At 37.2% G+C, this 71,774-nt stretch overlaps 6 protein-coding genes and 2 non-coding genes across 8 annotated transcripts; 7 read left to right on the top strand and 1 right to left on the bottom strand.

Moving 5' to 3' along the window:
- The first annotated feature begins 14,631 nt into the window (after positions 1-14,631).
- On the top strand, positions 14,632-20,318 carry LOC110922581 (actin-7). The gene is made up of 5 exons (XM_022166860.2): positions 14,632-14,774; positions 16,260-16,329; positions 17,280-17,673; positions 18,413-19,026; positions 20,028-20,318. The coding sequence occupies exons 2-5, from the start codon at positions 16,270-16,272 to the stop codon at positions 20,091-20,093; spliced, it is 1,134 nt and encodes a 377-aa protein (XP_022022552.1). The 5' UTR covers positions 14,632-14,774; positions 16,260-16,269; the 3' UTR covers positions 20,094-20,318.
- Positions 20,319-22,954: 2,636 nt separating this feature from the next.
- On the bottom strand, positions 22,955-25,112 carry LOC110906049 (epsin-3). The gene is made up of 4 exons (XM_022151387.2): positions 24,992-25,112; positions 24,790-24,912; positions 24,547-24,708; positions 22,955-23,468 (listed from the first exon to the last, which is right to left on the bottom strand). The coding sequence occupies exons 1-4, from the start codon at positions 25,096-25,098 to the stop codon at positions 23,162-23,164; spliced, it is 699 nt and encodes a 232-aa protein (XP_022007079.1). The 5' UTR covers positions 25,099-25,112; the 3' UTR covers positions 22,955-23,161.
- Positions 25,113-32,788: 7,676 nt separating this feature from the next.
- On the top strand, positions 32,789-32,861 carry TRNAK-CUU. Its single transcript has one exon. It is a non-coding gene; the product is annotated as a tRNA-Lys (tRNA).
- Positions 32,862-32,973: 112 nt separating this feature from the next.
- TRNAK-CUU lies at positions 32,974-33,046 on the top strand. The gene has a single exon. It is a non-coding gene; the product is annotated as a tRNA-Lys (tRNA).
- A 7,319-nt stretch (positions 33,047-40,365) lies between these two features.
- On the top strand, positions 40,366-43,145 carry LOC110896295 (probable serine/threonine-protein kinase PBL9). Its single transcript, XM_035983667.1, is given in 5 exon segments — positions 40,366-40,725; positions 40,827-40,962; positions 42,765-42,821; positions 42,824-42,906; positions 42,980-43,145. Coding segments are annotated over 5 exon segments (717 nt in total). The 5' UTR covers positions 40,366-40,407; the 3' UTR covers positions 43,103-43,145.
- Positions 43,146-44,087: 942 nt separating this feature from the next.
- LOC118487574 (receptor-like cytoplasmic kinase 176) lies at positions 44,088-44,402 on the top strand. Its single transcript, XM_035984530.1, has one exon. The coding sequence runs from the start codon at positions 44,088-44,090 to the stop codon at positions 44,400-44,402; it is 315 nt and encodes a 104-aa protein (XP_035840423.1).
- An 8,444-nt stretch (positions 44,403-52,846) lies between these two features.
- On the top strand, positions 52,847-58,623 carry LOC110922567 (probable dual-specificity RNA methyltransferase RlmN). Its single transcript, XM_022166852.2, has 10 exons — positions 52,847-53,113; positions 53,195-53,270; positions 54,318-54,415; positions 54,507-54,608; positions 54,703-54,789; positions 55,134-55,250; positions 55,766-55,869; positions 56,937-57,076; positions 57,144-57,280; positions 58,040-58,623. The coding sequence occupies exons 1-10, from the start codon at positions 52,916-52,918 to the stop codon at positions 58,235-58,237; spliced, it is 1,257 nt and encodes a 418-aa protein (XP_022022544.1). The 5' UTR covers positions 52,847-52,915; the 3' UTR covers positions 58,238-58,623.
- A 2,450-nt stretch (positions 58,624-61,073) lies between these two features.
- Positions 61,074-67,109, top strand: LOC110922557 (protein INVOLVED IN DE NOVO 2-like). Its single transcript, XM_022166847.2, has 7 exons — positions 61,074-61,315; positions 62,143-63,079; positions 63,156-63,337; positions 63,410-63,499; positions 64,287-64,571; positions 65,245-65,454; positions 66,710-67,109. The coding sequence occupies exons 2-7, from the start codon at positions 62,152-62,154 to the stop codon at positions 66,941-66,943; spliced, it is 1,929 nt and encodes a 642-aa protein (XP_022022539.1). The 5' UTR covers positions 61,074-61,315; positions 62,143-62,151; the 3' UTR covers positions 66,944-67,109.
- The last annotated feature ends 4,665 nt before the right edge of the window (positions 67,110-71,774 follow it).

Here is a 71,774-nt window from a genome sequence, read left to right as displayed (position 1 = left end):
TAAGCCCTTTTTACACTTTTAGCCAAGTTTTAAATTTATAAAACACGATATTTACTAACACTAAACACACATATGGGCAAGTGCACCCATCGTGGACGTAGTATAGTGTTGGTAAGATACCGAGGTCGTCCAAGGACACAAGAGCTTTTAATACCGGTTTATCCTCAACGTCTAATCAAATCAAAAAGTTAGAAAAATGTTTTAAACTAAGAAAAATAAAAACTAACTAAATGCTGAAAAAGAAAATAAAATAAAAACAGATAGACAAGATGAATCACTTGGATCCGACACGTGTATTAGTATAACCTTTGATTATTTTCGCACTTTTGCACTTGTTTAAGAGATTATCTTAGTTATTGTAGTAGGCCCCTTTTTCGGAGGTGACGTTACCCTCAACCCAGTAGTTTGAGTCAGCAAGGATACAATCCTAAAGGGTTGGATTATTGAAAGATAATGAATTAAGTTATTAATGCAAATTATGGTAGGCCCCGCTTTTGGCGGTGACGTTACCCTCGGCTAAGTAGTCTGAGTCAGCAGGGATACAGTCCTAAATAGCCGGGTTATAGTATTAATAGTAGTTAGCTTATGAGGGGGTCAAAGAGTTTGGATCCCCGCCATCCAATACCTATGGGCATTGAAGGAGATCCTACTAAATTTGACCCAGGTCCCAAGCAGGACCTCTAAACGCTGAACAAGGGCAAGACCTTTACCAAACCGTTCCCTTAACCCCCGACCAGGTAGCCAACATACCTCCATATAGACCGTGGAGATATGAATGGTGAAAATCTTTTATTTTATATAGACAGTAAAATAATGCCAAGACACCACGGACAAACGATAAGGAAAGATCACCTTCAACATAAGTAACTAGTTATTAAAGTCATTAATACAAAACCAAATAAAAAGTGCAAAAGATTAAAAATAAAAAGTATTATACTAAACACTTGTCTTCACCAAGTGATGTAAGAGGCTTAGGCAAACATGGCCTTGATTGTCAAGAACTCTTACGATCAATCTTGGATCCCGAGACGACTCACACACTCTATGATGGACAATGGATGATGGTGGTGGATGATGGTGTTATGGTGGTGGTGGGTGGTGGATGAAGTGTGAGAGAGGTGGTGTGCCAAGGGATGAGAGAGAATGAAGCCAAGCTCCTCTATTTATAGGCTGAACAGAACGCTGGACACGGCCCCGTGTTCGCTGAACACGGCCCCGTGCCCGTCTGACATTCTCTCTCTTCATTAATTGTAATTGCGAATTACAATTAATGCGCCTGCTGTACTTTCAACACGCCCCCGTGTCCGCTGGGCACGGCCCCGTGGTGAGCAATGGAAGCTTCTACTGGTTTGTCTTTTCTGCTGCTTCCTGGGCACGCCCCCGTGTTCACTGGACACGGGGCGTGTTCAGGCTCTGTTCTCTTCTCTTTGTCTTGGGAGGTGCCGTTGAGGGTCCGGGCAGTTCACTTTTGTTCCTTTTCTTGTATTTATGGTAGATTTAGTAGTATTTTTGCTTCTTTTGTGATTTTGAGCTCATTTCATCCTGAAAATACAAAAGGAAGACAAAAACACTCTTTTTCCAACATTAGCACTTAAAAAGGGTTAGTTTTATGCCTTAAATGATGTGTTTTATATGTTGCATTTTACACACATCATTTAGCATAAACTAGGTCATACAATATGTTGCATATATATGACTGGGCACAATTATAGTACGTCAATCAATGAATTCTACCGTCAGCGAACGCGCAAGTGCTATTACAAGTTAACATGACTAATAGACGATCTTGAACAATGAACAATGGTGATAGGATAATTAATACAACAAACCCTAATTTGCTGAATCTAGTGAATTTATCAATAACAAGTATTATTTACTTACCATGGTTTTCTAGACTTATAAAATGTTTATTTTTATATACTCCACGTCCTAGCATGTAGTTTCAATGTTTAGCAAGATAAAAACAAACAACACATAGCCTACTACAACCATACGTTTATAAAAGCCTTACCTTTTTTTTTTATAAAAATGGTAAAACATTGCAAGAATTAACATATTGTGGGTTATTTAAACACAAAATAAGATTTGAAGCCAATAGATCTTCTAACCTAGTTGATAATGATTTCTTAAAACCACCCTAAACATGTGTTAGATAGAGGGATCTAGGTCCTTATGGTCTAGATGCCTTATGCATCCACTCAAGACCCAAACTATCATCTCATACGCCACCCCGCCCACACCCTACTCACCCCACCCCACCCGCTCGGCTTCCCCTATCTAAAACCGAACCGCCATCACCATTCCACCACAAGACAACTTCAAACAATTCTCGAACTCTCTTAAAATATCCAAGCAGGGTCGTCCCCAAGAATGTTAGACCAACTTTGGGCCCTGGGTGAGGCAACAAAAACTGGGTCTATAAAAACATAATACAACGATAATTGTGTAAAATGTATATTTAATTTAGGTTTGAATTTTCAGGTAGGGATGATAGTTGGGTGGGTTTGAGGGAGATTTAGGTAATCCCAACCTCAAACCCGATTGAACAGGCTTGTCCCAAATCGGTCCTAAAGCCCGTTGGGTTTCTATCGGGTAATTACCTGTCGGGTATCGCGTATACCCACCGGTTACGGGTAAACCCGTTAATTTTAAAAAAATTGCACATTGGGTATATCTGACCCAAAATCTGTCTGCTATATATCTTGTAAATACTATTCAATTACATTTATCATTACAACTATGAAAGTATATCAAATAGCTCCAATATATATATATATATATATATATATATATATATATATATATATATATATATATATATATATATATATATATATATATAAATAAAATACCAAAATGTATATATAAAAAATACAAAAATTCATAGATTACAAATATAGTGTATACCAATTTTTGTTAAATTCGATTTAAACAAATTGATGTAATATGTTGTGATGGGGATGCTTATCGTTTCTTCGTCTATCTCTTTCTCTGCAACACACATCATCACGTTCACCAAGTATAATTTGAAGGTTGAACCGATATCAAATATGAACATCATCTACTCCTTTGTTCAAGAACAAGTTTTGGATTACAACAGGATAAGAGCCGGATAGAATAACGAGATTTCACAAGTGTTGGAACAGTCACTGGATCAAATGGCTGTCCGATCGGATGGTATCCGATCGGATTGCTAGTCGGTTGTGTGACATATATGTGTGAGAGGACAGATGGCTGCCCGATCGGGTGGCCATCCGATCGGGTTGTCACTTGACTTGTAAATTAGGGAAAATAGGGTGGCTGCCCGATCGGACGACTGTTCGATCGGGTTGCCACTCGATCCGAATGGTTTGTACCTCGGTCATCTCAATCGGATGGCTGCTCGATCGGACGGTTGGACGATCGGGTTGCCATTTGATCAAGACTTCCAAGTTTTTTTTGAAAAGTTATCAAGTGTTTAAAGGATTTTGAAACAAGTGTCACCTGATAGGGTGGTTGTCCGATCGGACGACTGTCCGATCGGGTTGCCGCTCTATCGGGCGACCCTTGTTCTCGTTTACCATTTTGTGAAAATTTCTAAGTTTCTAGTTTAACGGTGATGGTACGACACGTATTGAGACAACGGTAAACCTATCAATTCACAACCGTTCTGATCCGTGGGAACCACCCCTGTCCGATCAGTCGTATGTCTCTGGCGGGCTTATGTCGAAATCCATGCTTTGCTCGTCTTTTCCGGTAAGGACTTAGATCAACACCAACTCTAGACTATTCATCAGATCTACAGTTAGTGTAGACTCGATTCCCTTCGAATAAAGTAAAAGTTTGAGAAAAAAGAATGATGATATTCAAGTTTTATAGGAAAAGTCTAGATTTAGCTTGGATTTAGTGTGAAAATGCATGAAATACCTTAGATCTGAGATAGATCTGGCTTAGAATGACATCACATGGTAGTTTGTACAAACACCCATGATGACATCACTCTCAAGAACTCAGATCCGAGAGATTTCATGGTGGAAAGTGTGATTTCAAGTGAGAATCACTTAGAGAATGATGTGTAGAGCGAGAAAGTACAAAGATCTAGCCTAAAACGTATCGAAATCGCTGAGGAAATGTAGAAATGAGGAGATAGAGGGTCTGGTCGAGCAGAGCTGTCACATCACTGAAAATGGTGATGTGACAGGGCTATTTATAGGATGAGAGTGTGTGAAGGAGACAAGTGTGCACGGGTCGGATCAGACGGCTATCCGATCGGACGGTCATCCGATAGGGTGACAATCCGATGAGATGACAATCCGATCGGATGGCAATCCGATCGGATTGCCATTCTGGCCAATCCAATCTTTCCGCGTTTCCCCTTTTTGATTCGTTTTGCGAGTTAGATTAGGCGTTGTGTTTTATTTGAGTAATAGAATAACTAGCATTAACACAAAAGTCTCACAAGTTTTCATAGTTTCCGCCAGTGTCTCTCGTTCAACCGAGAATCAAGTCTCACGAGTCTAAAGAGTCAAGCACCAATGTATCTAGAATTAGACATTCCAAGCACATAGCATTAGACATTCCAAGCATATAGGCATTCCAGGCATAATGATTTAGAAATTCCAAGTATATAGACATTTCGGCATTTCATTCATATAGAATTAGGCAATCCCCACACACAGACATTCCTTTATTCAAGCATTCCAACATTAGGCATTCCAGATAGACATTCAAGCATAGATTTAGACATTCAAATCATATAGAATTAGGCATTTCCAACGTAGACTTAGACATTCCAAGAAAATAGACAATCCAACATAGATTAGGGCTAACATAATCAAAAAGTTAAACTTCAGGGACTAATCTTGACAAGATCCTAAAGTTCAGGGACGCTGGGCGTTACAGTCTCCCCTCCTTTAGGAGATTTCGTCCCCGAAATCTTAGAAGAAGACTGTTCAAAGAGATGCGGGTACTTGGCCTTCATATCACTTTTCAACTCCCAAGTAAATTCAGCACAACGCTTTCCTTCCCATCGAACCTTGACAATGGGAATTTTGCTGCGCCTCAGATGCTTGATAGCGTGATCCATGATCTCGACCGGTTTCTCCACAAATTGAACAGCTTCATTTATTTGCAAGTCTTCCAGAGGAACTTGCAGTTCCTCATCGGCTAGACATTTCCGTAGGTTGGATACGTGGAACACTGGATGCACGTTGTTTAGTTCCTGAGGCAAATCGAGTTTGTGCGCCACCTTGCCAATTCTTTCAAGTATTACGAAAGGACCCACATAGCGAGGAGCGAGCTTCCCCTTTTTACCAAAACGAACTACTCCCTTCCAGGGAGATACCTTGAGAAGAACTCGATCTCCAACAGCAAATTCCAGAGGCTTGCGCCTTCTATCAACATAGCTCTTTTGTCTGCTTCTAGCCTTGATCAAGTTATCACGGATCTGAAGAATCTTATCCGTTGTCTCTTGAATAATCTCAGGTCCAGTTGCTTTTCCCCAACCTCATGCCAGCTGAGAGGAGATTGGCATTTTCGTCCATACAAAGCTTCGAAAGGGGCCATCTGGATACTGGAATGATAGCTATTGTTGTATGAGAATTCTATCAATGGTAAATGTACATCCCAGTTACCACCGAAGTCGATGACACAAGAACGGAGCAGGTCCTCTAGGGTTTGAATAGTGCGCTCAGTCTGTCCATCCGTCTGAGGATGAAAGGCCGTGCTAAAATTCAAGTGTGAACCCATAGCGGACTGAAATGTTTGCCAAAGACGTGAGGTAAAGCGACCATCACGGTCGGAGATTATGTCTTAAGGTACGCCATGATGGCTTATAATTTCATTGGTATAGATCCTATTAAGTTTCTCCACTTTATAATCTTCACGAATGGGAAGAAAGTGGGCTGATTTAGTTATACGGTCAAAATCACCCAAATACTGTCATGATTGGCAGGTGTACGGGGTAACTTGGTAATAAAGTCCATAGCAAGACTATCCCACTTCCAAACGGAGATTTTAGATTGCTCTAAAAGTCCGGATGGCGTTGATGTTTAGCTTTCACCTTCAGACAGGTGAGGCATTTAGAAACATACACAATAATGTCCCTCTTCATGCAGGCCACCAATAAGTCATACGCAGATCCTGGTACATCTTATCGGCGCCTGGATGGATAGAGTAACGAGATTTGTGAGCCTCATTCATAATGAGCTCACGAAGATTATCGCGATCTGGCACCCAGATGCGATTTAGATAGTACTGAAGACCATCAGATTTAGTTTCGAGCTGATTAACGTTAGCGCCAAGAACTTCCACAGATAGACTTCCTTCATTAGCAGACGAATACTGAGCTTCGCGAATACAAGCATGCAGATCACTAGATATACGAATAGCCTTGACATGAGTCTTACAACTAAGAGCGTCGGCCACTACGTTCGCTTTCCCAGGGTGAAATCGAATTTCGCAGTCGTAGTCGTTAAGCAATTCCACCCAACGTCTCTGTCGCATGTTCAGCTCTTTCCGGTCAAAGATGTGTTGAAGGCTCCTATGGTCAGTGAAGACCACACACTTAGTACCATACAGGTAGTATCGCCAGATCTTTAAAGCAAAAACAACCGCACCAAGCTCCAGATCGTGAGTAGTATAGTTTTTCTCATGCACTTTGAGTTGACGAGAGGCATATGCGATAACCTTGTCCCGCTGCATGAGCACACAACCCAATCCACGGTTCGAGACATCACAATAGACCACAAAATCGTCGTTGCCATCAGGTAGAGTTAAAACAGGAGCATTACACAAAAGGTTCTTAAGAGTAAAAAAGGACTCCTCTTGTTCGGGACCCCAAACAAAAGGTTTCTCCTTTTGCGTTAGAGTAGTAAGAGGAACAGTGATTTTTGAGAAATCCGCGATGAACCGGCTGTAATAACCCGCCAATCCTAGAAAAGAACGAATCTCAGACACGGATTTAGGCGTAAACCAATTCTTCACTGCCTCGATTTTCGAAGGGTCAACATGAATACCCTGACTACTAACAATATGACCTAGAAACTGCACTTCATCAATCCAGAATTCATTAGAAAACTTAGCATATAGGCGTTCACCACGTAGAAGTTCAAGCATAAGGCATAGATGGCAAGCATGATCAGCTTTAGATTTAGAATAAATAAGAATATCATCAATAAAGACTATAACAAAACGATCCAAATAGGGTTTACAAACACGGTTCATAAGGTCCATGAACACTGCAGGTGCGTTGGTCAGGCCAAAAGGCATGACTACAAACTCGTAGTGCCCATATCGAGTACGAAACGCAGTTTTAGGAATATCATCTTCGAGGACACGTAGTTGATGATATCCAGAATGTAGGTCAATTTTAGAGAAACAGGATGCGCCTCGTAGTTGGTCAAATATGTCATCAATATGGGGTAATGGATAATGATTCTTCACAGAGAGCTTATTAAGTTCATGGTAGTCGATACACATACGAAACGAACCATCCTTCTTCTTGACAAATAAAACAGGGGCACCCCACGGGGAGGCACTTGGATGGATACAACCCTTATCGAGTAGTTCCTGTAGCTGGCTGGATAACTCTTGCATCTCGGAAGGTGCAAGACGGTAAGGAGCCCTGGCGACAGGAGTCGCACCAGGTACGAGATCAATACGAAAGTCAACGGATCTGGGAGGGGGAAGACTAGGTAAATCCTCAGGAAAGATGTCAGGGAAATCACACTCAACTGGAACATCGTTTATGTTCTTCCCCTTGCCCTTTTATTCCACCACGTGGGCCAAGAAGGCAGGGTTCTGTTTACGTAAACTTCTGCTCGCTTGTGTGCATGACATCAGCCTTAGTCCTTTCGAAGGTCGGTCTCCATAGACATGTAAAAGATCACCAGACAGAAGAGGAAGACGGACAAGCTTCTCGTGACACACAATTTCGGCATGGTTCTTACGCAACCAATCCATACCGATAATAACATCAAAACTGCCCAAACGCATGGGTATGCGATCAATAGAGAAAACGTGATCGTTAAGAATCAAGGAATAATCACGCACAATAGAATTAACAAGAATTGATTTACCATTGGCGACCTCAACAGAGAACGACTCAGGTAACTTAGAGCGTGTATAATTCATCAAAGACTCGAGTTCCACGGACACAAAGCTCTTATCGGCACCAGTATCAAATAGAATCAAAGCATAAAGATTATTAACGAGAAACATACCATTCACCACGTCATTGTTGTTGCGAGCCTGATTAGCATTGAGATTGAACGCTCGTCCACGAGCGGCTGCTTGTTGCTCTTGGTTCAGCTGGGGGCAACGGTTACGGAGATGAATAGTATCTCCACACTGAAAACATGCACGAACGGCATTGATCGGCTCTGGGTTCTGCAGAGGAGGAGCTGGAAGAGCTGTTTGAGCTGGTGGAGTAGGAGGTTACTGAGCTTGAGGGGCAGGATTAGCTTGACGACAGTTGGGAGCCGTGTGACCATAGCGGTTACAGACAGTGCACAATCGGCATGCAGAGGTAGTAGGATGATGAAAGTTGCATGTCGCACACTTGGGGTAAGACCCAGTGTATTGCTTCTTCGCTTCAGGGACAACAGGGTTAGCAGTAGCAGGAGTAGAAGCGGGCTTAGCAGCAGAGTTAGCAGCAAGGGTGATAGCATTACATCCCGAACCCTGAGCTTTCCGTTTCTTGTTCTTGCTGCCACTTGGCTGCTGAGTGACTTGATTTAAGTATTTGGAAGGAACAGGGGTAGCAAACTGTTTATCACGCACATGATTGTTGTTGAGACTAGCTGCAAGACGGTAGACTTCCTCAATAGTTTCTAGCTGAGCTGCTTCGATGGAATCACGCATAGCAGGCGGTAGGCCGTTGATGTACTTGGTTATCATCCGCTTTGGAGTTGAAACCAAGTGAGGAACGATAAGACTTAGCTGCTTAAATCGGGTAGTATACGCTAAGTTGTCATCACCAACTTGCTTCAAATGCCAGAACTCTTCTTCAAGCTTCAACTACTCATGGGGAGGACAGAACTCAAGCATCATCACTTCTCGTACTTCGGGCCATGGAAGAGCATAGGCTTCTTCATTTGAACAGATGTTTCTCTCATTCGACCACCATTCCAACGCTCTGCCCTGAAACATTCCAGTCGCACTCCTAGTTTTCAGATGATATGGGCACTCGCTGTTAATGAAGGTAACTTCGATGCTGTCGAACCACTCGAGCATAGCAGTCACCCCATCACTGCCCGTGAAAGACTTAGGGTTGTAGGAGATGAAATGTTTGTAGTTGAACTTTTTAGGTTTCTGCTTCTTGCCCTTGGAGTCCACAGAGGATGGAGGGGTGTTTGATCCTTGGAGCTCAGAGACGATCTTTGGCACGACTCGAGCGATCTGGTCGGCCATGAAAGACATCATCTTTTTCTGAGACTTCTCCTTGGATTTCCTGAGTGTGTCGGATAGCTTTCGAGACGACATCTATAGATCCACACGAGGATCGTATAAGTCTAGGTTACGAATTCCCACAATAAAGGTTATACGCATGATAGGCTAAAGAATCTAGATTTCACACCACAATCTTACGACCTCCACATGGCACGTTGTATGAAGTTTGGTCAACAGGCTAAAAACGCTTATATATAGGAAGTACCAGCGGCGTATCCACCACGCTTCGGGCACATCGCCTTAACCCGTACTCGGTGTCATGTTACGTGTCGCAATTACCAAACATAACAATTCACTCATCATCATCATCATATACCATAGATTGCCAGATAATTTTGCATAGATTACTCAAATAAATTACATAGATTAACTTGGCAGATCACCATAGATTAACTCGATAGATTAACATAGATTACTTAGTAGATTAACACAATAGATCAACATAGAACATGCTAGAGTACACATAGTTCACATGTAGATTTCCCATATGCTACACAAATAGCTTTAGTGTTCTCATAGATTACATAGACTTTCATAGGTTTCATGTGTAGAATTGTCATTGATTACATAGTCTGCTCATAGATTGCATAGGCTTTCCATAGACTGCATAGACATTCCGTGGATTACATAGGCTTTCTACACTGGTCTGCAAACACTAATCTCATATGGCACTTGGTACTAAAGTTGGTAACATGCTGGAAGCACTTATATATAGGAAGTACCAGCGGCGTATCCACCATGCTTAGGACATGCCACTTCTGTCTCGTACTTCCATGTCATCTTAGTGTTTCATACCCACGATAACACGTCATATCATCATAGTCAATCAAAGTTACCACATAGATTACACATAGAATAAGGCTTCATAAATTTAGTTCGATCTGAGATTAGAATTAACGTTTTAAATTGCGGACAACGTGCAAACTTGTAAAAGCATTTCAAAACAAACGAAGAATCAAGTTCAAAACCTCATAGATAAAACCACATTCATAAGAAATCGAGACAATATGAAAGCAAGATAGGCTTATAAAACACAGGATTGTTCCAGGTAAAGGAACGACGACTAGCCAAAATGATGCGAACCCCTTTCGAATTGAGGTATCGTGTCCCGACTTACTTAGACAAATACGTCATCGATGTTAGGCCTACAATATTCGTCCTTTTGATCATTTCACGTACTCAATTGATTGGTAGTCACGAGACTTTGGCGAGACATAAAATCATCAAGGAGTGGGACTAGTTATCAAGGTCTGAGTTTCACCTCTATCTTGACAACATCGTACCCTAAATGTTGTGGGCACTTATCCGCAGACAAGGCCTACTAGAATAATATGGAGATTTCCCATCAAGGTTCGGATGTCACTCCTGTCCTGTGGGAAAATCTTGTGTAAAATATAAACACTGTGTAACAGTGTTTTCATAGTATAAAGTGTACATTGTATCAGCCTTAGGAAAGGCATGTAAGTTCAATAGGAACATGTGCTGCTAGGAAGCAGATACGCTAGAATGCATAAGTCTTAAAAAACACATAAGAATCAAGTTCCTAGAACTATAGACTAGGGCAAGTATTCCTACTCATCCTAATTCCCTATAGTTATGGCTCTGATATCAATATGTCACACCCCAACCGATGGCGGAAACATCGGGGTGCGAGCACTAGGCGTTCAGATTGCTCATGAGAATTCCATAACACTATTGTTACAATATGAGTTAAGTAGATTTCATGCATAATTGTCTATAATTCAAACATCATCAAATATCATATTACAAACCCACATCATAATTGTTCAAATTGTTCAAAAGACTAAATTAGCTAGAGTGACGTTTCTAGGCATTCCCCTAGCTTGATTTCCATGTTCCATCTCTACCTATCAACCTGCAACATGTATTAAAATATCAATACAAAAGTATTGACGAGTATACAAGTTTGATAATTAGAATAATAGATTAAAACAACTCATATCCACAGTGTGAGTAACAAAAATAGTTTCAGCCGTGCTAGTGTCGCAGTCCACGTAGTGATAGCCTAAGTATCCTGATGCTTTAGTGTTTACCCAAGACTCAAGGTAAACTAGAATCCTCCTAACAATACCCCCCCCCCCGAGAATAATGGGAGAGGTGCATCTCGTATAGCGCTACTATTGCTAAGGCGGAACTAAACACCCTGGATTAAACGTCACATAGCACAAATAGAATACTAGAATGCACCAGTTTTCACAAACACGTAGGATAGAGTTTAGATTGCAAAAAGTATATAGTTTAATAGAATACATGTTACACCCCAAAAGTTTAAAGTAAAAAGGGGATCGAGTATACTAACAGTGATTGCTTAACAGTCGCAACTGTTATTGGATCAAAGGGAGCTCTTTTTAGAATTATCCTGATTGGATTACAACAGGATAAGAGCCGGATAGAATAACGAGATTTCACAAGTGTTGGAACAGTCACTGGATCAAATGGCTGTCCGATCGGATGGTATCCGATCGGATTGCCAGTCGGTTGTGTGACATATTTGTGTGAGAGGATAGATCGCTGCCCGATCGGGTTGTCACTTTACTTGTAAATTAGGGAAAATAGGGTGGCTGCCCGATCGGACGACTGTTCGATCGGGTTGCCACTCGATCCAAATGGTTTGTACCTCGGTCATCTCAATCGGATGGCTGCTCCATCGGACGGTTGTACGATCGGTTTGCCATTTGATCAAGACTTCCAAGTTTTTTTTTGAAAAGTTATCAAGTGTTTAAAGGATTTTGAAACAAGTGTCACCTGAGAAGGTGGTTGTCCGATCGGACGACTGTCCGATCGGGTTGCCACTCTATCGGGCGACCCTTGTTCTCGTTTACCATTTTGTGAAAATTTCTAAGTTTCTAGTTTAACGGTGATGGTACGAGACATATTGAGACAACGGTAAACCTATCAGTTCACAACCGTTCTGATCGGTGGGAACCACCCCTGTCCGATCAGTCGTATGTCTCTGACGGGTTTATGTCGGAATCCATGCTTTGCTCGTCTTTTCCGGTAAGGACTTAGATCAACACCAACTCTAGACTATTCATCAGATCTACAGTTAGTGTAGACCCGGTTCCCTTCGAATAAAGTAAAAGTTTGAGAAAAAAGAATGATGATATTCAAGTTTTATAGGAAAAGTCTAGATTTAGCTTGGATTTAGTGTGAAAACGCATGAAATACCTTAGATCTGAGATAGATCTTGCTTAGAATGACATCACATGGTAGTTTGTACAAACACCCATGATGACATCACTCTCAAGAACTCAGATCCGAGAGATTTCATGGTGGAAAGTGTGATTTCAAGTGAGAATCACTTAGAGAATGATGTGTAGAACGAGAAAGTACAAAGATCTAGCCTAAAACGTACCGAAATCGCTGAGGAAATGTAGAAATAAGGAGATAGAGGGTCTGGTCGAGCAGAGCTGTCACATCACTGAAAATGGTGATGTGACAGGGCTATTTATAGGATGAGAGTGTGTGAAGGAGACAAGTGTGCACGGGTCGGATGGCAGTCCGATCGGATTGCCATTCTGGCCAATCCAATCTTTCCACGTTTCCCGTTTTTTATTCGTTTTGCGAGTTAGATTAGGCGTTGCGTTTTATTTGAGTAATAGAATAACTAGATTATAGCGTTAACACAAAAGTCTCACAAGTTTTCATAGTTTCCGCCAGTGACAGGACTCTAGTCTCTCGTTCAACCAAGAATCAAGTCTCACGAGTCTAAAAAGTCAGGCACCAAAGTATCTAGAATTAGACATTCCAAGCACATAACATTAGACATTCCAAGCATATAGACATTTCAGCATTTCAATCATATAGAATTAGGCAATCCCCATATACACACATTTCCTTATTCAAGCATTCCAACATTAGGCATTCCAGATAGACATTCAAGCATAGATTTAGACATTCAAATCATACAGAATTAGGCATTTCCAACGTAGACTTAGAGATTCTAAGAAAATAGACAATCCGACATAGATTAGGGCTAACATAATCAAAAAGTTAAACTTCAGGGACTAATCTTGACAAGATCCTAAAGTTCAGGGATGCTGGGCGTTACAGATAGGTTAGTAGATCTTGCGGTTCTTCCAAGAACTTGCTAGAGAAATTGGCCAACGATGAAGGTGTGGAAGGTGAGAGGGGTGGCAGACATGTGTGGTGGTGGTTTTAGTAGCTGGGTGACGAGGGTGGGTTGTTCTTGTAAGTAATTAAGAGGGGGTATAAAAAAAGAAAAAAAGATTGAAAGAGAAAGAATTTTGTATTTTGTCATTAAAAATGTGGGTCGTTTGTTAATTTGTTTAAAAAGGGGTATTTTTGTCATTTGCATGACTAAATAGAAAAAACAGATTACTCATCTTAGGGTTTTCGACGAAGGTCGCGCATCATTGGAGATCACAAATTATGGTCAAATAGATATGAATACCCTAATTTGAAAACAACTCATCAGTAAAAACAATTGTATTAGGTTTTTTTGAACAACAACAATTATCTTAAGTGAAGCATAAAGAAAGAGACAACCGAGAAAAAAAGAACACATTTGAATGATTTAATATAGTATTTATATTAAGAAGACTGTGGATTTCGTAGAAGAAGACGCTTTTTTCTGGATAAGCAATCGATCGAAGATCAAAAGACCTAAGACCGTGGGGTATGGTGGGGCTTAGGTTGGGGGCATGAGTTGACACGTGGAGTTCGAGCCCCCCACCGGTGAGTGACGTGTCCGTGGGGTATGGCGGGGCTTGGGTTGAGGCGTGGCTTGACAGTTTATTAAAAAAAAGCGAATAGGACATGGCCAACAAAGCAAATAAGAGTCCGCCACATAGAATCGCTAGCCCGCCCCACGCCCGGCTTCAAACTCCCGCCCCTTGGGCCACGCCCCAACCCAAGCCCCCGGGGTGGTGGCTTGGGCGTTTTCAGCCAACCCACGCCCCATACCCCATAGTCTAAACGGGAAAACTGGGTGATTTTTGATGTTATAGACCTCTTGTGACTCTTTTCTTTGTTTTGTTTGTTTCCCAGTTTTTTGTGACGCTTTATATATAAGTATAAAGTGTTTTTGCCGTTCAAAAAGAAAAAAATATAGTATTTATAAATATTAAAAAATTAAAAAAAAGTAAAACAATAAAATGAGTGGAGAGCCAGCCGGAACGAGAAGCAGGCAGGCAGGCCCCATGACAACAAGACGTGTGACCCACCTTGTACATCATCAAGATCCAACGGTCCAGATCAAATCTCTCTCTGCATATAACTCTCTCATTTCTCACCTCTCTCTCTCAGACACCCTTCTTCATCTCCCCCAAATTTCAGCCATTTTTCTAGGGTTTCGTCTTCAGGTATATTATTCATCATCATCCTCCAATTATCTATCTTTTTTTGATCTTGCAATAGCTACATTCTCGCATACAATTCACTCTCACAACTTATTTTTAGTAATTTTTAGATTTTGCATGCGTTACGGATCCAGTTAAATTGTTTTTTTAATCGATAAACTGGTAAATTGATGTTATCTTCTTGAAATTTAAGTGTTTGATCAGGTTAAAATTACATTGTTTTCAACTGATTAGGTAGGGTTGACTGCTATAATCTCTGTTTGATCATTGAACTAGGGTTTGCTATTCAGAAAGGGGTAGCGACCCAGCTTGTTGCTCGCTTACCTGCGCTATTGATGTAAAGTGCACTTATTTTTAATAAAAGTTTGATTTGTAAAAAAAAAAAAAAAAAAAAAAAAAGAGTTAACTGTCATTTTCGTTCACGTGGTTTGTTCACTTTTGCCATTTCAGACCAATTTTCAAAACTACATACATCAGTTTCTTCGCTGACATACTGGAAACGTGCCACTTTAGTCCAAAAATTAAAACCCAGTTAAATGAGACTGGTTAAATGAGGGTATTATTGTCAATTCATAAAATAAGGTGAAAATAAAGAGTAAACTAACAAAATGGTCCCTGAGGTTTGGTCATTTTGCCACTTTATTCCAAAACTCAAATCTTTTGAATCTGGGTCCCTATGGTTTCAATTTTGTTGCCATTTTCATCCAAAAGCAAAATCTGGTCAGATTTTTCAGTTAACATCTAGTTTTTTTTTTGTCTTTGCCTCCCTTTTAATGAAGGGCAATATGGTTAGATTTTTTAAATTTGTTATAATAAAACGTTAAAAGAACATTTTTCCCTTCATTAAAAGTGAGGAAAAAGCCAAAAAAAAAAAAAAAAAAAAAAAAAAAAACTGGATGTTAACTGAAAAATTTGAGCAGATTTTGATTTTGGATGAAAATGACAACAAAATTGAAACCACAGGGATCCAGATTCAAAAGGTTTGAGTTTTGGACTAAAGTTGCAAAAGTGACCAAACCTCAGGGACCATTTTGGCAGTTTACTCGAAAATAAAAGATATAGAATTGACAATAATACCCTTCATTTAGCCTGTCTGACTTAACTAGGTTTTAATTTTTGGACTGAAGTGACACGTTTCCAGTAGTATGTCAGGGAGGAAACTGGTGCATTTTTGAAAATTGGTCTGAAATGGCAAAAGTGAACAAACCACAGGGATGAAAATGACAGTTAACTCTTTTTTTAAAATGTTTCTCATGAATGTTATACGTATACTGATATAAACTATGTGAAGTTTTCACATTCTTGCATTTGTATAAGAAAATATCAAGTGAATTTGAGGTTAATCAGATCTTGTTTTATCCGTTTATCGTTTATTGGTTCACCACGTATTGAATTTTATATATGTTTCTTATTTATTTGGCTGCTATAACTTGTGACGATCTGGTTCGATATAAGATATCAAGACTTATGCTGTATATTATTTTATAGATAACATAAAATGGCAGAAAGTGAAGACATTCAGCCACTCGTGTGCGATAATGGAACTGGAATGGTTAAGGTATGTTTCTAGTTTCGTATAATTTTTAATCGCTTGCAAATCCGTTCACATGTATGCAAAATGTGTTTTACCTGATCCCGTTGGTTAGTAGGGTATTATTGGTGGGTCCATGAGTTTTTGGATTCTCATGGGTACAAATAAAAAATTTAAAAACTCAAGCGCATGTAAATACCGATTAAGTTTCAAGGTTTCACGTGTATACAAAATGTGTTTTATCTGATCCCGTTGGTTAGCAGGGTATTGGTGGGTCCATGAGTTTTTGGATTGTCATCGGTACAAATAAAAAATTTAAAAACTCAAGTGCATGTAAATACCGATTAGTTTCAAGGACTTTTGTTTATATGGGGTAGCGGTGTTCAGAATTCGATTTGAATTCGAAAAAGTCGATATTCTACTCAATTCGATTCGATTATCAAGAATTCGAATCGACTTGCCCAGTTTTTAATTGAATTCGAGTTCCAGCAAAAAATAGGAAAAATTACAAGTTTTGTTCTTTATCTTTATACCACTTTTCAGGCGGTGTCCTTTTTAACGGATGTTGACAGGCGGTGTCCTTTACTAAGTATTTTGTTGCAAGTTTAGTCCTTTACACCCAACTCAGTTAAAAAACCTGTTAATTTTTTAGTGTAAAGGACTAAACTTGCAACAAAATACCTACGTAAAGGACTAAACGTGCAATAAAATACCTAGTAAAGGACACCGATTAACAGGGTTTTTTAACTGGGTTGGGTGTAAAGGACTAAACTTGCAACCAAATACCTAGTAAAGGACACCGCCTGTCAACATTCATTAAAAAGGACACCGCCTGAAAAGTGGTATAAAGATAAAGGACAAAATTTGTAATTTTTCCCAAAAAATATTATTCGAAAATTTCGATTCGAGTAATTCGAAAATTTGTTATTCGATTCAATGAACACCCCTAAATTATGGGGTGAATCTGTTTATTGCAGGCTGGATTTGCAGGAGATGATGCACCAAGGGCCGTATTTCCGAGTATTGTGGGTCGTCCCCGTCACACCGGTGTGATGGTTGGAATGGGCCAAAAAGACGCATACGTTGGAGACGAAGCTCAATCAAAGAGAGGTATTTTGACGTTAAAATACCCGATTGAACACGGTATTGTGAGCAACTGGGATGATATGGAGAAGATCTGGCATCACACTTTCTATAACGAGCTTCGTGTTGCTCCGGAGGAGCACCCGGTTCTTCTAACGGAAGCTCCTTTGAACCCGAAAGCCAATCGTGAGAAGATGACTCAGATCATGTTCGAGACGTTTAATACCCCCGCCATGTATGTTGCCATCCAAGCTGTTCTGTCCCTCTATGCCAGCGGTCGAACAACCGGTAAGCTTTTTAATTTAGGTGTGCTTAACGGGCCGTATTCACGGGGTGGCGGGTCAAACCCCAGGCATGTGAACCTAGAGGTGTACAAACCGTTTTTTTTTTCAAACCACTAGTTAAACCGATTTTGGTTCGGTTTGTAAACCGGTTTGGGACAAAAAAACGTTTTTTTTACAACCGGTTCGGTTTTAAAAACCGGTTTCAAATATCGAGAATACGAACCAGTGTACAAACCGCCAGGTCAAATCGGGTTGAAACCTTTCGATCCTAAAACCGGTCTTTTTGTACATGTCTATTTGAACCCGAACACCACACATTCATGGGGTGACACGAAAACGACCTGGTTAACCCGATTTTTTTTAATTAATCCTCTAAATTTACATATTTGCAAAAAAAAAAAAAAAAACAAATGTATAAAAAACATTAATATTTAGATTATAAAATTCGACGTTAAGCTGTTTTTTTTTTTTTTTTTTTTTAATTGGCATAAATTACCTAACCATTTTAAGTTATGACATAAAAACACATTTTAAACAAAGAAACATGTTAAACGGGTCAAACGATGAACCCTCTAGGTCAACCTGAGCCCAACCTGTTTAGCTAAACGCGTTTGGGGGTTTGACCCAAAACTGACCCGAACCTGCTTAGGCTAAACCTTAATCTGTGAACTTCGTGTTAGGTTCGTGTCACCTCTACTTTTAATGTTTCTAACGTTTAAATTACGTATGCGCCCTTGGTGTAGGTATTGTTCTGGATTCAGGTGACGGTGTTAGTCACACAGTCCCTATATACGAAGGGTACGCCCTTCCACACGCGATCCTTCGTCTGGACTTAGCAGGACGCGACCTAACCGACGCGTTAATGAAGATCCTTACCGAACGCGGGTACATGTTCACTACAACAGCCGAGCGGGAAATTGTTCGAGACATGAAGGAAAAGCTGGCTTACATCGCCCTTGATTACGAACAAGAGCTTGAGATCGCAAATTCGGGTTCTTCCATCGAGAAGAATTACGAGCTTCCCGATGGACAGGTCATCACCATTGGTGCTGAGCGGTTCAGGTGCCCGGAGGTTTTGTTCCAGCCATCGATGATCGGAATGGAAGCTGCGGGTATTCACGAGACTACGTACAATTCGATCATGAAGTGTGACGTGGATATTAGGAAGGATCTATATGGTAATATTGTGCTTAGTGGCGGGTCAACCATGTTTCCCGGGATCGCTGACCGGATGAGTAAGGAAATTACCGCACTCGCCCCGAGCAGCATGAAGATTAAGGTGGTCGCTCCTCCCGAACGGAAGTATAGTGTCTGGATCGGAGGGTCGATTCTTGCATCTCTCAGCACATTTCAGCAGGTTTGTTTTCAACATTTACACGCGGGGCGAAGCAATTTTTAGTAGCTTTTAAACAAAAACGTAGACTCAGTGGTAAAAATAACGTTAATGGTGGGAATCTAGTCGATATTGGTTTGGTTCGTTACGGTATTGATATGGTATCGACACTCGATATAAAGAGAACTCAAAAAATAAAGTCGCCATAAGCCCAAAAGGATGTCGACACATGAATTACAGAAAATCACAGTAAACGAATACCAGTAATAGTTTTATTAGTACTAATACCGGTACTGGTTTTTTTTAATGGGTACCGGATCAATCGGTTTTCAAAGAAAAATTATCACGTATTTAGTTTTTATAAAGAGTGAATTTCAAGTATTGTCCTTTATCTTTATACCCATTTTCAGGCGCTGTCCTTTATGTTCAAAATTGACGAGTTTTGTCCTTTATGTTTTCATATCATACACGTTTTGTCCTTTAAGCCTAACCCTGTTAGTTTTTTCAGTTAAATTTGGTCATATGCTTTGCACACGAGGGCATTTTTGTCAATTTAAAGGTAAGTTCAACGGCAGATTTACAGCTCAAAGCTTCTGCAACCTTTGAATTGACAAAAATGCCCTTATGTGCAAAGTACATGACCAAATTTAACTGAAAAAACTAACTGGGTTAGGCCTAAAGGACAAAACGTGTATGATATGAAAACATAAAGGACAAAACTCGTCAATTTTGAACATAAAGGACAACGCATGAAAATGGGTATAAAGATAAAGGACAATCCATGAAATTCACTCTTTTATAAAAAAAAACTGACGAACGAAAGTTACAAGAGAATAAAACTATTGGGTTAAAGACGTATATTATCTATAGTGCAAGGGGTGGATTTGAAAGTTGAAAAAGTAAAAATAAATAAATAAATAAAACATGAACCTTTAAATTTGGACATATGTACCAATTGAAAACAAGGTTACAATCCTGTGTATTACATATTTATAACTTTGTGCGCGTTTTGCTTGTGAATGCAGATGTGGATCTCGAAGGCCGAGTATGATGAGTCGGGCCCATCAATCGTGCACAGAAAATGTTTCTGATTCGTACCTTGCGTCGTTTACTTCAACTTTGTTTTTGTCGTGTTGATTATATATGCTGGTTGTTTTTAAGAGTGCGGTAATGACATTTGAGTGAGCACAAAGACGTTTGCTGTAAGCTCCACAATTCTTTTATTTTAATCTCATTTTTAGAAACTATATCAATTGTTTCGTCTCCATATGTTTCTATTTAGAGAAAGTTATGAAAGTTGCCGGTTTTCTTGAGTGTATGCTATTTTATAGTCGCGTATGTACTTTTACGACATTTCATTTTTTAGCCTGATAAAGTATACCCGAGTACAAAAGATTCACGTAGTATTTAAAACGACAAACCATAGTTATCAATAGCGTCAATAGCGGACGCTCTATTGACGCTATAGGGAATAGCGTGGCGTGGCGGCCAACCTCCGCTACAAGGTGCATATCGTTATCGACCATATAGCGAGCAGATAGTGACTCCGGCGGCGATTTCGGCGAAAAATTCCGATTCTGGTGATGCTTTCTGCTGGAAAGCAGGAAGAAGAAGATGAAGAAGAGAGCGGCTGGGTTTTTAGCGTGTTTTAGGCTTTATGGTTTTATAAACTATGAATTCCGGCCAGAAACCAACGATTTCTGCCGGAAACTTAGGAAGAAGAAGAGCGGCTGCGTTTTTATTACGTTGGAGCCTTTTTAGGGTTAAATAAGTTTATGGATTTTAACTTTTAACCCTTCTATCTTTCATTAAGTTACATTTACTCCCTAAAACTTGTAAAATTTACACAAAAAGTGTAAAATTAGTTTGTGTATCTTAACATTTAACCACCCCCCCCCCCATTTTCACTAGCTTACATTTGGTCTTTAAACTTATATTTTTATACATAAAAAGGTATAAAATAAACATTAGGGTATACGGGGTGTAAGCGGGGACTCAAATCGGTGACCCCATTCACCTAAGGGGAACACCGCCGCCATCCCTTAGGTGAGTGGGTGAGGGGAGTGAAATGGGTGGCGGCTCACCGAAGAGAGGAGAGGAGAGAGGGAGGAGAGAGAGAGGCCTTGTCCAATCACAGCTTTCCTTTTTTTTTTTTTTTTAAAAAAAAAAAAAAAAACCAATTCACCTAAGAGGGGAGTGGCGCCATCAAATTGGGGTGTTAGGGGAGTTTAAGAGGGGAGTTGACGTGGCACACGGGGATTGGTTTGGCGTAAGAGAGGGGACTCACCTATTAGGTGAGCACCCCCTTCACCCTTATATATATAAAAAAGTTATATAGATAGCTATTTTTATTTCTTAAAATTTTAACTACCTTATCGCTAAACATGAAATAGCGGGCGCTATTTCATCACTATCGCGACGTAGCATATAGGTACGTTGTCGCTATTTGCTATCGATAACTATGCGACAAACGGAAAGGTAGCATTTGATGGTGTTTCATGTAGACTCTCATTTGACTTGTGTTGACCAGAATCGCATAAGTGCATAACATGCAAGGTTACTGCACTTGCATGTTCCAAAAGTAGATTTACCATTTTTCCGTCGCCAAAAATTAGACGAAAGCTTTTTAATGCTACACGAATCAAATGTTATGCGAATCTGGTTTGCGTAGCATTTTATTATGAGCAAACGGAAATGCATATTTAAAGATACGCGACTAAAAGCATATGCGCAACTATAAAACGACGCCTTTACTCTTTACGCTAACGGCAAGCATAGTCACATGTGGTAGAAAACATGATTGTGACATTCTTTAAGATACCATGATGGAAAAGTGAAATACAACTTTTGTGGAATTGAAGTCTTGCATTTGCTTTAAGGCTTTAATGAAATGATGGCATATGGTGTGTGTGTGTGTGTGTGTGGGGGGGGGGGGGGGGGGGTTAGGTTATGTAGTTGTCACTTTGTCAGGGGTTTACCAATATATTAAACAAAAAGTATGCTTTGTTGTTTCCTTTTTGATCTTTACAACTGTTATTAATCAGTTATTCAGATCCAGTTCTACAAATTATTTAAACTGAAAATGGAGATTAGGGGTGTTCATCGAATCGAATATCGAATTATTCGAATCGAATTGTTCGAATAATTTTTATTTTTCCTTGAATTCGAATTCGATTAAAACCTATCGAATTCGATTCGAATTCGTATTCGAATAAAAAACCCAATTCGTATTCGATTCGTATTCGATTAAAATTTTGAATTCGAATCTAATTCGAATAAATTCGATTTAGTTCAGATTCTTTAAAACATGTAAAAAACTATCAAAATGAAACATAAATTTTAAAGCAGTCGTAAAGCACGATATCACATTAAAAAGTTTCAAATAAAGTACCACAAGTCTAAAATTCAAAACGAGAAATCAGGAATAATCACTCCACGTTACAAGTTAATATTTTTATGGTTAGAAATCTATTAATAGATTTGTTACTTAGGTTTTACTCATAGGTCATGTAGTGTTTGGTAATGAGTAATTTTAATACTTGGAAAACATTTTGAAAATAATTTATAGTATAGCTTAATAAAAGTTATATATGTATTATATATAAAAATGTATAATTTTTATTCGAATTTCGAATCGAATTTGAAATTATAAATTCGTATTCGATTTGTATTCGATTTACTTGACTCAAATTGAATCGAATTCGAATTCAAATTCTTATAATCGAAACGAATTCTTGATAATCGAATCGAATTTAAACGAATTTCAAATTTTTCGAATTCGAAACGAATTCTGAACACCCCTAATGGAGATGGTATATGCCATGATCTTGATTCTTTGACTTTTCTGAGTCAACCATCTTAATTTTCAATTTCAATATTTATGTGAATCTTGAAACTTTTCCTAGTTTATTTCTTCTACGTCTCAGCTTCATACCACAAACTAAAAATCGAAGGAAAAAATTCGCATCGAGTATTTATAAAACACGTATTAATTTACCATTCGAAACAACGGTTTTGACTTTCAAAAGTCAAACACACCAAAAGTATGTATCATGTATGATGTATCTGTACTATTTCATTAGTATATTTCACAAGAGTATGCCAAACATGCATAAGTCTACTTCTAGATCATAAAAGTGTATCGTACCGCCTTTCATACCTATGTAGAAACGAGCGGAACTCTATCCCGATGCTCATCCTTGTTCATTGGGTGATCGTGAAAGTCCAAATTATCGTCTTCATCTTCATCATGATGGTCATTGTTGTGACTACATTTGATATATATTTCGGATCTTGATTTTGTGAATCTTTTCGCGACACTTCTTTGAGTAAAACTACCGAAACCTTTGATCCCACTCGTGACCTTACGGGCTCTATACCTCTCTTCTTTTAAAAAAGATCGATCTTCTTCGAGCAACTTTAATATTCTTTCTGATTTCTCTCTTACCCTTAATCCCCAATTGAACCTAAATATAGATAAAAATTGTTTCAGGCTAACACAACACGAACATGAAATTTGCGGCTTTGGTTCTAGTCTAAACAATTTCGGGTCGAACCTATGAACACATTTAGCCAAACAACTTTTGTTTGGGTGACTTGATGGGTTCACGGGTTAACCCGTTAAATTTTATACTTATTTTAAATATGTGTGTTATGTCTAACTTTAACTAGATTGAATATTCTATACCAAAGCTTAGAAAACAAAAGAAAAATAAGTATTACATTTTATCTAAACGTAATTAATATATATTTGTATTGTAAGCAGCCATTTTGTAGTATTTTCTTGTCTTAGGAGCTTTAGCTTTTGTAGTTCTTTTTTGGTACTATTTTAAACCCAATATGTTTCTTCTCTTATTTTTGTGTACATGCGTGCATATCATAGTTATTAAAGCGAGCGCCCAGACGCAAATAAAACACCGGGCCCAACAAATCGCCCTGAGTGCGCCTCGCACCTTTAATAACTATGGTTCATGTTATAGTTATTAAAGCGAGTGCCCAGGTGCGCCTCGGCGCCCTGAGTGCGCCTTGCGCCTTTAATAACTATGGTGCATATATATATGCTTTTATGACTATTATATCTTGATATGTCTTTGGAGCCGAGGATCTAATTGGAAGCTGCCTCTCCATCCCTTAGGATAGAGGTAAGGTGTGCCTACATCTCACCCTCCACAGACCCTACTAACAGTTATAGGTGGGATTAACTGGGTAAGGGGGTTGTTTGTTGTTGTAAATTTATGGGTCTAGAGTTATTAATATGAAATAAAAAATAACAAATAATATTTCAAGTTAAACGGGTCATTTTCGTGTCAACACATGTACATTCGTGTCGTGTTCGAGTTCATGTGCCCGACTTTGTGTAGAGTTTGGCAACCCGCAAACTCGACCCATTTAACACAAGTGCAGTGCTTCATAGGGTCCGGGGTCCCCCCCCCCCCCCCCCCCCCCCCCCCGTGTTTTTTCGCAACGTAGTGTTAATTTTAAGACACCCCCCTCCCCCTGATTTTTTGTTCAAGCTCCGCCAGTTATTTAACACCCTATGCATACCTTTCTTGATCAAGATGGTGGAAAGTAGTCATCTCCTTGATAACCTCTTTATCACATTGAAATTCTTCAGAAATTCTCTCTGGACCATGTGTAAGCAAGTGATCCAATATAACAAGAGCCTTATAAGACACTCTCCATCTCTCTTTATCAAATTTCCATAACCTAAAACACCCATCAAAAGTTGCATATTTATTTCATAAACCAACTTTTTTTTTTAATACAAGAAATCACTAAATTTGACACCTTTTATGAAGAATATCAACAATTCTCCAGTAATCATCGACTTCAAACGCCGCACGCGATATTAATCCCATTGTTCGCGTGTCTGGCGGCCATGCATCTTCATCAGTTGCTTCTTCAGTCAATCTAAACATCAAAAACAAAACTTATAAACTTTAAAACACAAACCAAAAGGCAAAAACGCGCGTTAAAAACACAAGCTCACAGCTCTGCAGGCGTGACATCGGTTAAGGCCAATCGCGCGGTCTTGATCTTCTCTTTGAAAAAGAAAGATGCTTGTTTTTTGAGTTCATGGAAGGAAGGAGAACCCATCTTTTTTGCTTGCTTTTTAGTGGTGCAGTTTGTATAAATACCATTTTATGTACAAATTATTAGTATATAAATGTTTTTTTTTTAGTTGAATATGCCTAATTTAATGCCTAAATTAATTAGGATTTGCAACTACTCCATTACCAAACACACCCAATAGATAAGAAGTGGATTTGGCTTATGTAATGAGAATGACAAATGTTGAGTTTAAAACAAAGAAACCATGGATTAAATGTTAGGTTTTGAGGCATTCAACATTCAAAAAGCTAAAACTTTGATGATGTTAGATTTTGGCTGATTATGCATGTCTTCAAGTACATGTGTTTAAACTTTAAAGCTAATTTTGGTCAAACATTTTTGCAAAGTTTATGTTTCCGAAAATACCCTTTTGCGGATCCATTATGTTTTCAACTTTTCATACAAGTAAGGAGAAAGTTCACCATACTTGTCATGTTGATTCGTTTTTAATAAGATAAAATAGTTTCTAGGCGTCTATTATGTTTTCAACCTTTTTATAAGTAACAAGAATAATAAGATAAAATAGTTTCTACGCGTCTATTATGTTTTCAACCTTTTTATATAAGTAACAAGAAAGTTCACGTTACTTGTCATGTTGATTCGGTTTTTAACAAACTCAGTGACAAGGTTGTGCATACAACAAGAACTATTCCAAACGGGCCAAAATGAGTAACTTTTATTATCGGGTTAGGTTGGGTCAACCCACAACCACTTTTTTTCTTTCGTTAGTATATGTAGGAGTCCGTTCACAAAATAAATAAAATAACAATTTTATTAATAAACATTATGATTACAATACATAAAGAAGAACATAACTAAACTGAAAGAAATTACAATACAAGAAATTTAAATTAAAGTAAGAACAGGTTACAAGGAAAATCAGGAAAACGAAAATCAATGGTGACTGAGGCACGTGAAGATCACGCTTCCCTTAAAACAGATTTCGGGCCACCCAGGTGAACCCGTCTGTTTCCCAGGGTACAACAGCCTAAGCAGATTGTACTGCCGGGATTAGCCTAGCACCCGAAAAGATACCTGAAACAAGAGTTCTTAGGGATTCGAAGTTTGGAAATTCTCTGTGTGAGCTATGAACCATACGAATTTCTGTATTTTTCGTGTGTCTAAAACAAAGCACCAAGCTTTGTATATAACAACCAACCAGAATTCGAATTGATTAGTTTCTATTGAATACACAATTCAATAAGACTTAATCATTTTTTCAGTTATGAATTTAAACAGTCTATATTGAATACAAAATTCAATAAAAATTAATTCTGATACTTAACTATTTTCAGTTACGAACTTGCAAAGTGCGCCATCAAAGCGCCACATTGCGCCCATCGCCCTCGTCCCGGTCCCGTGCCCGAGCCCGTGCCCGGGCGCGGGCGCGGGTCGGGTGCTTCGCACCCTCCTGGCTACCACTAGGTGTGAGTTGTCATGCAAGAATACATTCGTGTGGAGAATTCTAATTATAAATTCACAAAAAATTTATCTCTCCACCTATGTGGGACAAGCTCAATTTCCCACATGTTTATGGTTCCAACACACAAACTTAATACACAAGATCTCTCATTCATCTTGGCTTAAATATTAATAATTAATTATATTAACTCATAATATAGTATTAATTATTAAATTTCCAACAATCCCCCACATGAATAGAGATCGTCCCATACACTCAAGTGTCATGATAAAATTTCAGCGGTTAAGTAATGCAGGATAGGTAGGTTTCCCTTTGAACCCTCCTTTGTGACATATACTTAGTCTCCTAGCGGTTAGTAGACGTGATGTCCTTGAACCAACCCCTTTTTACGTAGACGTTATTACACATCACACATTACTCTTCCTGGTCTGGCTAACCCCTCATAGTTGTGTCCGTTATGGTCATGGAACACCATCCTGGTTCTGCGAGAGCTCTAGGAATTGTGCCCCCAATTCCATTTGAAGCGACCCCACTTCTCTCTAACATAGGTGATTTACAAATCATTAAAAGCCGTATGCTTAACCTCTCTTTATATCACTGATTTTAATTAGGAATGGACTAGGAAGTTTGTAACTCCCTTTGTATGTTGAGGTTCTCCCCCACAGTGATCTCAGTTCGTACAGTTAGGTGGTCCTATTGAGCCTAGATCATGGGATCTCCAATCTTCTAGGATAGGTTTTCCGTTGTACAAATTTACTCCAAGGGCTTTAGACCCATTCCCATCGACGACTTATGTACTACCTCTCTGCTTAAGCCTTTTGTAAGCGGATCCGCAATGTTATCCTTTGACCTCACATAGTCAATCGTGATAACTCCAGTTGAGAGTAGTTGTCGTATCGTGTTATGCCGACGTCGCATGTGCCTTGATCTGCCATTATACATTGCACTTTGAGCTCTACCAATAGCTGATTGGCAATCACAATGTATACAAATAGCAGTCAAAGGCTTAGGCCATCTTGGAACATATTCCAAAAATTGACGCAACCATTCTGCCTCTTCTCCAGCTTTATCTAACGCGATAAATTCAGATTCCATCGTGGATCTAGCTATAAGAGTTTGTTTGGACGACTTCCAAGATATAGCCGCTCCTCCAAGGGTAAACACATAACCACTTGTAGATCTAGAATCTTTCGTATCGGATATCCAGTTGGCATCACTGAATCCTTCCACAACAGCTGGATTTTGGCCATAATGCAGTCCATAATTTCTCGTGTATCTCAAGTACCGTAATAATCTTGTCATACCCTTCCAGTGCTCTGAACTAGGATTACTAGTATATCTACTTAGCCTACTCACAGCATATGCTAAGTCTGGTCGAGTACATGACATGAGATACATAAGACTGCCAATGATCCTTGAGTATTCCAATTGAGCAACACTCTCGCCTCTATTTTTTGATAAATGTTGAGAGGTATCAATTGGAGTTTGAGCTACACTCGTGTCTCCAGGATTGAACTTCTCAAGGATCTTATCCACATAATGAGATTGACTTAGCACCAAACCAGTTTGGGTTCTAATGATCTTTACTCCAAGAATCACATCAGCTAGACCCATATCTTTCATGTCAAATCTCGCTTTCAACATGTCTTTAGTAGATCTGATCATCTTATCATCACTCCCAATGATAAGCATATCATCTACATAAAGGCATAAGATCACATAACCTTTGGAAGTGTCTTTCACATAGACACATTTGTCGCATTCATTTATTTTGAAACCACTGTTAAGCATAACTTGGTCAAACTTTTGATGCCATTGTTTTGGAGCTTGCTTCAAGCCATATAATGACTTGACGAGTTTACACACTTTGCCCTCTTGGCCGGGAGCAGAAAAACCCTCTGGTTGCTCCATGTAAATCTCTTCCTCTAATTCCCCATTGAGAAATGCAGTTTTTACATCCATTTGATGTATTTCCAAATTTCTCAAAGCTGCAATTGCAAGCACAAATCTAATTGAGGTTATTCTGGTCACAGGCGAGTATGTGTCAAAATAGTCAAGACCTTCCTTTTGTCTAAACCCTTTGATCACAAGCCTTGCCTTATACTTGTCGACAGAGCCATCAGCTTTCATCTTTTTCTTGAATATCCATCGATATCCAAGTGGCTTGCACCCTGGTGGAAGATCTACTAGCTCCCAAGTATGATTCTGCAAGATAGAATCAATTTCACTCTTGATGGCTTCTTTCCATTGAGGTCCATCTGAAGAGGTAACTGCTTCTCGATAGGTTTGAGGCTCACTCTCAACCATGAATGTAAGAAAGTCAGGCCCAAAGGATTTCTCAGTCCTTTGCCTTTTACTTCTTCTTGGCTCACCCTCTTCAAGCTCTAATTGTTCTTGAGTTTCCTCTCGAACAGTCTCATCAACCATTGTTGATGAACTTGCATGATTGGTTGTTGAAGAACTCGCACGAGTTTGTACTAACATTGGAAACTCTTCTTCAAAGTATGTCACATTTCCTGGCCTTGTCTCTATGATAGAGTTCTTGTGCACATCAGGATTCTTGGATTCATATACAAGAAAACGATGTGAGGTACCATTGTTGGCATATCCAATGAAAATACAATCAACAGTTTTTGGCCCTATTCTAAGTGCCTTGGGGGGTGTAACAATCACCTTAGCCAGGCACCCCCACACTTTCAAGTATTTATAGGATGATTTATGTCCCCACCACAACTCATGAGGTGTTATGTCCTTATTCTTGAAAGGTATTTTATTTAACAAAAAATTAGCCGACAAAATGGCCTCCCCCCACATGTCCTGGCTCATCCCAGAACTTATCAACATGGCATTCATCATTTCTTTTAGTGTACGATTCTTTCGCTCCGCGATGCCATTTGATTGGGGTGTATAAGGAGGGGTACACTCATGTATTATGCCACTTTTTGCACATAATTCCCCAAATGGTGAAACATATTCACCTCCTCTATCACTTCTCACACGTTTTATTTTCTTGTTGAGTTGATTCTCAACTTCAGCTTTATACAAGATAAATTTGTCAATTGCTTCATCCTTACTCTTAAGTAAGTAAACATAACAATATCTTGTGTTATCATCAATAAAGGTAATAAAATACTTATTACCACCTCTGGTAGGAATTGATTTTAAGTCACACACATCAGTGTGAATCAGATCAAGGGGTTCAGTTATTCTTTCAACTGATTTGAAGGATGATCTTGTTTGTTTGGCTTCAACACAAGTTTTACATTTTGTTTTAGAGTCAATGGCAAAAGTTGGTATGTAATCTAATTTAATTAAACGACGCATCGAATTAAAATTTACATGACCAAGACGTCCATGCCAAACATTAGGAGACTCAACCAAGTAAGCAGAAGTAGTAGCACTTTCATTCTGGGCATAGCCCTTTCCAACAAACATACCACGCTTAGTTAAAACAAAATTATCACTTTCAAAAACCAAACGAAAACCATGCTTGTTAAGCATCCAACCCGACACAAGACTCTTGCGCAAGTCTGGAACATAAAGCACATTCTTCAAAGTGAGCTCTTTCCCAGAAGTCCACTTCAAGATCACATCACCTTCACCCTTGATGTCAGCTGTAGCAGCATTACCCATGTACAACTTTTCTCCCACCACCTCTTTAAATGTATTAAAGAGGGTCTTATCTGGGCACACATGGCGGGTTGCCCCAGTATCAACCCACCACCCTTTTGGCTCGTTACCCACCAAATTTACCTCCTCCGCCATGGCAGTGAGGTCTGAAATCATGGCCACTAATGGCATACCATCATCATCAACCATAAGAGCCGTGTCACGTTTAGGCTCTTTACATTGGTCAGCACGGTGACCAGTTTGTCCACAGTTGTAACACTTCCCTTTAAAAGGACCAGCCTTCTTCTTCACACCACCTTTCTTTGGCCCAAGGTCAACACCTTTGTTCTTCCCTTTTCCATTGAACTTGTGGCCTTTGTTACCCTTGTGACCCCTTGAGGATTGACCATGTTCCACAAGGTTTGCTTTTGCAGAAGCTTCAACTTGACCTCCTTTGTGGGCTATTCTGTTGTCTTCTTCAATACGAAGACGAACCACAAGGTCTTCGATGGTCATTTCCTTTCGCTTATGCTTAAGGTAATTCTTGAAGTCCACCCAACTAGGAGGCAATTTTTCAACAATTGCTGCCACTTGGAATGTTTCACTCAGATTCATCCCTTCCGACAGAATATCACTAAGAATAATCTGCAGTTCTTGGACTTGACTCATCACAGTTTTTGAATCAATCATTTTATAGTCCAAAAACCTAGCCACAACATACTTTTTAGTACCCGCATCCTCAGTCTTGTATTTCCGTTCCAATGACTCCCATAACTCTTTGGCAGTTGGAACCTTGAGATACACATTATACAAGGCGTCTGATAAGCCATTCAACACATAGTTGCGGCATAGGTACTCAGAGTGTTTCCAAGCATCAATAGCACTCACAGATTGGACATCAGATGTCCCTTCTGCGAGAACAGGAGGAGACTCTGTCAAAAACCTCGCAAGGTTTAGAGTGGTCAGATAGAACAACATTTTTTGTTGCCATCTCTTAAAGTTCAAACCAGTAAACTTCTCTGGTTTTTCAGCATGATTAGCAACTGCTTGAGCCGCTTGGGTACCAACCAATGGTCCCATGGTAGTGGATGTGGATCCAACGGTGGTTGATGTGGTTGCTGCAACAGTAGCCATTTCTGAAACAAGAATGAAAATTCAATCAGTTTATAGCAGAAACAGATTGGTTTACAGAAAACCAATACAAACTACAAAAGTTTGCTAATGAACAAACAAACTGTTTATAAAATTTTTAAAAACCAAAGTAGTGAACGGGTTTTAAAATTCTGTTTTAAGCTTGTAGGAGTCCGTTCACAAAATAAATAAAATAACAATTTTATTAATAAACATTATGATTACAATACATAAAGAAGAACATAACTAAACTGAAAGAAATTACAATACAAGAAATTTAAATTAAAGTAAGAACAGGTTACAAGGAAAATCAGGAAAACGAAAATCAATGGTGACTGAGGCACGTGAAGATCACGCTTCCCTTAAAACAGATTTCGGGCCACCCAGGTGAACCCGTCTGTTTCCCAGGGTACAACAGCCTAAGCAGATTGTACTGCCGGGATTAGCCTAGCACCTGAAAAGATACCTGAAACAAGAGTTCTTAGGGATTCGAAGTTTGGAAATTCTCTGTGTGAGCTATGAACCATACGAATTTCTGTATTTTTCGTGTGTCTAAAACAAAGCACCAAGCTTTGTATATAACAACCAACCAGAATTCGAATTGATTAGTTTCTATTGAATACACAATTCAATAAGACTTAATCATTTTTTCAGTTATGAATTTAAACAGTCTATATTGAATACAAAATTCAATAAAAATTAATTCTGATACTTAACTATTTTCAGTTACGAACTTGAATAGTCTCTAGTTGACCACAAGCCAAGACACTGCGCCATCAAAGCGCCACATTGCGCCCATCGCCCTCGTCCCGTGCCCGAGCCCGTGCCCGGGCGCGGGCGCGGGTCGGGTGCTTCGCACCCTCCTGGCTACCACTGGGTGTGAGTTGTCATGCAAGAATACATTCGTGTGGAGAATTCTAATTATAAATTCACAAAAAATTTATCTCTCCACCTATGTGGGACAAGCTCAATTTCCCACATGTTTATGGTTCCAACACACAAACTTAATGCACAAGATCTCTCATTCATCTTGGCTTAAATATTAATAATTAATTATATTAACTCATAATATAGTATTAATTATTAAATTTCCAACAGTATATAATTATTTATTGTATTAAATAAATACTATTAACCAAGTTTTTAAATAAAACTGTTGGATAATTAAAAGAAAGAAAAACACAAAATCCTTGAGACATTAACCTAAAACTTTAACTATGACAACTAACATGCGAGCTAATAATGTTTTGAACACAACAAATATTTTTCCTAAACCACCATAGAGAATCTTTCTTGTGGATTATGACTCAAGAAGCTAGTTTCATCGATGGCGGATCAAGGGCGCGTTCAATATAGCCTATTGTTGACTGTGGTCAACCAAGTGATCTTCAAATCAAGATGCCTCAATGCTTGTTATTCCAGATGCCATTCTATAACCCTTAATGTACTACTCACCTGCGATCCAACGATGAAGCATGATCTTGTAGAATGTTGGTTTCCATTAGCACAACAGCCCGTCTAGCTCAGTTGGTAGAGCGCAAGGCTCTTAACCTTGTGGTCGTGGGTTCGAGCCCCACGGTGGGCGATCAATTTCTGTTTTACTTTTTTCGACAATGTGTTTAATTGTACGTTAGCTGGTGTATCCTTCCTATAACGATCTGATATATCAATTTACAAAATTCACTTAAAACATAAAGGCCCGTCTAGCTCAGTTGGTAGAGCGCAAGGCTCTTAACCTTGTGGTCGTGGGTTCGAGCCCCACGGTGGGCGTAGATTTTTTTGAGTTAAATGCCATTTAGTCTCCGTAGTTTATGCCAGTTTAGTCCAAAGGTTTTATTTTTCTCCTGTGGGTCCAAAAAGGTTTCACCGTTGTCATTTTAGTTAACTTCATTCATTTTTTCTGTTAACGATAAGGGCAATTCAGTCATTTTATATGCCATTTTAGTCCCTGTGGTTTGTGTCATTTTGCCAGTTTAGTACAAATGTTTTATTTTTCTCCTGCAGGTCCAAAAAGATCCAAGAAAAACACAAAGACTAGAATGGTCTTTTGATAATACATAGCCTTTTCGTTTGAGGTTGTGGTCTTGTGGATGGATGGGGGGTTTGCTTTTCAGAATACATAGTTTATTTAATTTACATGAAATTAAATATATTCAATATTATATAGAAAAATTACTAACATATTACCCATGGATATCCGTTGGCAAAAGTTGAAAGAAATCATTGCTGATCCATCAATTAACTTTCTTTGGTGATCCGTAGGAAAGAACGTCAAAGTGCGACGCTAGAATAGTTGTTGGCACCCGTGGGAAGTCGGATTCACGCCTTCACCAACGGATTTCCAACAATTCATTCTGTCGGTAAAAGTAATTCGTTTCGTAGAGGGGTTCTTCTAACAAGTTTAATCAAGTGACAATACTTTCCTTTGTATTTTTGTAAGTAAATATAATCAACAAATTTAGTAGGCATGGGGAGTGGTGTTGTATAATGTGATTAATCCATACATATATATGAATACTTTAATTTTTTGATACTTAGGACTAGTAACATTCAAGTAGGACCATAATGACATCCTAATTTGACATTCTTTGCTCTTTGTGATATGTACAATTTTTTTTAATAAAATATTATCTAGAGTGAAATATCATTCTACACGAAAAAGGACAATTACAAAGCAATGGCAGGTAGTCAGGCAATAAATTTTTTAATAAAATATTATCTAGGTATAAATTAAATTTCAAAATTTTATGTAACCATCCTACCTACCTTTTTCAAATGATAATATGTCACAACCCAAAAAAAGTAGCCAATACAAAAACAACTGCAGCTAAGGCATCATCTAAAACCTTCCCCAGTGAACCACTTGTCTCAGAAGAACTCGATTGCGACTCACCGGAAGATTTGTCCGAATCACCAGAAGAACTTCCCGAACCACCGCCTTTCGAGGACGGAGAATCCCCAGAACCCTAAAACAATATCAATTACAATATTATTATCAATCGGTCACAAAACTTTATTTCATATAAAACTTAAAATGTACAACTTGTTACTTTCTTTGGTGCAGTTCCATTCTTGACTCCAATGTCATAAACCTCCGTAAAATCGGGTTTGAAGAGCCCAAAATTTTGCTCCGCAAGAGATCCGGGCTTCTGATTCTCGTTGAACAATGCGAAGATGTAGATCTCGAAGCTTTTACCCGGCATTAATGGCGTACCGTCTTTAGATGTAGACTTTTTGATCATCTCTCCGTTGTATGATTTCGCATTTTCTACGTTCACCCACTTAAGCCACGGTTCTCCAAGCGACGGCCACCCTGTTTCCCCAACGATAATCGGGACATCGGCGTATCCCAGTTTTTTCATCGCGGAGTAAACCGCGTCCATCAGTCCGTCAAACATGTTGTCGTATTTGTTCCCGGTTTTAGGGTCAAGAAACCCGGGGTTTGGATGGAACAAACAATAGCTATCGTTCCCCGGTGAATACCCGAAGTAAGGATACGGGTTAACCATGAACCCGGATTGAGTTTGGTTTAAGAACTCAAGCATAGGCTTTATTATGCCTGTGTCCCACCCAGTTCTGAATGCACCAGAACTAGGTGGGTCCGAGGACGCTAAGATACCAAGTGAATGTGGTGTTGTCACTTTTATCTCACCCATCCCCGCTTTTTCCAACGCTTGATGAAGCGTTTTCATAGCGGGGACAACATTGTCTATTTGTTCTTTAGTCCCCCAGTGGAGAATCTCGTTACCAACAGCAATGTAACGGATTTTCGTATCTGGGTAGTAGGGTTTGATTTTGTCTTGGACCCATTTTCCGGCTTTACCGGAGTCTGTAAGGGACGGGATGTCCCCATTTGGGACGGTGATCGTCACATAGATATCCGTTTTAGCAAAAGCTTTCATGATTTCACTATTCATATCAAAGATTTTGATCCGGTCGATTATTGTACTCTCTTTAAGGAATTGCGCGACTTCCTTAGGTGAAGGAAGGTTGTCAGCAGTCGTGCCATAGTTCACGCCGATTGAGCACACGTGCAATACGATTTGGAGAAACGTCGATAAAAGAAGAAGATGACGACACGTAGATAACCGTAGCGATATTAGCTCCATTGCTTCTACTGTTGAAACAAAACAAAAAGACCTTTTTGAGGACTTACTTGTAAAAACACAATTGATCGCAAAATATGACACAATGTCGCAAAAAAAAAAAAAAAAAAAAAAAAAACAATGAGTCACAACGTAAATATAGAAAAGACACAATGATAAATAAAAAAAAAACACATTGACGTAAACAAAAATTCTATAATCTACAAGCTAAACATCTAAAAGCAAAAACCTAAAATCTCATATCGATGAGACGGTTCTGATGCCGCTTAAATGAGGTTAATCGGATTCCATTTGATACAATCCGATAACGTTTTTTGAAAGAAACTTACAATAGTTAGTTTGACTGGATCATCGATTTCGTTGCATCCAATCATGTTGAATCTGAACCGCAACTTGTCCAACAAATTATTAACGAACATGCTTGAGATTCAAGGAAGATGAATATACAATTGTAATTAATTTGGATGAAGAAAGGATGAAGGCCGAAAGGAAATATTTCTTGTATTGAAAGGCCGGCCGAAAAAGGATTTGGTTAAGCTTTATTGGTTTATAAAACGTAGCAAATATCTCGGGCAATTGCGAATGGTTGATGATAAGGAGCATGCATGCATGAATGTAGGACTTCCTGTTAACTTGGAATTCGATCACAATCAGTGGCAGTGGCGGACCCAGGATTTTTGGACAATGGGGTCCAAAAAAAATACAAAAAAAGAAGACCTTTTGTGTGTTAACAAGGGGTTTTACAACTGCACTAGACTCACTTTCATTTTTATGGGGTCCAACTAAATTGTTTTATGGGGTCCATAGACAATTTTATATACCGTTTCTACTACTTTTTAAAAAAAGATTGGGGTCCGAGGACCCCGTTCCTCGTAATGTAGGTCCGCCCTGATCACAATGACTCATTTTTTAGATAAACTATATTTTCTGTGGATCAAATGTGTAATTTTGTGCATTTCTTTCATTCGATAAGGGACACCCAAAATACCTAACTAGCTAGCATAGTTGCTGATCGCATTTAAACATTTTGAAAAAGAAAACAAAAATTACCACAAAAGTACCAACATATAACATTCAAACTCATGAATTGTTGTTACACTATGCAAATACAGAAAACCGCGTTGTAATATATTTAAATATGACTAGAGAGAGATCAACTATAAAGATCGATCCTCCGGAACAAAGTCATTCGTTTTGCGACAGTGGAAAGATCGAATAAGATCAAGAACATCAAATGGGTGCTTGTTTCAGTGTCGGATCGAACGCTGGAAATTCTCATCTTGTTGGTGAGTTGATAATCTAGTAGTGATTTCGATTGGATATTGATTCTAACTAAAATCATGATGATTTGGTGTTTTTACAGGGAAGTCTACATCTGCCTCGGTACCCCCAAGCGAAGCCGAGATTTTGCAAGCAGGAAATCTGAAATCTTTTCGTTTCAATGTACTTCAAGAAGCTACCGAAAAGTTCCATCCGAATAATGAGAGTATACCTCAACAAATGACTGTGTCTGAACCAATTCAATCTGCTATCCCACAAACAGTTGAGGAGGTTACACCCCTTGAGTTTCACGAAACTCTTGGTGGTAATTCAAGTGGAGCAGCCACTACAACTGTTGAATCAATTGGTTTACAGTTGTGCAGTGGTTACATACTTAAGACTCCCTTGAAGGCAACCACTGTTGAGGCTACAATTGTAACCTCGGTTCCAGTGGGAAGTCCCCAGAACCAAGAAAAAAGGGAATTTGTTTATGATGATTTGGAGTCTTCTCCTATTATCAAAACAAATACAACTACCACATGTAGGAATTCAGATGATCCTATTAAATTAGGTGATGAATTAAGATATAAAGATTTGACAGATAGAATGACTTCAATGGAAACATCGATTGCTAACATCAAAGAAATAGTGAAGCAGATAATGGAGCTTTCTAAATGTCAACCTAGCACTCATAAAGCCAAACCTTCTCCACAACAACCACCACAAAAGAAGTAAAAGAAAGCTTCAACACCACCTTCACCAATCCACCCAACAGATGCTGATACAATAAATCAGGGCCGGCTTAACACTTTTAGAGGCCCAAAGCAAAATAAAATATTGAGGCCTTTTTCTGAATCTTATAGTAATTTAGTTTTAAGTCGTAACACAATCACTTCGCTGGGGCTGTTCACGAGCCGAACCGAACCGATCAGACTTTTGCTCGTGCTCAGTTCGTTTATAAACCGAGCCGAACCGAGCATTTCTTCAACCGATCCTAAAAACAAATCTGAATTAGTCAGGAACAAACAATTTATAATAAAAAAGAAAAAAACATAAATAATCATATGAGATTGAAACAAATCAAACAACAGAAGCAGATTGCACTAATCAGATTTTGAACCTTAACAAAATCGAATGCCAGACAGTGATTCATTCTCCCTTCCATTTGCCATTATTATGAGTTCTTGTATAACAATCGATGGCAACAACTTTTCCTCTTCCAAAACCTTTTTTTTTAATCAGTGGAATGATCAAGGGTCATGGATATGTGACAAAACCCCAACTAAATAAAAATGGGCCCAAACTAACAGAAATTGGGGGCCTAAAAAATTATGAGGCCTAAAGCATTGGCTTGATTATAATTAGGCTTCAGCCGGCCCTGCAACAAATGTATCAACAGATGTTAGGCAAACAACTGCTGAGACACCAGTTGTTTCAGCAGAGGTTAGCCAAACCTCTGCCATGAACATTTTCACTACACCACCAACAACCCAACCACCTCCAACACCACAAAGATTTCCCACACATCCACCTTCACCACCAAAACGTTCTCCTTCACCACAAATCAAGTCCACACGCAAGAGAAAAACTCATGTTGTGTTAGAATATGACGAGGATATTAAATCACCAATCCCCTTATCATCTGCCCCCGTTCAAACCATTCCACCCTCATCACTTTCATCCAGAAAACCTACTTCATCCCTTCCAATTGCTACACTACCATCAGTCATTCCCCTGGCAGCTCAATATCCTCTGGATGTGCTCACTGTTAAAGGTGAGATTGAGTCATTCTTCCCACGTATTGACTTTGATCAGGTCAGATGGTAGTGTTGAAAAGCTTAAAATGGAGAATGCATATGATCTCCAAGATTTGTTGGACCTTCAACTTGAAAGGGATGATAAAGAAGACATGTACTCCCTAGACTTTGAACTACAATTCAAAATCACGAAGATGTTGATGAGAAATAAAGATCAGTAATAAATGAGGGTTTTGGAATCATCTGTTCTGGGGGGAGATTGTTGGCTCATGTGGACCCCGCCAAAAGAACAGATGATTGAAAGCCAAAATAGTCTACAATCAACTGATCCATAATAATAGTGCTTGAAGACATTCTCATCACAATGGCAAAGGCATCAAACAACTGCTGCTACCAAAGGTCTGCTAGAAGCTAAAGTCTGCAGGTTCACAAAGTCTGCCAAAGGTAAACCACTGATGAAGACTAAGGTCTGCTGGAAGCAAAGGTCTGATCACCCTTTGATTGAAGAAGACAAAGACTACTGAAGAAGGTCTGCTGAGGTTCAACAGAGGATATGGCTCATCAGATGTTGAATCAACAAATGATGTATATCAGTGTTTTGAATGTAAAAGTGTTTAGCTATACCAGATGTTAGAGTTAGTTACATGTTGTTAAATGTCACTGTCTAGGTGACGTCAGCGTAGATTCCTCAGAGGTTTGCATTGTACTATAAACAGAAAAGTGCATGTACTGAGTGTACTGTTCTATTAGATCACTTCACATTGATATTTTGTACGAGCAAATTGAGTGATCTCAGGCTGAGGGGGAGTTTGTATTTCATGCATACGTGAATCATTGTAATCTCAATCATTCAATTAAAAATATGCATGATGAAAGCAAATCTCTCATTGTTTGTGAATTAAAGTTTATCTTCATTCCGCTGCATTATTTCCATATTTGTTATCATCTTACATCTTTCATGTTAAACCACAAACAATTCAAACTCAGATCCTAACAGAAGGTAATGTTGTTTCTTATCCGAGGCTAATGATGGTTTATAAAATTGATAAATTAAGGTTTGTGTATAGCATTTAGTGAAGGTCCCCAATTCATAAACAAATTACAGAAATGCAGAATGAAATCAAGAGATCAAGATTCTTGATTATGTAATTTTATTAATCGAATTATGAGCGTTTTGATCGATAAATAATGGTCCTGTTTATACTTGCACATATGGCCAGTGGTTTTGGATATCAAACGACGCGAAATGGTTCAACCCTTCAAAATAAACAATTACAAATTAAACCTAACGAGTTTTAGAATTTACGCGTTCTTATAGTTAAGAAAATCTACATTACGCTTAAGCCCATCATTTAACCGTGAAGCCAACCATCTACGCGAAATATTACATATAGTAAAAACAAACATAAACACTAGTGACAAAATGTGAAAGTTTGTTTACAGTCCATAATCATAAATAAGAGTGACACATACATGTAGTTGAACTTCTTTTATTGGTTTTCTACACTTATCTTTTTCACGAGACTTTTTTGCTATGGAGGCAGACCGGGAAATAAGGTCACCAAATAAAGTGACAAGGGGCTGCTTGGTAGTTAATTTTTTTTCTTTCTTATTTTGTTAGGTAGTTTGTTTTAAAATTATTAATAAAATCCTAAGAAAATATCCAATATTTTACACGTTATCATAAGTATATGAACTAAACCAATCAAATTCATGATAACCTTACATTTCATGCAAAAGGAAAGATTGGAGATACGTTACTTGAAAAATAAAACAAAAATTACCACAAAAGTACCAACATATAACATTCAAACTCATGAACTGTTACACTATGCAAAAATTAGAAAAACGCGTTGTAACAAAATTAAATATGACTAGAGAGAGATCAACTATAAATATCCTCCAACGGTTTATCTTGTTCTCCAATGAATTTTTTAAATAAACATCGATTTTTCAGAACAAAATCATTCTTTTTGCAAGCGAAATCGAATAAGATAAAGTACATCAAATGGGTGCTTGTTTCAGTGTCAGATTGAACACTGAAAATTCTCATCCTGATAGTGAGTTAATCGTTACCTCGGTACCCCCAAGCGAAGCTGAGATTTTGCAAGCAGAAAATTTGAAATCTTTTCGTTTCAATGTACTTCAAGAAGCCACCGAAAAGTTCCATCCGAATAATGAACTAGGAGAAGGTAGATTTAGTACAGTTTACAAGGGGTGGATTGATGAACAATCGCGTGTGGCCACCAAGCCAGGTGTTGGCACTGCGGTTGCTGTCAAGAGGTTTAACAAACATTATCCTAGTCAAAGTGACCAAGACTGGTTGGTAAGTAAGAAATGCGGGATTTTGGTATTTGGTACTTGGTATGCAGTTTATTAATGAATATACACTCTTAGTAAGATGGTTTTCTATTAATATTCTTGCAGGCAGATATGGATTACTTTGGGCAGCTTAATCATGAAAATCTCGTGAAATATATCGGGTATTGCCTAGAGGGTGGACACCGACTCCTTGTGTACGAGTTCATGCCTCGAGGCAGCTTAGCGAACCACCTTTTCATAAGTGAGTTCTTGCAATTATACCTTGTGAAACTTGTTTACTTAAACTTTCGGTATTGGATCATGTATACATATATTGACGCAAGATAGGCGGGTTAGGAGGGATTAGGGGTATGAATTTCTAAAGATGAAACACGAAATCCATGGGTTTAGGTTTAGTTCGAGCGGGTTTGGCTCAGTTTTGGCTTGGACTCGGTACTCACAAACACGTTTAGCTAAATTAGGAATGTTCATGTTAAACTAGTGGGTTCCTGGGTTGACCCATGTGACCCGTTTCTTCAAATATCTTTTATATATTAATTAAACTATTTGGGTTGTTTTTACGCCAAATATCTAAATTTTAAATAAATTGGCATCATTTATCATAATTCATCCAAATATGAAAAGTATTTTTCTTTTTGAATTCTTGTAAGTATAAGGTTTGCTAGTATTAACTATTAAGTACATTTAAACCGAGACGATTACAAACTAATGACAGGTAGACGAGCAACAAGTTGTGCTGCTACCCCCTTTTGAATAGCAAACCCTACCCTGCTAAACACAAAATTATGCCCCTTAACATGCGCGGTGTTACTGCTTACCACCTGCTGAACCCGCTTGAGGAACCGCACCGCGTCAGGGGCGAGAGCGCCAAAGGTATCGAAAGCGAATGGGACGAACACGTGTTGATTCTTGATGCAAGTTTTTTCGTGCTTAGCTACTTTGCCCGCCTCTGCCTTGATTATCGCCTGTCCCGCCACAAACCCGTGGTCCCTTAGCCCAACGAGGGGGGACACACCTGTCAAATCGACACACGCGTGTTTCCCTCCTTCCCATCCAAATATTAAAAATAACATGTAAATTTAGAATTTTGAAGTATTCACATGTAATAAAACGAAATAAAAATTACGCGAATATAAGTGTCGTATCAGCTTCATGTGTTTGATATATTTTCAGGTTTATGTCGTGTTCAGGTTCATGTTGGATTCAGTACGCCAACCTACGAACACAACTTGTTTAGCAACCCTAGGTGTTGAAACATATCGTTTTCTAGCTAGTGCAAAAGGGTGCTAACATATTACATTACAAACACTAAAAAAGGATTAAAATACATGTTGCCCAACTTTTAACTCATCTAAACAACCTAACTAAAATAGACTCACTCATAAATATAGGGGAAAGTTCTTGTACAAATAATCTTAACATACTAAACATATAAATTGAAGGAAAACTCAAAAAGATAAGGTGACATTTTTGTAATTATCAATAACTATCAAAGTTACTCTACAAAAATACCTAAAAAACCTAAAAAAAACCTAACCCCCCTCCACCCTCAAAAACCTAAAATAAACCTAACCCCCATCCCCCAAAAACCTAACCCCCCCTCCACCCCCACCCCCCAAAAACCTAACACCCCCCCTCCCACCACCCAAGCTAAAATGCTAAAAATTAAACCCCTAAAAAACCTAAAAAAATCTAAAAAAACACACAAACTATTTTATTTTATTTTTTTAACATTTTTTATTAAAAAATCGCTACTTTTAGTAGCAGCAAATTTTTTTTTTTTTTGCTAACAAAAAGTAGCGATTTTTTTATAAAAAATATTAAAAAAAATTGTGTTTTTTAGGTATTTTTGGTTGAGTTTACATTTGTATAGTAACTTTGATAGTTGGTGGTAATTACAAAAATGTCACCTTATCTTTTTGAGTTTTCCTTCAATTTGTATGTTTAGTATGTTAAGATTATTTGTATTGATCTTTTGCCCATAAATATAATGTGTCAAAATCTAATTTATTTTCTTATCCACAATTATAATCCTAATGACAGGAGGTTCTCACTTTCAATATCTTTCTTGGAAGCATCGGATAAAAGTTGCTCTTGGTGCTGCAAGGGACTTGCATACTTACATAGTACTCAACCAAAAATGATAAACGTTTATTTCAAGTCCTCTAACATATTAATTGATTCCGTACGTCTCGAATTAATGGTTATTTCATGACAATATATTCTCAATTTGTTTTAAAATCTAACCTTGCTTTCAGGATTACAATGCAAAACTTTCTGATTTCGGGTTTGACAAGAAGAAAAAGATTGATCCTGAATTTGTAGGTGCTGCCAACGCTTATGAAGCTCATGATTATTTACGCACAGGTAGGGGCGGGTAAAGTTAATATTTTTTAGTTGATATTGTAACATGTAAGTCTGTAAACGAACCAAATCAAATTACTATTGTATTCGTACGTTTACTGTAAGTTAAACGAAAGAAAAATAATTGAACATGAACGCAAAAACAAATGTACTTTCTTGTTCTTGTTTAGGGTTGGCCCATAGGGTGTGCCGCGCATGTCCAAAAATTTTGAAGGGTCCAAGCATATATTTTTGTATCGTTTTACGCAAATATTTTTTTTAATTATTATTTAACTGTTATACCTAAGATTTTAAAACAAAAGGAATGATGGAAGAGTTAAAAAGACTTTATCCATTTTTTGTGGTTCCCCAAAAAACCTCTCCACACACACGCGCACGCATATATATATATATATATATATATATATATATATATATAGGGTATAGTTAGATAGAAAACCCTAAAAAATTGAGAAAACCCCAGAAAACCCAACCTCCCGACTTTTTTTTTTTTTTGAAAAAAATAACACATGTAATATATATGTTTTTAAGAGTTTTGAGCCAAAAATATCAAAAAAGCGCCGAGTGGTTTTTTTTTTAAAAAAATAAACAAGTTTCAGCAACTTTTTGTCTAACACATGTTAGTGAAAAAGTTGCTGAAACTTGTTTATTTAAAAAAAAAAACACTCGGCGCTTTTTAAATTTTTTTGGCTCAAAACTCTTAAAAACATGTATATTACATGTGTTATTTTTTTCAAAAAAAAAAAAAGTCGGGAGGTTGGGTCTTCTAGGGTTTTCTCAAAATGGAGGGTTTTCTCCCTAGCATTATCCTATATATATAGTGTGTGTGTGTTTTCTTATTTCAAGTGCTCGTTATTATAGTCGCATAGGGTATTCGATATCTAAGAGGCAGCCTTTTTTGTATTTATTCATTAAGAAAATCGAATGTTGTTCATGTTAGGTAAAATATATAAAAAAAACAATCAATTTTTTTTATTTCCTATAATAATCTACTATATTGTGATGAAAGGTCGTCTTAACGAAAAATGTGAGATATACAGTTTTGGGGTGGTGCTCGTGGAACTATTAACAGGGAAACGAATCTTTGACGAAAATCTTCCATCAGATAGTGCGCAAAGGGTAGCCGAGATTCTTAAGCCTATATTGATTAACAAAGAAATGATCATACACGTCATGGACCCAAGTATTCACGGCCAATATTCTGTTGCTGCTACACGAGCCGCCTTACTTGCAAACAAGTGTGTCATGACATATGCTAGACATAGGCCGAATGCTAATGACTTGGTTAATGAGTTGGAGCAGATTCAACACTTGTAGAAAACCTTCAGAAAAATTCCTGCAAATGTACTGGTTCAGAAAGATAATGATAGTAATGTGTAGAATAATGAAAACCGAGTTCAGAAAGATAATGATAGTAATGTGTAGAATAATGAAAATCGAATAAGTTATTATATGGTATATACCAAACCATATAGGAATACAATAAGGATCATTACAAAGATTAATATATTTATAATAAACTCTTAACTAAAATATTTTGCATAGTATAATTTTCTTCTTTTATTGCCTTGTGGCTTGGGATGGCTTTTAAAAGATTGTTTAGATATGTCTGGTGTGACTTCAAATAGAAGTGAGAATGAACAAATGGTCTAAATGATTTTGGTGTACAATTTGATTGTTTGATTATCTCTCTTTCGTTACTCGTGCGGATTAGCGGGTTTTAACGGTACGCAAAACTGTGAGTAGATCTTACTTTTCCCCTTTTGTTACTTTAACTTTTTGGGTGTTTCATGTCATGTTTCATATGATCAGTATACTTTTTTAATAACATGCCAAGTTAAGTGTCATATGTGCTCCTGTTTGTTTCGTATGTTGCATTACTTGTTTCATTCATACGCTATAGGTGTTTACCGCTTTGTGTCATGGATTTCATAGTTTCGTCTTTCGCCTTTTGGGGGCTTGAATCGCATCATTGTTTCGTAGTATCGCTTTTCGCCTTTCGGGACTTGAATCCCATCATTGTTTCATTTATTATGTTTCGTTATGTCATGTTACATTATTTACTTATGGATTGGTTGATTTTCGGATTAATTGATTTATGTCACCTATTACACTTAATATTGCATGTTAAATAATTTTCATTAAATAAAATCAACTAAACGTTGAAAGTTAAATAAACACAGATAAAGATCCATTCAACCAATTATATATGTGTGTGTATATATATAGGGTAAGGATAGTGTAAAAAGGGCCTAAAGTGTGAGAAGTGTATTATAACACTATATATAATACTATATAACACCGTATAACAATATGTAACACCATATAATACCATATAACACTATGTAACACTATATATCATTATATAACAAATATAACACTATACATTTATCATAGACATGCTATCAGACACCCTATAGTGTTATATTTGTTATATAATGATATATATAGTGTTACAAAGTGTTATATGGTATTATATAGTGTTACATATTGTTATACGATGTTTATATGGTGTTATATAGTATTATATGGGATCCTGCGGAAAGTGTGTTTTTCCTAGAAAGTCTAGGAAGCGATCTGGGCCATCCAATGGGTGTGTTTAATGGTTAAGATGAAGTCAATGACAATCTTGTAATTTTTTAGTTTATTTAATTCATTGTTTTAAAAGACTAGGGGCAATTTTGTCAATATATCGTGTTTAAAATCAATTAGATAACCGTCAGTCAAACCCAGTCCCTAATTTCAATCGATTCCCCCCCCCCCTCTCTCTTCAAACCCATCTTAGAAACCCCAATCCCTACCAAAATAACTACAATCATGGAAGAAGATAACTTTAGAAAGGATGGAGAGCACCGGATCAAATTAAAACACTTCTCCATCTCCACCATCTCCGAGTTCATCATCACCATTCAAATACTGTTCGTATCATCTCCGTTTTCTTGACGATGTGTTTTAACAGAAAGCAAATTCATACAGTTGTGTTTTAGCAGCAAGCAGATTCATACAGTTGTGTTTTAACAGCAAGCAGATTCATACAGTTGTGTTTTAGCATTCAGATACAGTTGTGTTTTAACAGCAAGCAGATTCATACAGTTGTGTTTTAACAGCAAGCAGATTCATACAGTTGTGTTTTAGCATTCAGATTCATACAGTTGTGTTTTAACAGCAAGCAGATTCATACAGTTGTGTTTTAACAACAAGCAGATTCATACATTTGTGTTTTAGCATTCAGATTCATACAGTTGTGTTTTAACAGCAAGCAGATTCAAACAGTTGTGTTTTAGCATTCAGATTCATACAGTTGTGTTTTAACAACAAGCAGATTCATACAGTTGTGTTTTAGCATTCAGATTCATATAGTTGTGTTTAACAGCAAGCAGATTCATACAGTTGTGTTTTAGCATTCAGATTCATACAATTGTGTTTTAACAGCAAGCAGATTCATACGTTGTGTTTTACCATCTTTATATTATGGGATCTATAAAAAAATTGACTTTAGCCCTGTAAACTGTTAAAACACAGCACCAAGAACATGCTGATAATTTCCATTAATCTTCTGAACAATGGAATATGCGATTGGTTTAGATTTTGAAAACAAATTATTCAGAAAATCATGGAGAAAAACGGTTACAAAATATGGACATGGATAGTTAATGAAGATAAATTTCAAAAATAAAAATAGAATGTGAAAGTACACAATTGCCCTTCTAGTTAAAAATCTTCAATGCCACATGTCGCATTCTGATTGCTTCATAGACTTTCTGGGAAAAACCCACATTCTACCCAACTCCTACTATATATATATATATATAGGGAGAAGATCATGCGAGAACCACCTCTTATTGTGAGAACCGCGAGAACCAATGTGAACACACCAAAAATGCCTAAAAATAGCTAAAAATCACACAAAAATTTTTTTTTTAATATTTTTTATATAAAAATCGCTACTTTTCGAAGCAAAAAAAATTTTTTAATTTAAAAAAAAAAAAAAAAAATTTTGCCAATAAAAGTAGCGATTTGAGCATAAAAAATATTAAAAAAAAATTTAGATTTTTTTTTTATTTTTTTAGGTTTTTTGAGGGTTTAGTTTTTAGCATTTTAGCTTGGGGGGGGGGGGGGCTTAGGTTTTTTTTAGGTTTTTTTGGGGGTTTTAGTTTTTAGCATTTAGCTTTGGGGGGGGGGGGGGTTAGCTTGGGGGGGGGGGGGTTTAGGTTTTTTTTTTTTTTTTTTTTTGGGGGGGAGGGGTGGAGGTTAGGTTTTTTTTTTTAGGTTTTTTTAGCTATTTTAGGTTGTGTTCACATTGTTTCTCAAGGTTCTCACAATAAGGGTGGTTCTCGCATGAGCCCCTCCATATATATATATATATATATATATATATAGGGGAAGGTTCATTTGAGAAGAAAATTTAATTGAGAAGAAAAAGAACAAAGGGCAATTTTGTAAAACATTAAATAGTTTTTTCACTTATGTCATTTATTATCATTTTTAACTAATTAGTTAATCATAAAGACTACTATCCTCCACCTTAACTTTTTTTTTCCTACACACATCAAAAGTTATCCTACATATTTCGAAATTCATCCTACACGTTGAAATTTATCCTACACAACTCGTAATTTGTCCTACACAACTCGTAATTTATCCTACACTTTAAATTATTTTATATTATTTTTTGAAAAAATATATATTTTGAAGATAAGTTACAAAAAATTTAATGTACTAGTTATTAAAGAGGAAGACTACAAATTAATTACCTATGTAGATTTATCAATGTACCCTTGTAGTAACATTAAATACTTATATTAAATGAAGTAAAATAAAGCATTCTTATTGGTTCAAATTTGTTCTTTTTTCTTCTTACAAAAAATTTTTCTCATTTGAACTCTCCACTATATATATATATATATATATATATATATATATATATATAGGACAATGCTCTATAAAAAACCCTTGAATTTAAGAAAACTTTGCAAACCCAATGCATGGTCTAGATTTTGCCACGTGTCCATAGTAAATATCATATTCTTTTTGTCCTTGAGGGCATTATGGTATTTTCACATCTATCTTAGATATTTTCCCCTATTTGATTTGACAATAATTAATACCCATCACATCCAAATCTACTTTCAAAACCCAAGATTCACCATTCAAAACCTCCATTTTTTCATTAACTTCATCTCTGTGTTTCAAGATCCACCCTTTCAAAACCTCCATTTTCCATTAGCTTCATATCTGTTTCAAGTTCTACCCAAGATCCATTTCCATAAACTTCATTTCGGTTTCAAGATCCACCATTTCAAAACCTCCATTTCAAGATCCCCACTGACGGGAACGTCATTCGCAACGAGTTCCCTACTGACGAGGACAAGAATGATCAAGGTTTTTCATCATTTTTTTTGATGGGTTCGAGTTTTTTTTTTCTTTTTTACACCCCTAATTCAACTTTACATGTTAATTTCTTAAAAGAAATCGAAGAACCAAGATACTGTCGAAGAATCAAGATCCTGTCAATAATAAGTTGGTTTTGATTTTTAATTTTCATTTACTTTGATTTTCGTTCTTCACAATTGGTTTTATTTTTTCCAGAATTAAGAATGTTGCCAAAAGATTAATTATTTTTCAATACCATTGATTATTGTTTCAAAAAAAAAATGACGTTTATAGGTAATAAATTTCAATACTATTGATTTTAGTTTGGTTTTCATTCTTCTGGTGTTTATAAATTTTGATTTTGATTCATGGATTACTTGTTTTGGTTTCAAACTCGTTTGATTTTGATCCATGGATTAGTTGTTTTTGTGTTAAAAATATGTGTTTGTTGGTTTGGGGATTTTTGATCTGAACAGTAACTGTTTTTTTTGGTTTGTTTGCCTTGTTTGGTGCTTTTTGATCTGAATAGTAACTGTTTTTTGTTGGTTAGGTTGCTTTGTTTTGGGCTTTTGATCTGAACAGTAACTGTTTTTGTGCGTTATAGTACAGAAACAGACCCATAACATGTGTTAATCCCCTGTTAGAATGATATATAACGTGTGTTGATTTACAGAAACAGGCCAATAAAGATATTCAATCGACAAGCTGGATGGATGTAGGCGACGCTAATGCGGGGGCATGTGTTAAAAAAAGATATTCAATAGGTCACATTTTTTGGGAAGGAACTCTTCGTTCATTTATAACATGTGTTAGTGGTTCATGCTGTAACAGAACTCCATGATGTAACCTGACATGTGTTCATGTATAACATGTGTTAAGCCCTTGATAGAATGATATATAACATGTGTTAACCTTTGTTAATTTAAAAAGTATGTACAAAGGACAAAAAGAACATGATTACTTCTTTGACCATGTGGATAAATGTAGACCATGTATTTTATTTCATTTGACTAGATTGACATTCGAAATCATTGTGAAATTCTATGAAGCCAAAGATCAACCATTGATTATGTTTTATTAACTAGATCTATGGTTGTCATTTAATTGGTATATTTATAACATTTAAATAAACCAGTAGTTCAAAAGCAAACATCCTGAACCATGGCGCCAACATGGTACAAACACACAAAACTTTTATTTGTAGTTTTCCAAACAGAGATTCCTGCATTTGTTTTCTATTTTGCTGAGTGTACAACAATGACGAAATTACGTAGGGGATGACTGAGTACGAGTGTAAAAGCAGCAACATTTGAGAATGGCACATGGTACACACAAACAAAAATATAACGTGTGTAACATACGTGTTTTCATTAACATGTGTTAAGTTCCCGATATACACGAAATATAACGTGTGTTAACATGTGCAGCCAGCAGGAGGATGGCATGTAAATGTGCAATATGATTAGCGGATCACGTATTGTAACACATTTATAGGTAGCTTGGGAATAAATAAAATGAAACGCCTTATTTATTCCTTCAATGGAAAAATGACTTTCCCCAGTAGTACCAGGGTTAGTTGATGGCTCTTGTGTTAGTGGTTCATGTGTATAACGTGTGTTAACATGTACAGACAGCAGGAAGATGGCACGCAACGTGAAATATGAATAGCGGACCATGTGTGATAACACATGTATAGGTAACTTGGGAATAAATAAAATGAAACGCAGTAATTTTTCCTTCGATGGACAATGACTTCCAGGGGATATTTGGTGGTTCATGTGTTACTGGTACGTGTGTATAAATTCTTAGGTGGTTCATGTGTTACTGGTACGTGTTGTTGAATCCAAAAAATATCATTTTTGTTTCTCTAAGGCCGAATGGATCGCACGATGGAAAAATGACTGCCCCCAATAGTTGGTCAGATACTAACATGTGTTAGTGTACATGTAAGGTCACATTTGTTTTCATTAACATGTGTTACGTTTATGTCAGTGTTTGTTTTCACATTTGTTTTCATTAACATCCGGAACATTTTTAACAACACGTCCTAGATAAAATAATAAGAGTCTCACATTACATATTACTAGTAACCAAGGTTAACACACGTTATATATCGTTCTAACAGTGGCTTAACACAAGTTATACATGAACAGATGTCAGGTTACATCATGGTGTTCTGTTACAGCATGAACCACTAACACATGTTATAAATGAACGAAGAGTTCCTTCCCAAAAAAATGTGATCTATTGAATATCTTTATTTTTAACACATGTCCCCGCATTAACGTCGCCTACATCCATCCAGCTTGTCGATTGAATATCTTTATTGGTCTGTTTCTGTAAAACAACACACGTTATATATCATTCTAACAGGGGATTAACACATGTTATGGGTCTGTTTCTGTACTATAACGCACAAAAACAGTTACTATTCAGATCAAAAGCCCAAAACAAAGCAACCTAACTAACAAAAAACAGTTACTATTCAGATCAAAAAGCACCAAACAAGGTAACCAAACCAACAAAAAAAACAGTTACTGTTCAGATCAAAATCCCCAAACCACCAAACACATTTTTTTAACACAAAAATAACTAATCCATGGATCAAAATCAAACGAGTTTGAAACCAAAACAAGTAATCCATGAATCAAAATCAAAATTTATAAACACCAGAAGAATGAAAACCAAACTAAAATCAATAGTATTGAAATTTATTACCTATAAACGTCATTCTTTTTTTTGAAACAATAATCAATGATATTGAAAAATAATTAATCTTTTGGCAACATTCTTAATTCTGGATAAAATAAAACCAATTGTGAAGAACGAAAATCAAAGTAAATGACAATTAAAAATCAAAACCAACTTATTATTGACAGGATCTTGGTTCTTCGATTCTTCGACAGTATCTTGGTCCAAGTTTTCTATTGAAAATAAATATAACTGAAAGCATATTGAACCAAATTGGAAAATAGTAAATTACCAAGAGCAATTAGACCGAGAGGAGAGAGAGCACCGGAGAAGAAGTCCGGTGAGTTTCGCTGGAGAAGGTGGTTGCTGGTGGTTGTTGTTTATTGAGGAGAGAGAGGGCCGGAGAAGAAGTCCGGTTAGTTTCACCGGAGGAGGTGGTTGCTGGTGCTGGTTGTTTGTTTCTCCTGGAGAAGATGGTTGCTGATGGTGGTTGTTTCTCATGTTTGTTTGTCTTCAAGATTGGGGTAGAGGAAATGAGAAAGAGAAAGAGGTAAGAGAAAGATGAGGAGTGTTATGGTGATTTGATTGCACTGATAGTACTTTCCAATTCAAAAGGTGATTCTTCACTACCCAAAATGCCCTTATAATTGTACCAGCATGGAGTATTTTAATGTTTTAAATGCTAAAAGTTGTCTAAACAAATCATGACCCTTAATCTATTAAGATGAAACAAGATCAATGGACCACATAGAGTTTCCGAAGTTTTTTAAAAAAGATGGAGTTTCTTATAGAGCCCACCCCTATATATATATATATATATATATATATATATGAGATAAATATTAAAAGGTGTGGTATTGTATAAGGATATAATTTCTAGTACTAGTATAAATACAAGGGTATTGGGTTGGATTAATATAAACCAAAATTAGATTCTAGGTAAAAGGTGGTCGGTTGTGGTGCTTCTGTTCACGGGTGGGGTTGCAACGCGGTGGTGTTCGGCTGTGCTATTGGCTATGGCGGCAGGAGGTGGTGTGAAAGTGGTCAGAGATGGTGGTTTTAGGTGATTGTCTAGGCAAACATTAAATATAAAAAATAAAAACAAAACGGTTGCATGGAAAATTACCAAAAAAGAAAAAGAAAAAGAAAAAACGTTGCATGGAAAATTACCAAAATAGCCTCCATTTTAACGTATAGGCAAACAGAAGTTAGTGGGAATGGTGCAAAGAAAAAGTTTGTAAAATACAAGGGGCACACAACGAAAAAAAAAGAAAAAAACAGAGATGCAACCCGGGTTGCATAACGTTTTGCAATTTTATTTAGAGTTAATTACTGTTTTTGGTCCTGTGGTTTGTCAAAAATTATTATTTTAGTCTATTAGTTTAAAAATTGTGATTTAAGTCCCTGTGGTTTCACTTTCGCAACCATTTCAGTCCACCTCGTACCATTTCAGTCTCTGTACTTAACAGAATAATGAATTGAAATTGTTACGAAAGTAAAACCACAGGGACTGAAATGGTTACAAAAGTGAAACTACAGAGACTAAAATTTTAATTTTTAAACTAATGAACTGAAATAGTTATTTTTGACAAACTAGAGACGAAAATAGTAATTAACTCTTTTATTTACAACTTTCTACGGATATTGATCAAAACGGCACCGTTTAGTTGCAGCTAAAAATATCAACATCCCCTATCTATCATCCATCTTGAGGTTTTGAGGTTTTAAGCCTGGTGGGCAAAAGTCTATCATCTCTATCAATTTCAATGGCGTTGCTACAGTTTATGTGCTCCGTAACGCCACTGGCACGTGCAGCAAGGTCACGTGCCATCATCGTTTCCTCTTCCCGCACCGCCGTCACTGTCCCCACCGTCACTAAACCAAAGATTTCTCCACCGGATTCGAACGTGCTTCTGGGTATGTCGGAGGAACAACTTCAACAGCTGGCTCTTGATTTCGGCCAGGTATGTTCATGAAAATTGTTCTAATTTCATTAGTTATATATGATACTACGAGTTTGATATGTTTTTGTTTGAATGAATTAGCAAAGTTATAGAGGCAAACAGTTGCATCATTTGTTGTACAAGAGAAGAGTTAAAGATGTTCAGGAATTTAATCAGGGTGAGTGAGTCCCCTTTTTCAGAAATATATATTGATATTAACCGACATTTGACCGATGTATCACCGATTTTCCTGATGATATCGGTACCTTTCTTCGTAGTTCTAGCATTCGTCTTTCTTCTTATTGCTGCTATTATTCTTTTAAGTCTTAATGAGTTCCTACTTGCTACAATTGTTAGGGGCTGTTTGTTTACCTCTTAATGGTTCAGACCTCTTACTGGTTCAGCACTTAATGGTTCAGACTGTTTGTTTCACGACCAGATGTCTGAATGGTTCAGACATTTGCCTCTGAATGGTTAAGATTTATACAGAGCCTGAATGGTTAAGACCTCTAATCTGAATTGGTCAGACATTTGCCTCTGAACGGTTAAGCATTATACAGGCTCTTAATGGTTCAGACTTCTTGCTGGTTCAGCACTTAATGGTTCAGACCTTTTACTGGTTCAGCACTTAACCATTCAGATGTTGCCAAACAGCCCCTTAGTGTTTTGCAAGTTGCAAAAGGTTAATTTGTTAATGGTACCAGAGTATGTATACTGAATTGTTAGTGCTTATATATATTTTTTATATATATATATCCTATAGGCTTTTAGCATCCCTTACCCAAAATATAGTTATAAATAAGGTTTATATATGATTTAATGTATTAATCGCTTAAATGTACAACCATTTTAGCAACATGTATAACACTTTAAAGCACAAAAACACCTTCTGTACAAAAGCGCGCACCTTAGTGGGATTTTTTCCAAAAAAAGAACTTGCTTTTTGTGCGCTTTTTGTACAGAGCTCGCCTTATATCACACAAGGCGCAACTCTTTGCGCCTAGGGTCGCTTTGCGCTTAAGCGCGCTTTTTTAACCAAGATCCCACCGCGATTACCGATATCTCAAATATCGGTTGTTGGCCGATATCCGATTTTTTACCGCATTAACTGCTTAGCTGGAATTTAAGAGCACATACGATGGATCCTTGCCCGCGTTATTGGGAAAAAAGTTAGATTTTATCTATTTTCAATCTAATGTTTGAATATTTTTGTTAAATGTAAAAGTGCCTCTGGCATTCAGAACCGAACTCCAAGAAGCCGGTTGGGTGGTTGGACGATCATCTGTGCATAGTTCTGCTACTTCAACTGACGGCACTATCAAGGTTAATGATCTTTCTTTTCCTTAAACCTTAATCAAACCTAAATTCCATTTGATTGCATCTAAAACGCTTCGGTGTTTGAATTACACTTCAGTTGCTGATGAAACTGGAAGATAATCGACTGGTGGAAACTGTTGGCATACCGGTAACAGATGATAAAGGCTCGGTTCGCCTCACAGCTTGTGTTTCGTCACAGGTGATCTTTCATTCTTTCTTCTAAAGGATAACTATCCCGCTTTCATTCTTATGGTTCTTGTTAATTTAAAAGATATCTTGATTTGATTACTCAGGTCGGCTGCCCGTTACGTTGCTCGTTTTGTGCTACTGGAAAAGGAGGTTTCGCTAGAAACCTTAAAGCGCACGAGATTGTGGAGCAGGTTTTGATAACCAACGAAGCGAATGAAAATTTTTTAAGATGATAATAAGAGTAAATTACGTTTTTGGCCCCTGTGGTTATATAACTTTTACTATATTAACCCAAAATAAGAATTTTTAACATATCTGCCCCCATGGTCTCTATAACTATAACCATTTTGGCCCCCATGATCTCTAGACTTAGGGGCCAAAATGGTTAGTTATAGAGACCATGGGGGCAGATATGTTAAAAATTCTTATTTTGGGCTAATATAGTAAAAGTGATATAACCACAGGGGCCAAAAACGTAATTTACTCTGATAATAATATATAGTATATGGTTTTTGATTTACTGTTTTATGTGTAGGTGTTGGCGATAGAGGAGGTATTTAACAATCGGGTTACGAATGTGGTATTCATGGGAATGGGTGAACCGATGTTGAATCTCAAAGAGGTTCTTGCTGCTCACCGATGCTTGAACAAGGTTCGCTTTAAACATTATCACTTGCATAATTTCCCTTTTTTAATGTATCTTTTCTTGAAAAGAGTTTTTTATGATAATTCTTTCCTTTCATGTTTGTTTATTTATATTTTTAAGAGTTAATTGCCCGGATGGTCCCTGTGGTTTCACGTTTTTTCACGTTTAGTCCCCACCTTTTGGAAATAGCAGGTATGCTCCCTATGGTTTGTCATTTTGTTACTCGGATAGTCCCCTGACATTTACTCCGGGGACTATCCGAGTAACAAAATGACAAATCATAGGGAGCATACCTGCTATTTCCAAACTAACTGACATCTACTCAGGGGACTATCCGAGTAACAAAATAACAAACCATAGGGAGCATACCTGCTATTTTCAAAAGGTGGGGACTAAATGTGAAAAAACGTGAAACCACAGGGACCATCCGGGCAATTAACTCTATTTTTAAGGTAAAAATGATGTTAGGCCATGAGCCTATGTGTCATGTTAACAAATGTGTGTTGTGTTTCGGATTGAAGGATGTACAAATAGGACAAAGGATGATGACCATTTCTACTGTCGGAGTCCCGAACACTATCAAGAAGCTAGCTTCTCACAAACTTCAGTCTACGTTGGCTCTTAGGTATGCACCATACTCTCATCGTCTCATTTGTTGACATTTTGATTCTTGGTTTAAAAAAGCGTGCCTAAGCGCGAGGCGACCTCGAGCGCAAAGAGCCGCGCCTTGAGTGACACAAACATGAAGCGCATGTGAGGCGTTTTTTTGGCAAAAATTTGGCATGAGGCGCAGGTGAGGTGCGCGCCTCATTTACATGGTCTTTTTTGTGCAGCAGAATGTTGTACAACAGGCTTTTTAGGCTGTACATGTAGGTCTTTTACATGTTAAAAACATATATAAAGCTTATTTATAGCTAAATTTTGGGTACGGGACGCTAGAAACCTATCATCATCATCATACTCAGTAAATCCCACCAATAGCAAAGCTAACGTAGGGTCTGAGGAGGGTAAGATGTAGACAATCTTACCTCTATCCCATAGGAATAGAGAAGCTGCTTTCAGTGAGACCCCCGACTCGATAGTAGTTTTGCATCAAGCCTTGGACATAAGGCACATAACACTCAGCAATTAAGACAAAGGCCGATTAGTGCACGCACTCCCTTGTCTTTCGGCTATCAACGCCGCCACATGATTAACCATCCCCCTCTTTTGATGTTATTTTCACGAAATTAGTAAAATCACGTTAAAATTAGTGCACTTTCACTTTTGCCCCCGAGCGCCCACACATATATACATTATATGCACATACCGCAAGCGGGGCGTAATATCTAAATATATATTATATAATCACTCTGCGCCTCGCGTACGAAAAGTTCACCGCTTTTGCGCGCTTTGCGCCTCGGTTTTAGACCTTGTCGCCTCAGTGCGCTTCTTTCTTTTTATAACCAAGTTTTGACTTCTCAGTCCGAGTATTTTTTTTATTTATTTATTTATTTTTTTAACTTAAAGAGCTATATTGGGCAATGGATTTTGGATTATTTGACTGTTCTAAAAAATATATGGTGTCAGTATCGGAAATTCTCGTAGATATACTGCATATCAAATAACAGTCATCAAGTTTGTAATAATCGATAAGTTGGATTTCACTTAAAAAGTCAACATATTGACTTTAAATATATATATGTACTTCAGCCTTCATGCTCCTAATCAGAAACTGCGGGAAAAGATTGTGCCGAGTGCGAAAGCGTACCCTCTGGAGGCGATAATGAAGGACTGTAGGGACTATTTCCATGAAACTAGCAGACGGGTATCCTTCGAGTACACGCTATTAGGTACGTGTTCACTTATGCTGTCAAAAAAACATTTTTAAGATGAAACTAAGTCAACCTGTTTTGACAGCTGGAGTCAATGATGACGTGGAGCATGCAAAAGAACTTGCAGAGTTACTTCATCAATGGGGACCTGGATATCATGTGAACCTCATCCCGTTTAATCCGATAGATGGCACTGAGTATAAGCGTCCTTACAGAAAAGCGGTATACATTTCTTTAATTATTTATTTTCCGATACTGCAAAATTTTCCCTTTTCTTAAGAAAGGAATAAAGTTTGATTTTTTGATTCCAGTTATATAATTTCGGTTATGTACTTAAGTTAATTATAGAGTAAAGTACACAGATGGTCCCTGTGGTTAACCAAAACATTGGATTTAGTCCCTCGCTTTTTTAAAAGTACACGGGTGGTCCATGTGGTTTGCACTTGGGTTTTAGCATGTCTAAGTTAGGGACTAAATGTGTTACAAAGTGCAAACCACAGGGACCATCCATGTACTTTTGGAAAAAGCTGGAGACTATATGCGTTACAAAGTACAAACCACATGGACCATCCGTGTACGTTTGGAAATCTAGGGACTAAATCCAAAATTTTGGTTAACTACAAGACCACCCGTGTACTTTACTGTTTATTGATTATAAATTATAGAGTTAATTACTGTTTTCGTCCCTGTGGTTTGTCAAAAGTCACTATTTCAGTCCATTAGTTTAAAAATTGCGATTTCAGTCCCTGTGGTCTCACTTTCGTAACCATTTCAGTCCACCTCGCAACCATTTCAGTCCCTGTACTTAACATAATAAATGGATTGAAATGGTTACGAAAGTGAAACCACAGGGACTGAAATGGTTACGAAAGTGAGACCACAGGGACTGAAATCGCAATTTTTAAACTAATGGACTGAAATAGTGATTTTTGACACACCACAGGGACGAAAACAGTAATTAACTCTAAATTATACTTGCAGATCAATATGTTTCAATCTATGTTAGAATCCCGTAAAATAACGGTTAGTGTACGCCAAACACGAGGGCTAGATGCAAGTGCGGCTTGTGGGCAGCTAAGAAACGAATTCCAGAAAGTTCCATTAGCCGCACCCTCCAACGATGACATCCAACCTGAACCGGAACTTGAACCAGAACCAGAGGCTGCAGTTGCTTGCTGATAAGTTAGAACAGTTTCAGGCAGTTATTGACTCGCTCCACTCAGATTTTTCATAATGTATACCCACATATACTTTCATGGCTCGTGTAACCGATCAAAGGGTCTAAACCGGTTTCGGTAGGTGGGTTAACCAGGGTCTGCCTGCTTGAACAAGAAATGCAGGGTGAATGGGAGTTAAGCACGAATCTGGTATGGTGATTAGTGATTAATATGCAAATAGGAAGTACTCGAGTCGTATTAGGGTGTCGTTTGTTTTTTAATAGTTTACTTGTTTTGTTGCTAATTTGTATGCTCTTTTGTCATTGTACTTCAGTTTTGTTTTATTATATAAAATGTCCAAACATAAATTATCTATCTATGAAATATGATAAATTTGTTTGTTGTTTATCAAACCGGTATAGTTTTGGCCAGTAGCTTTGCTATTGGTGAGATTTTAGTGGGTATTATTGTCGTTTTTGTTATAAAACCCGTGTTGATCATATTGGTATAAGAATAAGTGGCGATGATTGTTTAGACGTTTTGTAAAAGGTACATTTTGTAAAAGCTAAGTGCATGGTTGAATTGGTAGACCATGGTCACTTGCCATTTAGCTAATGGTTGAATCGGTAGACCATCCCGTGGACCTCCTACCAAGCATCAGCGTCCATTTAACCCGATATGCATGTTAGAAAGTTAGTTACACTGAATGAGTCTTGCTTTTAATAAAACAAGGAGTTAACAGTTTAAATAAACGTTCCGTAATTGTTATCAAACCACATTTTCACATCAAACATGCATGCCAACTTCAATCATAAATAAACATCAATTCGTGAAACAAACTTCACCGTTAACTGCTTGGCACAAGACCAAAAACGCTTATACCGATATAAGACTCCATTCATAGCTCCTACGCCGTCACGCTCATCATTTAAGAGATTTAATCGTTTAAGATAGCATGCATATCGGTCCATAATAATAAAAATTGTAAAAGTGGGCATCTAGAGGGAAGCACCCCTTCTAATTGAGTGTAAAAGAGGAGTTGGAGAGGGGGTTAACATGACATACTATGATTGGCTTTGATGAGAGTTTACCACTTACCTAATGGGGAGCACTTCTCTCACCGTTGGCTATCAAAAGTTCTTCCGTTAACTTCTTCCTTTTTCCTCATTTAATTAGAATATATTATGCCATGAGATTATACGCTTCATTTTATGGCATACTACTAGTTTAAAAGAGAAAAATGCCCGGATAGTCCCTGTGGTTTCGCCTTTTTTCACCTATAGTCCCCAACTTTCTAAAATTACCTGAATAGTCCCCAACTTTTCATTTTTTGTTCCCGGATAGTCTCTGGGTCTAACTTCAGTTTGTTTTCTCTGTTAATAGGGTGTGAGATGACAAAAATACCCTTTCCTTAAAAGGCCAAACCATAGGGACTATCCGGGCATCTTCTTCATTTTTATTTATAAAACCCCACCACCACACTTCATCTTCAACCTCCACCCACCATCAGCCTCCTCCACCCTCCACCATAAGGACTATCCGGGCACCGGTTCACATTCGGCATCATCCGGTCAAGCCCGTTTCAATGATACTGCCTTTGACGAGCTCATTTATGAAGATATGAATTGGAGACTAAAATATGATCTCGTGAAACATCTTGAAGGACTAGATTTACCATATCTATTGGTGGATTTCGACGACAAGTAGTAATCTCATTTTCCTAGTTTTTAAAAATGTATTTTCCTTATTTTGTGTAATTTTATTTAGTTTAATTTAATGTAATGTCTTTTTTTTTAATTTAATGTCATTTCATTTTATTTAAAACATGTTTTAGCTATTAATACATAACTAGTGGTATTTCCCGCGCTCCACTGCGGGCTATCGGTCGGTATCGGTTTGGTTTGGTTTGCTTTGTCAAAGTATCTGTATCATTCCGACACTCAATATAGCAAGCGAAGATACATGCACATCTGGAAAACCAAAAAATACCATAGCTTATGGTACTAAAAATGTTCTATTGGGATACGTCAGAAAAACCATATTAACAAATACTCTACCAATAACGATGTTCTTCAGCCGACAACGATTTAGTTCGTCATGGTAAAGAACAACTATATAGACACGTTCGAATTACACTTTCATCGAATAATAGACAAAATATAAGCATGTCGTAAAGGTATATACGAAATTAAGAAAAAAGAAATGCTTAAAAACAATACAAATAATAATAACAACAATAATAAATTAGTTGAATACTAAAAATAAAGAAATAAATGTAATAATCATTGTTCATGTAGTTGATTTTTGTTATAGGATATAAACTCGAATTTATATTGACACGTGTTAGAAAGTTGAGGAGGTAAAAAAAATCTAAGGAACCAAATGCAACTACCATTACATTGTACTAACCGGTAAACAAACGCTGACCAAATCAAGAGAGAGGGTTGACATGACATGCTATGATTGGCTCTAATGGGAGTTTACCCCTTACCTAATGGGGAGCACCTCTCTCATCATTAGCTATCAAAAATTCTAACTGTAAAATATTAAAATGGTCCTTGAGTTTAGACCACTTTTATCGCGTCATTCAAAAATAAAATTTTTTGTATCTGGGCATTGGAGGTTTCATTTTTGTTGTCATTTTCATCCAATTGATAAACTAAATTAAATTTTCCATTAACTTCTTTTTTTATCTTTTTATTAATCTTATTAGAATATATCATGCCATAAAATGAGATTACACCCTTCATCTAAAATAAACCTTAAGAATCTAGAAACAAAAAATTTTGTTTATGGACTCAAGTTCAAGTGAGATAAACCCAAAGGTCATTTAAATTTAAAGTTTTAATAATAAAGTAAACCAGGAGCACTACCTCTTTTTCTGTTGATTTTCCTCACCATTTGCATCGATTGCCAGCATCCCCTACTCTTCTTCTGCGTGTCAAAACCCACCCAGAACAACAACACTGAACCCTAAATTCAACTTCTCCATTCTTACCCTAGATCATCACCATTTACTACATTTAACACAAAATCCAACCAAATTTCAAACAATCATTCTCTCCACCTCTTCAATTTTCCCACCGATCATCAACTGCCGGTACGTCCGTCCACAATTTCCTCAACGCGCTTCTAATTCTGACTTTACGTCTTCATTTTGAATCTATTTTGCGTAATCCGTGTTTAATATCATATAATGTTATACTCTATCGTCGATCCTTCCGATCGATATATTATATAATGATAATGATAGTCATATTACATACATGAATGTGTTAGCTAGGGTTTCAGTGTTTTGTTAAAGAAGCATTTTATCAATTGATTTAGATTACTAGGGTTAGATTTTGTGATTTTATTTTTGCAAGCGATAAATGTTGAAATGTTATAAATGTGACTTAAGTTTTGTAATGTGAGTAGAAGATGAGTGCATGTAGGGATAGTACCGGTACCTAACTGAACCGGTACGGTACCGCAAATTACCGAATCGAAACTGAGCTCAACTGTATACTGAATACCGTACTTATGCAGTTAATATCGGTGATATATCAGTTATATCGGTTCCCTAGTAAAATATCAGTGTCAAATATCGGTCAGAATATCCGTACCGATATTATCAGCGATATTGATCGATATATCACCGATATTTGACCAATATAACCAATATATCACTGAATTATTAGTGTTAAATTGCTATATATATAACTTCTGCATTATATTAAAATTACCGATATCTCACCGAGATAACCTATATCTCAAATATCGGTTCTTGACCGATATCCGATATTTTACCGCATTAACTGCATTGTACCGTACCTATTATTGGCTGTCAGTGCCGGTACGGTGGCAGCATTGTTGAAAACATTGAAAAGTACGAATACCGAAAGCGTTGAAAACAGATATTGATTGTTTGTCTTGTGTGGTTATTAGGCGGATGTAATGGATGATTATATGGATCATAGCTCTGGGGGAGACAGTGATGGAAATGATTCGGAAGTAGAGGAATATGCAGATAAAACGTATGAAGAACTAACGGGTGGAAAACACAGTGTGAAGTTATCCGATGTAACTTTCACTTGCCCGTTTTGTACGAACAAGAAAAAGCGCGATTACCAGTATAACGATCTGTTACAGCATGCGACCATGGTGGGAAAAAGTGATGCAAAAAAACGAAGTGCGAAAGACAAAGCAAGTCATTTAGCGCTCGTGAAATATCTCGAGAAAGATGTTATGGAAAACACCGGTCCGTCACAAGCGAAAGATAATGTTGACGTTGACCATCTTGCAGAGCATGACGGTGATGAGATGTTTGTATGGCCATGGAAGGGTATTGTGGTCAATCTCCCTATCGAGTTAAAAGACGGGCGTTATGTAGGAAAAAGTGGTTCGAATTTAAGGGATACGTTGTCTACGAGAGGGTTTAATCCCACGCGGGTGATTCCGTTATGGAACTTTCGCGGTCATTCGGGATCCGCGCTTGTCGAGTTTAAAAAAGACTGGGTGGGGTTCAACAACGCGATGTCGTTTGAGAAAGCGTACGACGCTGATCATCACGGTCTACGGGATTGGAAGATTAATAAAGACGATCTCAAGGATGAGATTTACGGGTGGGTTGCGCGATCCGATGATTATAATGCGACTAATGTTATTGGAGAACATCTTCGTAAGATTGCGGATCTTAGAACCATTTCGGATATAATGGCGGAAGAAGATCGTAAAGTGGATAGCTTGGAATCGAATTTGAAAAATATAAACGAAGTGAAAAAGAAGCAGTTGGAAGAAATGGAGAACCAATATGTCGAAACTGAACACTCGCTCAAAGAGTGTATTGCCGAAAAAGACGTACTTGTTCAAAAATATAATGAAGGTTTGTGTGTTTTTTAGCTTCACATCTACAGTTATTTTGATATAACAAACTTGTTACTTTTTTTTGTATATGTCAGAGCTCAAGAAAATTGAGTCGGGTGCACGAGAACATATCCAGAAAATCATTAGCGACCATTTAAAGACGAAACAGCAAGTGGAAGACGAAAAGAGAAAACTTGAGCTTCAAGGGCAAGAACTACAGAAACGTGAAGCGAATAACGAAATCGAACAAAAAAAGCTAGCTGAAGAAATTGCACAGGTGTGACACTTTGCGTATTTCGTGTTACGTTCATAAATGCGAAACTGAAGTTGCTTTCTTTTGTTCTTTCAGAATGCTGAACGGAATAGCTTGCTTGAGAAGGCATCTGATGAGCAACAGAAAGCCGATGAAAGTGTGATGAATCTCGCAGAAGATCAGAAGGTTAAGGATTATATTTTTTTATATTATTATTATTATTATTATTATTATTATTATTATTATTATTATTATTATTATTATTATTATTATTATTATTATTATTATTATTATTATTATCAGGTTTTGAGGTGAATTTTGCTGTTTTTGGTATAACTAGTGGATTATCACCCGCGCTCCATTACGGGTTCGAAACATAGATAAAAATAAGCAAATCGAAGAGAGTTAAAGTTGTTTGATGTTTTAGTTAAGGGAAGGGAAGCATGTCAATATTAAAGTGGAGGGGCTAAAGTTGTTTATTATTAAAGTTGAGGGAGGGGCTAGAGTTGTTTTAGTTAAGGGGCTAAACATGTCATTATTAAAGTTGCGGGGCTAATCTTTTTTAGTTAAGGGTCTAAACATGTCATTATTAAAGTTGAGGGGCCAAAGATGTTTGATGTTGACAAAACAAAATAGCCTTTTAATATAAGAAAGCCTGCCGGGAGAATCAACATGTGTTTGTCCCGTTTGCGTTTGATACCTTTGGTGGTCTCGCTCCTAACGCTGTACGACTCTTGAATCGGGTTCAAAAAGTCGTTAATAGTAATTCTTCGTCGCTAAAGGTTTCAAACTTTGTATTTAGTAGAATTGGTTTTTCTATTCAAAAGGGGGTGGCGGCGCAACTTGTTGCCCGACTACCTGCCATTGTTTTGTAATTGCCCTTTTTCGTGTGAAACCCAAATAAAATATTTGTTTATCAAAAAAAAAAATAACTTTTTAATATATATAATAATTTGTTGAGTGTTGACTTCAGAGGGAAAAAGAAGAATTGCACAAGAAAATAATTATGCTCGAGAAACAGTTGGATTCAAAACATGCAGTCGAGCTGGAAATAGAGAAGTTAAAAGGGCAATTAAACGTTATGAAGCACATTGGTGAAGATGATATGGAGACTTTAAAAAAAGTGGATGAGATACAGAAGAAGTTGCGAGAACGAGAGGAAGAACTCGACGATTTGGAAAGCTTAAATCAAACTCTCGTTGTTCAGGAACGCAAAAGCAACGATGAACTTCAAGAAGCTCGTAAAGAACTGATTGAAGTGAGCACGTTTTACTTTTATTAGTTTATAACGGGTCCAAATGGGTCGGGTGAAAATAGCTACGGTTGGGTTGAACCACAATGTTTTGTCCAAAAGTATTATTTTTGGAACTAGAATATCACTGTATCAAATATGATTTATATTATTTCAGTAATGATCTATTTTTTAATAAAATGATGAGAAAATGCCATTTTCGTCCCTGAGGTTTGGTCAGTTTTGCGACTCTCGTCCAAAGGTTTGTTTTTTCGCATCTGGATCCAAAAGGTTTGAAATCTTGCCATTTTCATCCGGCTCGTTAACTCCATCCATTTTCTCCGTTAAGTCAGAGTTATTTCCGTCTTTTTTGCTAACTTAAAGGGCAATTCGGTCGCAAAGCTGGCCAAACCTCAGGGACGAAAATGACATTTTACTCTAAAATGATTATAAGAATTTATGTATCAAAAATATAGTTTGAGTGACTTTTGTTTTGTTTGACCTAATTCCATTTGTTATTTTTTTTATTGTACATATTTTGACCCATTAGAGATTAAGCATAACTCAAATTAACCCATCCTTTAGTAATTGGGTTATAATTTTTTTTTTTAAATTATAATTTTTATTTCATTCCAATCATCAGAGCAAATTACATAAGGATAGCAGGTTATAAATGCATGTGAAAATTAATCTTTTGCAGGGCTTAAAAGAGTTACCAAAAACAGCTCATGTTGGTGTGAAGAGGATGGGAGAACTCGAGAATAAACCGTTTATTGATGCCATGAAGAGGAAATATGACGAGTCAGAGGCGGAAGATAGAGCGTCGGAATTATGTTCGTTGTGGGAAGAGTTTCTTCGCGATCCAAATTGGCATCCGTTTAAAGTCATCACTGTTAATGGAAAATCTCAGGTATACATGTGATTAGAGGTGACAATTTTGACGTATATATAACTAGAGGTCAGTTAACGTACATCCTATGCAGTTAATATCGGTGATATATCGGTTATATCGGTCCCTTAGTAAAATATCGGAGTCAAATATCGGTCAAAATATCGGTACCGATATTATCGGCGATATTGGCGATATTGACCGATATTTGACCGATATAACCGATATATCACCGATATAACCGATATAACCGATATATCACCGATATTTGACCGATATAACCGATACATCACTGATATCTCACTGAATTATTGGTGTTAAATTGCTATATATATAAATTCTGCATTACAATAAAATTACCATATCCCACCGATATCTCACTGAGATAACCTATATTTCAAATATCGGTCCTTGACCGATATCCGATATTTTACCGCATTAACTGCATAGCGTACATCTGATCTAATCTAGGCCTTCAATCGAATGCGGTGGCACAGTAGTAATTAATTTTGCATAATTGCGCACGTCATTGCATAATTATGCACGTTATTTGTATAATTTCGCATGGGTTTGGTTAAACCCTAATTATGCACATTATTTGCATAATTACGCACGTTATATTGGTGGTCGCGTACCGTCGCACGTTAAGAGCCTTTTGTATTTAAACCTTTCACTATATAAGTAAAGAGTGAATTTCAAGGATTGTCCTTTATCTTTATACCCATTTTCAGTCGTTGTCCTTTATGTTCAAAATTGACGAGTTTTGTCCTTTATGTTTTCATATCATACAAGTTTTGTCCTTTAGGCCTAACCCAGTTAGTTTTTTCAGTTAAATTTGATCATATGCTTTGCACATGAGGGCATTTTTGTCAATCCAAAGGTAAGTTCAATGGCAGATTTATAGCTCAAAGCTTCTGCAACCTTTGAATTGACAAAAATGCCCTCATGTGCAAAGCACATGACCAAATTTAACTGAAAAAACTAACTGGGTTAGGCCTAAAGGACAAAACGTGTACTTTATGAGAACATAAAGGACAAAACTCGTCAATTTTGAACATAAAGGACAACGCCTGAAAATGAGTATAAAGATAAAGGACAATCCTTGAAATTCACTCATAAGTAAATGACCGACTTCGGGTTTATTTTATCTCTAACAGGCCAAGCGGGTGGTTAACGTTCAGAAAATTAGCTAAAAAGAGATTACTATGGTGTATTTGTGTAATGTTTTGTATAATATCTCAAAAGTTTTGTTTTTATTTTTATACAATGGGTGCAGCGGGTGATAGATGAAAATGAGGAAAAACTGAAGGGGTTAAAAAGAAACTACGGGGGAGAAGTTTATAAAGCTGTGGCTACCGCGTTAACAGAAATAAACGATTACAATCCGAGTGGAGCATATGTGACAACCGAGCTATGGAACTTCAACGAGGGCCGGAGATCTACGTTAAAGGAAGGAGTTATGACTCTTTTAGAAATGTGGGACATGCACAAACGAAGGCGGAACATGTGACAGGGTTTCACGCATGTTACGTTAGAAGGATGCTTTCTGGTGCCGCGAACTCCAGTTTCCGTCTAGTTAATATAAACCAAACTGACAATATTTAGACCTTCTAAAAACCTTTCTGTTTAAATTGTCTTCCTATCTAGGATAAAAAAAAATAGTAGTTAGCGTGATACAGGTGTGTGGATGGGTTAGGGCATACTAGACTCCTCAAAATAACGTCTATCTTTCTATGAGTAGTGGCGAAATTTGAGATTTCCGACCGAGGGACGAAAACGTATATACAAAAAATTTCTATAAAACCGGAGGGTCAAAAACGTATATACCCAAAAATTCCTATACAAAAATTACATACTCTCCACGAACGAAAAGTTTGGGGGGGGTCGGCTGCCCCCTCCCGCCTCCACAAAGCTACGCCTTTTTCTATGAGAGACCGTGAGCTTTAGCACGATTTCTAAGCAAAAGAAAACCCAAAAGTTAAGTCACTGAATATTAACAATTATAAAAACACTTTATACCAAAAACAAAACAACATTAAAAGTAGGGGTACAAACGAGACAAGCTTGTCGAGTCTTAGACAGAGCTCAAGCCTGGCATGTGAAGCTCTCTAGGCTCATCAAGAATTAGTGTAATAGTAGTTTTTATTAATATTTAATTACATTTACCCATTATTTAAAGTTGTTTAGTAAATGACCCGAGCAAAACTTATTTAAACTTGTTTACGAGCCCAAACCTAAAAATAAGCTTGTTTAGTAAACGAGTCCGAGCCCAAACTTTACTTATCGAGCTTGCGAGCCTAAACAAATCTATTATTTATGTTATTTTTATTTAATATATTAATTAATTGATAATAAACGAGCCGAGTTCGAAAACTTACCAACGAACCGAGCTCGAGCTATGAAAACAAAGCTCGACCCGAGCCTAGCTCGAGCTCTCGTAAGCTAGTTAATCAATCTCGAGCTTGGTGAAACTCGAACTCAGCTTACACCACCAGTGATTTTTATATTAGAGAAAGTTTAATTATAAAAAAAAACTTGATTAGTTCAATTTTTACCTTAAAAATAGAAGCGTTAACTTTCGTTTTGCTCCCTATGATTAGGTTATTTTAACGGTTTTGCTCCAATAGTTTAAAAATAGTCATTTTCCTCCCTGATCTTTCGAGTTTGTCGCTAGTTTGCTTCCTGGCTCTAACTAAGTTAAAACGTTCAATTAAAAATAGGGGTATTTCGGTAGTTTACTCACCGGCTCTAACTCAATTAAAACGTTTAGTTACAAGTCGCGGTAGTCATTTAAAAGGATATAAAAGAGTTAAACTAGTAATCTGAGTTATATATCTGAATAAATCAGTAAATATACTTAGTTAACTTTGTTATAACAGTATAGTATGTAATATATGTGAATTTTATTAATTATAACCATCTTATGCACCGAAAGGGCATTTTAGTAATTTCACATAAGCCTAAAAGGTCAAAACTGGAAATCTGAGTTTGAAACCTTAGTTTTCTGTTATACTATAAAATTTTACGGAATATATCAGTAGGTATTGACTCTTATATATACAAACTAGTTTTGACACATACTATGTCGAAAAAATGCCTAAAAAGGCGATTTAGAGCCATTTCCGTGTTTTCAAAGGAAAGCTGATATTTTTATAATTCCAGCAGGCTCAAAATAATATATTTACCATAATAAATCAGTAGAAAAAGGTTTGAGATCAAAAGGATTTATAAAACTCATTTTATAGCCTAAAAGGGCATAACCGGCAATTACCGAAATAAGCTTAGAAATTTAAGTTATGCTCAGCCTAAAAATAAATAAAAATCTTTAAAAATCCCAAAATATTATTATATATCAGTGGGTATAAAGTTTGATATAAAAATTTGGGTTTAGATAAGCTACACACAAATTATGCTAATTAATTATTAAGAAAGTTTCTAATTACGCTAATGAGCATAACTCTTAATCTAGACCTCAAACTGATGTCAAATTTCTGTTACAAGTTTATAATTCAGTAACTAAGATGTTTACCCTTTCATATTTTCAAAAATCACATTTTATAGATATTTGGGCATAATGGTCAACATATGGCATTTAACGGAAACTTGCATAATAATTAGACAACTAATGAACCAAGTCGTATAATCACAGAGGGTTATACTAACATGTTAGTAGGTCCAAAAGAAGCTCTAAGGCAATCCTAAACTTGGCTAAAACGGGTCAGAACTGAAAGTCAAAGTGAAAGTCAAACTATGCGACTTTCGGTTCCAAACCGGGTCTAAACAGAAAATTGTCGAGTTGAACATGTTGGGACATGTTCTTACATTAGTTACCATGTTATTTTAATGATCAAACAGGTTGCATGCATCCTACATTGCTAAATATGAGTTAATTTGGATTTAAGCATTCTGTTGACTTTTTAAAGTAAGCTTTGACTCGACAATTAACATGGCTAGAGTGGGAATCTGGAAATACCCTTTTAAGGGTTTGTTACCCACATAATTACCTACTTATAGGTATTTTTAATTCGAGATTTGACAGAGTAATTATTGACTAATCTCGAAGTCAAACCTTAATTACGACGGTTTGACTCTTAGTTAATTAACTAAGCTAAACTTAATTATGAATGATTAGGATTACTTACAAAGGTCCTAAATAGGATTAGGGACTTAAGAGGAACTTGTTTGATGTCCAGAGAAGCTCCAAGAATGCTCCAAGTGAGTTGCAAAATGAATGAATGAAATGTTCACAACCCAAGCTCTTATATAGTGAACCTTAGGGTCCAAGATCATGCCAAGGTAGTCTAGGATAGTTACAAGATCATCCCAGATGTCCCTATGTGGCTAAATAATGCCAAGCAAGTCCCTTGTTTCGAAAACCATCTCAATAAGGCGGTGCAACAGGCTGAACAGGCAGCTGTCCATTTTCTGCTGCCAGCGACAGGCTTACGGACCGTAAGCCTAACCTCTTGCGGTCCGTATGCAGCTCTTGCGGACCGTACGCTGAAATAATTGCGGTCCGTAACCGACCTTTGCTGAAACCGCCCAGGTATGCACCTTACGGACCGTAAGCATAGGGCCTTACGGTCCGTAACTGTTGACCATAACCAAAAAAATTTTAAAATTTCAAGCCTTGACCATGCAACATTGTGGACTCCGAAATTTTATGCTTTTACTGCAGTAGGAGGGTCCCTTGTTCAGCCTTTGCATGCTTTGCATGCCCTTACACTATTTGGCCTCTTGTGACAAGCGTTTGAAAGTGTCGGAATGTAGGGACATGAATTCTTATTGAATTTAGTTTCTTAAAACAAGAATCCAACTTTCAAATGTTTACAACATTATTCTAGAAATCAGATTTTCCATATAAGATGGAATTTTATTTATTTAAAACAACCGCTTAATATTAGATGCTTATCATAACGTTTTACGGATCTTGGGATTTATGATTCGGGTCGCTCAGAGGTGTTTTAATAACATGTCGCCCTTGGGTCGTTCAGAGGTATCTTTTATAACATGACGCCCTTTTTAAATCCTACCATACATCTTTATTTGATCCGGGTTCCTGACACGTTTGTCCCTCATGACACGTGTCTTTATTTTATTGGACAGGAATTTTCGAGGTGTTACAACATACAACTATTGTCATGGTTCAATTGCGTTTTAGAACTAAAACATTTCTATGTGTTTTCTGGAAATTGCGTTTTAGAAAAACACATTCTTGAAGTGTTTTTGGTGCATTGCGTTTTAGGTAAAACACTTTTTTAGGTGTTTTCAGTCCATTGCGTTTTACAGATAACACTTTCTTTGGTTTTTTAGGCAATTGCGTTTTAGAATGAGTCATTTTTAAGTGTTTTCTAGCCATTGCGTTTTACAAATAAGACATTTCTTTGTGTTTTTTGTGCATTGCGTTTTAGGTTACACACTTTTTTATTTATTTTCAGTCCATTGCGTTTTAGAAAACAGACATTTTAAGTGTTTTATGGCCATTGCGTTTTACAAATAAGACATTTCTTTATGTTTTTTGTGCATTGTGTTTTAGGTAAAACACTTTTTTATGTGTTTTCAGTCCATTGCGTTTTAGAAAACAGACATTTTAAGTGTTTTATGGCCATTGCGTTTTACAAATAAGACATTTCTTTGTGTTTTTTGTGCATTGCGTTTTAGGTAAAACACATTTTTATGTGTTTTTAGTCCATTGCATTTTAGAAAGTACATTTTCTTTTGAGTGTTTAGGCTATTGCGTTTTAGAAATAAGACATTTCTTTGTGTTTTCTGGCCATCGCGTTTTACAATTAAGTCATTTCTATGTGTTTTTGGTGCATTGCGTTTTAGAAAAATGTCATTTTTTAGGTTTTTTTTCCTTGCGTTTTACGTAACTGGGGGCTTTTCTATTGCGTTTTACGCAACTGGGTTTGAATTTTTTTTTAAGAAATATAACAATAGTATACTCGTTTTAAAGATTAAAAACGCTCATTTTTTTGGTGCAATTTTTATAAAAAAATAATGTCGTATGAAAGAGTTATTAACGTTTAAAAAATGGGGGGGGGGGGAATTGGAGGAGAGAGAAACTATTGGCTTGGATTGACTAGAATACCCCTCAACAAACTCACGCGTCTCTTTTCTTCCCTTCAATTTCTCTGATTTAATCTTAGCTCTTGATTAACTGAATGGATGGTCAAGATCACTTCCTAGCCTTCCTAGCCAAATAAACTTCCTATTGTATCTCCACCCTTATTAACTTTTCCAAAAAAGTTATAAATTGTTTTGAAAAGCCAAGCCTAAAATAAGAATAAAAACACAAAAATTTTCGCAAAAAAACAATGGACTAAAATGGAGTACAATCA

This window comes from Helianthus annuus, chromosome 15 (assembly GCF_002127325.2).
Source record: "Helianthus annuus cultivar XRQ/B chromosome 15, HanXRQr2.0-SUNRISE, whole genome shotgun sequence".
NCBI classification, from domain to species: Eukaryota; Viridiplantae; Streptophyta; class Magnoliopsida; order Asterales; family Asteraceae; genus Helianthus; species Helianthus annuus.
The sequence above is the reverse complement of the archived record's forward strand: the minus strand, read 5'-3'. Positions and strand labels throughout refer to the sequence as shown.

Excerpts from the sequence above, each read along its gene's own strand:
- LOC110922581 (XM_022166860.2), top strand. The coding sequence starts at position 16,270 with ATGGCAGAAAGTGAAGACATTCAGCCACTCGTGTGCGATAATGGAACT. Across the intron at positions 16,330-17,279 it reads ATGGAACTGGAATGGTTAAG|GCTGGATTTGCAGGAGATGA; the intron begins GTATGTTTCTAG and ends TGTTTATTGCAG. Across the intron at positions 19,027-20,027 it reads CTCTCAGCACATTTCAGCAG|ATGTGGATCTCGAAGGCCGA; the intron begins GTTTGTTTTCAA and ends TTGTGAATGCAG.
- LOC110906049 (XM_022151387.2), bottom strand. The coding sequence starts at position 25,098 with ATGGGTTCTCCTTCCTTCCATGAACTCAAAAAACAAGCATCTTTCTTT. Across the intron at positions 24,709-24,789 it reads GTTGATATTCTTCATAAAAG|GTTATGGAAATTTGATAAAG; the intron begins GTGTCAAATTTA and ends TGGGTGTTTTAG. Across the intron at positions 23,469-24,546 it reads CACCATCTTGATCAAGAAAG|GTTCAATTGGGGATTAAGGG; the intron begins GTATGCATAGGG and ends ATCTATATTTAG.
- LOC118487574 (XM_035984530.1), top strand. The coding sequence starts at position 44,088 with ATGAAAGGTCGTCTTAACGAAAAATGTGAGATATACAGTTTTGGGGTG.
- LOC110922567 (XM_022166852.2), top strand. The coding sequence starts at position 52,916 with ATGGCGTTGCTACAGTTTATGTGCTCCGTAACGCCACTGGCACGTGCA. Across the intron at positions 54,416-54,506 it reads CAACTGACGGCACTATCAAG|TTGCTGATGAAACTGGAAGA; the intron begins GTTAATGATCTT and ends ATTACACTTCAG. Across the intron at positions 57,281-58,039 it reads AGCGTCCTTACAGAAAAGCG|ATCAATATGTTTCAATCTAT; the intron begins GTATACATTTCT and ends TTATACTTGCAG.
- LOC110922557 (XM_022166847.2), top strand. The coding sequence starts at position 62,152 with ATGGATGATTATATGGATCATAGCTCTGGGGGAGACAGTGATGGAAAT. Across the intron at positions 64,572-65,244 it reads CTCGTAAAGAACTGATTGAA|GGCTTAAAAGAGTTACCAAA; the intron begins GTGAGCACGTTT and ends AATCTTTTGCAG. Across the intron at positions 65,455-66,709 it reads CTGTTAATGGAAAATCTCAG|CGGGTGATAGATGAAAATGA; the intron begins GTATACATGTGA and ends CAATGGGTGCAG.